General features: G+C 63.7%; 6 protein-coding genes across 8 annotated transcripts in view; 2 read left to right on the top strand and 4 right to left on the bottom strand.

The window, feature by feature from the left end:
• LOC128836034 (crk-like protein) overlaps positions 1-1677 on the bottom strand; it is a 2780-nt gene extending 1103 nt beyond the window's left edge. Inside the window, exons 1-2 of the mRNA XM_054026037.1 lie at positions 1010-1677; positions 159-710 (exon numbers count right to left, since the gene is read on the bottom strand). Coding sequence (XP_053882012.1) covers positions 159-710; positions 1010-1168 — 711 coding nt within the window. The 5' untranslated portion in view covers positions 1169-1677. The remainder of the gene's footprint in view (positions 1-158; positions 711-1009) is intronic.
• A 3909-nt stretch (positions 1678-5586) lies between these two features.
• LOC128836039 (uncharacterized) lies at positions 5587-7769 on the bottom strand. Its single transcript, XM_054026049.1, has 5 exons — positions 7751-7769; positions 6760-6844; positions 6548-6667; positions 6192-6338; positions 5587-5889 (listed from the first exon to the last, which is right to left on the bottom strand). The coding sequence occupies exons 2-5, from the start codon at positions 6763-6765 to the stop codon at positions 5764-5766; spliced, it is 399 nt and encodes a 132-aa protein (XP_053882024.1). The 5' UTR covers positions 6766-6844; positions 7751-7769; the 3' UTR covers positions 5587-5763.
• Positions 7770-13521: 5752 nt separating this feature from the next.
• TLCD3B (TLC domain containing 3B) lies at positions 13522-35006 on the top strand. 3 transcript variants are annotated; one of them, XM_054026039.1, is made up of 6 exons: positions 13522-13584; positions 16322-16446; positions 28718-28801; positions 31832-32051; positions 33269-33364; positions 33568-35006. In XM_054026039.1, the coding sequence occupies exons 2-6, from the start codon at positions 16322-16324 to the stop codon at positions 33877-33879; spliced, it is 837 nt and encodes a 278-aa protein (XP_053882014.1). In that variant the 5' UTR covers positions 13522-13584; the 3' UTR covers positions 33880-35006. The 3 variants fall into 3 exon arrangements, with proteins under 3 accessions (XP_053882014.1, XP_053882015.1, XP_053882013.1); XM_054026040.1 differs by lacking the exons at positions 13522-13584; positions 16322-16446 and adding an exon at positions 16636-16661; XM_054026038.1 differs by lacking the exons at positions 13522-13584; positions 16322-16446 and adding an exon at positions 17521-17831.
• A 522-nt stretch (positions 35007-35528) lies between these two features.
• C4H16orf92 (chromosome 4 C16orf92 homolog) lies at positions 35529-36784 on the bottom strand. The gene is made up of 3 exons (XM_054025034.1): positions 36694-36784; positions 36246-36371; positions 35529-35620 (listed from the first exon to the last, which is right to left on the bottom strand). The coding sequence occupies exons 1-3, from the start codon at positions 36782-36784 to the stop codon at positions 35529-35531; spliced, it is 309 nt and encodes a 102-aa protein (XP_053881009.1).
• Positions 36785-36889: 105 nt separating this feature from the next.
• MVP (major vault protein) lies at positions 36890-56521 on the bottom strand. The gene is given in 17 exon segments (XM_054026019.1): positions 36890-37091; positions 37310-37498; positions 38433-38559; positions 38810-38926; positions 39000-39211; positions 39483-39627; positions 39903-40100; positions 40202-40440; positions 40565-40723; positions 41030-41155; positions 46403-46639; positions 47189-47283; positions 47705-47838; positions 47840-47943; positions 48017-48212; positions 48378-48504; positions 56388-56521. Coding segments are annotated over 16 exon segments (2532 nt in total). The 5' UTR covers positions 48500-48504; positions 56388-56521; the 3' UTR covers positions 36890-36959.
• Positions 56522-65344: 8823 nt separating this feature from the next.
• Positions 65345-66065, top strand: part of LOC128835506 (kinesin-like protein KIF22) — a 12704-nt gene continuing 11983 nt past the window's right edge. The window contains 4 exon segments of the mRNA XM_054025033.1: positions 65345-65377; positions 65380-65525; positions 65631-65758; positions 65853-66013. Coding sequence (XP_053881008.1) covers positions 65345-65377; positions 65380-65525; positions 65631-65758; positions 65853-66013 — 468 coding nt within the window.

Genomic DNA, 66065 nt, shown 5'->3' with positions numbered 1-66065 from the left:
TCTGACCGCCCTCCAGCTGGACGCTGGGGTCCCTGGTATCCATTCCCCCAGAATGTCTGGAACCCTCAGGATCCTGAGGGCGGATTCCCTCATATACTTGGGTCCCCTGGAATCCAGGTCCTGTCACCCCCAGACTCCTGGGTCCCCCACACACTCACCTCGAAAGCCAGCGCCGTCTTGTCGTAGGCATTGGGTACCCGCCGCTGTACTGCCCTGGCCACCACGGGGCCATTGCGGGGGGTGGGCAGGGGCGCCGGGGGGCCGCCTACACTGGGGTGGGCATAGGGCCCCAGCAGGACGCCGGCCTGGGGGCGCCAGGGCTGGACATAGGGCACTGGGATCATGCCCACCCGCCCGTCGACCCGCTGGGCCGTCCACCACTGCTCCTCCGGCTTGCCCAGCACCCGGAGCGGATCTCCCTTGCGGAAGGGCAGGTCCTCCTGGTCATTGCCGCCAAAGTCGTAGAGAGCCTGCACCCACTCACAGGGCTGGGCGGGGCCGGCAGGCAGCGCCACCGGGTCCCCTCCCCCCTCGGCGGGGGGTGGCAGGGCCGGGCCGGGCACCGCGGGGCCCCGGCACACGGGCACCACTAGCGTGGTGGTGTCCAGATAATGCACCCGGTAGAAATCCAGCAGCGCTGGGAGTCCCTCAAACTCCTGATCCCCAATCTTCAGCCGGCCCGGCAGGCTGTTAATGATGTAGTGAGACACCTGGGGGGGGTGGGGAGCCAGGGAGAGATGGGGGTGGAGACAGGGACAGACAGACAGGGTTACACATTGAACATTCACCAGCCCCCCCACCCCACCTTCTCCCCCCCCGGACTCCTGGATTCTTCCTGGATTTAGGGTGATTTTCTCCCCCCAAACCCATGGGTTCCCCCCAGTAATGCCCCTCCTGCCCCCCATTTTGTCCCTTCCTCTCCTGCCATCCCCAGATGCCTTCCCCCCCAGTGGGTGCGGGGCCAGTTCCCCCTCCCTCCCCAGCCCCTGGCCGCCGGGGTCCCGCTCACCTTGGCGTTCTCGCTGACCGAGAGGACGTAGTCGCCGGGGCAGGTGGAGCTGTCCCTCACCAGGAAGGTGCCGGGTCGGTGACCCTGGAGACAGGCCACGGCCTGCTGGCGGCTCAGCGACCCCATGTACCACTCGTTGGAGTCCCCGAAAGACGACATGGCTCTGGGGGGGTAGCGGGGACTCCCCCTTTAGGGGCACCCCCCAATTCCAATGCAGCCCCCTCAAATCCACAGGTGAGCCCTCATATTTAACAGGGCCCCCTGAATTTCCCTGCAAGGAAACAGCCCCTCCAAATTACCAGGCACCCCCCTTCTCCCTCCCAAACCCTCTCACTTCGTTGGCAAGCAGCACCCCTCAAACTATTCTGCTGCTCCCTAGAGCCCTTCCCCCAAATGCAGCCGCCAGAGGAGCACCCCTAAATTATGCCCCACCTCAATGCAGACCCCCCACATAATGCCAACCCTGGGGCATCCCCAAATTCTGCCCTAGGAGCCCCTGTCCTCCAATGAACTGCTCCTGTGCGCCCCTAAAATCCCTCCCCAGCACCCTTTCCTCTGCACCCCCAAATTCCAGAGCACCTTCTAAATCCCTTCCCAGGCACCTGCTGCCCCTCTGCAGTCCCCCCAAGTCCTGTGTACCCCAAATCCCTCCCCAGTGCAGCCCACCAGTGCCGAGCACCCCAAACCCTGCCCCCTCCCCCTGCGCACCCCAAATCCCTCCTCAATGCAGCTCCTCCCGCCTGTGCATCCCCAAACCCTGCCCCCTCCCCCAGCGCACCCCAAATACCTCCCCAATGCAGCCCCTCCCACCTGTGCACCCCCAAACCCTGCCCCCTCCCCCAGCGCACCCCAAATACCTCCCCAATGCAGCCCCTCCCCCAGCGCACCCCCAAACCCTGCCCCCTCCCCCAGCGCACCCCAAATACCTCCCCAATGCAGCCCCTCCCACCTGTGCACCCCCAAACCCTGCCCCCTCCCCCAGCGCACCCCAAATACCTCCCCAATGCAGCCCCTCCCGCCTGTGCACCCCCAAACCCTGCCCCCTCCCCCAGCGCACCCCAAATACCTCCCCAATGCAGCCCCTCCCGCCTGTGCACCCCCAAACCCTGCCCCCTCCCCCAGCGCACCCCGCCTCTGCCGGGGCTTGGCCCCGCTGGCACCGGCCGCTGCCCCTCCCCCCAATCCGCCTCCTCCAGCCCCAGCCCGGTCACCGCGGCAACATGGCGAGGGGAAGTGACGCGCCCGGCCCCGGCGGCCGCCATGGCGGGGGCTGGCAGGAGGGGCCGGCGGCCATCTTGGGGGTGGGCAGGACGCCTGGGTTCTCTCCCGGGGAGGGCGGGGCTGGGAGCCCGGACGCCTGGGTTCTCTCCCGGCTCTGGGAGGGGAGTGGGGGCTGGTGGGTGAGAGCAGGGGGGGCTGGAGCCAGGACGCCTGGGTTCCCTCCCTGGCTCTGGGAGGGGAGTGGGGGCTGGTGGGTTAGAGCAGGGGGGCTGGAGCCAGGACGCCTGGGTTCCCTCCCTGGCTCTGGGAGGGAAGTGGGGGCTGGTGGAATAGAGCAGGGGGGGCTGGAGCCAGGACGCCTGGGTTCTCTCCCTGGCTCTGGGAGGGAAGTGGGGGCTGGTGGGATAGAGCAGGGGGGCTGGAGCCCGGACGCCTGGGTTCTCTCCCTGGCTCTGGGATGGGAGTGGGGGGTCTCTCCAGTTCCTGCCAGAACCCGGACTGGATTATGTTGTAATAATAATAGTTGATTTTTATGCCTAGATTTAGATTCAACTCTGTTGGAATGAATGATGCCAATAAACCCCCTAATGGATTAGAAACACCTAAATCACCCATAAGCACTTTACTAATCAAATCCATCATCCAACGGGATTGCGATTGCCATTCGAAATCCAACAAGGAACTCTGCTAAGAACTCAACTCAGTAACTACACAGTGACTAAAAGAAAAGGTAAATTAGGAATACAATAAAAATAAATATATCTACCAAAACACTTATAAAAAGTTGAGTAGGAATAAAACAGCACATATAAAAAAATACACTATCCCCAACCTGGGTAGACTTAGATTTATCATTTGGATGGATAATACTAATGTTTATTTTTAAGCATTTTTTCAATTTTTATTAATTTAAATTTTCAGTTGCAGGAAATTATGGGGGGTACAGCCAATTCTTTAATGACCCTAGCTTGTGAGATTCAAAAAGGAAATTGGCAATGACACAATAAATCCTCAGTACTAATAAATAATGAATTGGCTACAGACTGAATGGACTAATACACTCCAATATCAATCGGTAATATCAAAATAAAACAAATTCAGAATAAACCAACTGTTATAAACGCAAAGTGAATGAAATAATAAACCCCAAACTACTATGAATAAAATAAATACACAATAACGCAGTGATAATAGTCACACTAGGAATAAAGCAATGACACACACACACTGCAGCTTTAATAAACAAGGGAATCTTGAGCAGGAGCAGAGAGGTGATTTTTCCCTTGGTCTGTAGTCCTGGTGCAGCTGCTGCTGGAATCCTGTGTCCAGTTCTGGTGCCACAATTCAAGGAGGATGTTGCTCAGTTGGGGAGGGCTCAGAGAAGAGCCACAAGAATGATTAAAGGATCAGACCACCTCCTTACAGGTAGTGTCAAGGAACTCCAGCTATTTAGCTTAACAAAGAGAAGGTGAAGGGGTGACTTGATCCCAGTCTATAAGTACTTACATGGGGAACAGAGATTTAATAACAGGCTCTTCAATCCAGGAGAGAAAGGCCTATCACCATCGAGTGGCTGGCAGCTGAAGTTAGACAAATTCAGACTGTAATGAATTTGTAACAGTGAGGGGACTTAACCACTGGAACAACTCCCCAAGGGTCGTGGTGGATTCTCCAGCCCTGGCAATTTTTTAAATCAAGATGGGGTGTTTTTCTAAAAGATCTGCTCTTAATGGAGGTCAGCAGTAGGGTTCAGAGTTAACATGATATGAGCTACTGTTTCAGGACAGTTCTGCCCTGGAATGCAGTGGGCACTCATCCCCATCACCTCCTATAATTTTCTCCCACAAACGGGCTGCCTCAGCCTGGAGCTGGACAGTGTCATCAGTAAGGTTCGGAGTTAACAGCAGTGTGAGGTTTCATTTCAGCTGCCTTATCTAGACTGGGAACGCTGTCCCTTGCTTCTCAGCTGAGCACTGCAGGGATAGTGGGGTTGTGAAGCTGGTGGGCAGGGACCCCCAATTGAGGGTGTGACGTTGCCACCCATAAGGCTTTATAGAAATATGCTTATGGGTGTATATATAGAACATAACTAGAATGTGTTTTATGCTACATATGCCATGTAACATATCTCTGTAAAGGTTATGATCTACTGAATCTATTAATCCTATTTGTATGCATGGATCATTTTTGTATTCGAAGTTATAAATATTGGCTGCATACTTGTTTGATTCGAGTAGGTTTTAGTGAAGCAGTTGGTCAGCTCCCTGAGAAAAGACTATTCTCAGTAAGTGCCCAATCAAGAAACCCTTAAGCCAACAATGAACTTGAGATACCAGTCCACATCTGGATTTTCCCAGGAATGTGGCTTGGCTGGTAAGGAACTGAGTCATGCATGGACATGTGACTTGCCCAGGTGACTCCAGAACTCCATTTGGTAGCTGGATTTTGCATAGGAGTGAGGAGGGGGTCTCCACCCACAAGAGAAAGTCTGTTTAAGCCCAGAGGAGACCCTTCCATTTTGTCTTCAGCTGGCTAAAGAGAGAGCCTCTCCACCCCCAAAGATACCTGAAAGAAACTGGAACAAAGGACAATAACTACAGGGGGTGTGAGTGATTGCTGGACCCAGGCTAAAAGGAGACTAGTCTGTAAAAGGAGCATTCTGGAACTAGTAAGATTATCTGTATTCAGTTTGATTAGACATAGATTTGCACATTTTATTTTATTTTGCTTGGTGAGTTACTTTGTTCTGTCTATTACTACTTGGAACCACTTAAATCCTACTTTCTGTATTCAATAAAATCACTTTTTACTTATTAATTAAAACAGAGTAGGTGTTTATACCTTGGGGGGCAAACAGCTGTGCATATCTCTCTATCTGTGTTATAGAGAGCGAACAATTTATGAGTTTACCCTGTATAAACTTTACACAGAGTAAAACGCATTTATTTGGGTTTAGACCCCATTGGGAGTTAGGCATCTGAGACAGGAACACTTCTGTAAGCTGCTTTCAGTCAAGCCTACAGCTGTTAGGGGACGTGGTTCAGACCTGGGTCTGGCTCAAACCAGGCAGGGCACTGAAGTCCTAAGCTGACGGGGCAGGAAAGCAGGGGCAGAAGTAGTCTTGGCACATCGGGTGGCAGCTCCCAAGGGGGGTTCTGTGATCCAGCCCGTCACAGAGGGGCTCCAGGGCTAGTTGAGGGGGAGCGGTTACTGGACCAAGCATAGCCGTGATGGCTAATGTCTCCCTGATTTGGCCTGAATTCAGTAGACAGTCCGGAAAGTCTGATGGCCAGAACATTTTCATGGCTGCACCAGTTCTGATCCACCAACACCCAAGAGCAGACAGACAAGACAAGGTGTCTCAAAGCTGCTTTATTATAAAAGTTGGAGTTACAAATATTGGGGGTCATGTAACAAAATGAGGAAGGGATCACCCCACTTGCGGAGCAGGGGATCCCCCAATCCAGCATTAGTGAGTACATGCCAGTCAGTCTCTAATGGGGGAGTCCCCTGATTTTCTTGCGGGGCTCCCCTCAGAGCAGTTTGACCTCAAAGCAGATGCAATTGATGCTCTGACAATCCGGGGGCTGGTAGGCACAGGCACAGTCACAGAGGGGGCAGCAGCGAGGGAAAGGGGGGCAGGTGCTGAGCTCCCAGCCCTGCAGAGAGAGAGAGAAATGGGGCTGTTAACCTGCAGGACTACTCACTCCTTGATATTAAACAGTGACTATTATGTGGCAGGTAGTCCTGCAGGCTGATGTTAAGCAGTGGCTGGTAGCCTACAGGACTACCCACCACAAGACATTTAATGGCCGTGTTAATCCGCAGGACGATGCTCCCAGGTTATTTACTAGGGGGTTGTAAACCCTGACTACCCACCAAAAGAACATTTATATACAGGACTGCCTGCCCCAGGATATGTAATGGGGCCAGTACCCCAAAGGGTTTGGGGGTCACTCACCTGGCGTCGGGGACAACAGGTGTCCAGGCAACGGAGGAGGGAGAGAGGAGCACAGTCGCACGCCTCGGCGCAGGCCAGGCAGCAGTGGCAGGGCCCCCCCAGCATCCCCTTCTCACACCAGCAACAGTCAGGGCAGAGTCCATGGGCCTGGGGAGTGGAGGGAGGGTGAGAGATGGAAGGGCCAACTCACCCCTCCCCTCAGCTGACCTGCCCAGCCCTGCTCTGACCCCCTAGGCCTGCCCCACCTGTGACACCCCTGAATATCCCCCCCATATCCACCCTGCCTCCCCCTCCACCATATCCCTCCCCACTGCCCCCCAGTATAGACCCCTGTCCCCCTATCTGTGCCCCCTTACCAGCAGGCAGTGGCGCAGCACGAGGATGAGGAGGAGGAGGAGCAGGTAGGCGGCCACAGTGATGAAGACAATGGCTGGGAGGGGCAGAAGGAGGGAGCTGGGGGGGCCCGGCGTGGGGGTCTACAACAGGGAGAGACAGGAGAGGGGGAGCAGGTCAGAGAGCCTGGGGGGAGACACAAGGAGGGGGAGGCAGCGGAGGAGGGGAGACTTACAGCCATTCCTGGATTGGGGGGATCCTCAGAGAGGTTGGGGTCTCTGCTCACCCCTAGGGTGCCACATGGATGCCAGATCTCACATCTGAGAAAGACAGACAGATCAGAGCCACCCCAGCAAGGACTGGTCCCCCTAAGTTGCCCCCACTGAAACTCACCCCTATCCCCAAACCTACTGCCCCCACCAATCCACCCCAGCCTCAAACCTGCCCATCCTAGGTTGGGAGCAGGTCCCAGAGGAGCAGGTTGCTGCCCCCAGCTACATGGTTCACTCTGAAACCTACTGATCACGGTCCAACCCAGAGCCGTCCCTTGGGGGCGGGGCTTCAGCACCTGAGAGCGAGGCCGTGCTGGAGGCTGGGCCTGACACCCTCATTAACATGCAAACGATTATACCGCATGACAGTGCATAGTCATCTGCTTAATTGATATTAATGATCCTCAGGCCCAACCCATGATTGGTAGAGACCAGCTCCTCATGAATATTCATTGCAGTGGGGCCCCACCTCCTTCATTAATAACTAACGTGCATATTAATTAGGCTGAGTTTGTCCCACCCCCAATTGACATTCAAAATATGCAAATTATTCAAAAGACCTGTCCCTCATGATTGAAATATCATGCATATTGACTAGGTCACGATCGCCCCCGTTGCTGTTCACATCTTATGAATATTGATTAGCACCAAACCCAGTTCATGAATATGTATGAGTCCGCAGAACACGCCGCTCGCCCGCTCACAGCCGCTGCCCCGACGTCCCGCGATACCCCGCCCTGCTCGCGCGCGTCCCTCTGTTGCCATAAGCGACGGCGCAGGAGCCCTGGCCCCGCCCTGCCGGCGCTACGGGGCCACACCAGGGACTAAAGGACTCTGACGCAGGGGCTTCCGGAAGTGACGACATGAGAAGTCGCCATTGCAACCTGGCACCGGAAGTTAGTCCTGTACATGGGACAGAAACGCACTGCAGGGGCGGGGGAGCTGCAGTGTTACCGGAAATGACCGCATCCGATCGGACATCGCCTCGGCCCGCCAGAAGCGAGCACGTGGCAAGGCCCCAGTCCATTGGAAGTGGCCGCAGAGGCCCATTAACTCCTTGGGCCTAGGCACGACATCTCACTGGCTGGCTGCTGGTAACCATAGAGACCACAGAGGCGTGGCCGATAACATACAGCCAGTCAGAGCAAAGAGTGCAGCCGGAGCCCGCTGACATCTCCTTTGCTCTGATTGGCCAGTGGCTGCCAGCCCGAGGCGCGAGGATACAAGATGTAATCCTGCTCAGCCAATCAGAACACAGGGATTGCGCATATTGGCCTGAGATGAATCCTTTGATCTCCTCAGCCAATCCGAAAGCGGAGAGAGCCCGGAGGGGCGGGGTATGCTCTCTGGAACGATGGGTCAAGAGCTTGTAGCCAATCAGCACTGGGGAGCATGGGTCTGGCCCAAAACATGCAGAGCTGTGATTGGCCTCCAGCCAATCAGAACACAGGGATATGGGTACAACGGTAAATAAAACATGGACTGCTCTCGGATTGGTCAATAAGGCCAACCAATCACAGTGCAGAATTTTTTGTCTAATTAGAAAGCTCTCTCTCCCACTGGCCAGGGCTGTCCAGCCTTCCTGAACACATGGCCCCGCCCTCATTGGCCAGGCCCCGCCCCCAGCACGTGGCCCCTTCCCCAAGGCCAGGCCCCGCCCCAGTCCATGGCCCGCCGTTAATTATATCACTATAACTAAGATATTTCAGCGATTTCTCATCTTGCGTCTAGTGCCCTTCGCCCACAGCCAACCAGAATCTCCCTTTCACCCCGTCTTCCTTCTGCCCTGCCCAGCAACACGGCCGTTCCGCGGATCGCAATTGGCTCGCCGACGCAGCCAATCAGAAGGTCCGGCGCGAACGCGGGCTCACTGGAATGCTCAGAATAGAACGACCGTTAACTGCTCTGCACCCTCGCGCCGGGCCCTTGGCAGCCAGCGCCAACAGCACATGCGCATTGGAGCTCTGGGCGCGCGCCATTGCCCGCCCGGCGGAGGAGCGCATGCGCACTGCAGGCGGCTGCGCGGGGCAGGCGTCCCCTCAGACGGGAGACGGGGTGCGTCACCCGGAGCGGCGTAATTGATTATTCATTAGGGGCGGGCTAATGACATGCACAATTATTCAGCCTAAAGACTCTTAATGGCTGGAAGTGGGAAGGGACCGCCTAGGTGTAATTAGTATGCAAGAAGTAATAATATGCAAATTAGGCCATTAGTCGCTTCGGCGTGTATGCAAATATGCTAATTAGCTACTCTCCCAAGACTACTATGGAGGCGCATGGAAATTAGGCAGGGGCAGGAGAGCGAGGTAATGAGATGCAGATTTCTTCCCCAATTGCCTGCGACGTGTGTCGTGTATGCAAATAGTTGCACATGGGGCAAAGTCAGGAGCCAATGAAGGGGCTGAGTGTTTAGCAGTATGCAAATATATGCAAATAGGATGGAGAGTAGGGTGTAGAGTAGGGGCAGGGGTAGATCTGGGGGGTGGGGCAGGGCAGGGAGAGTTGTGGGGGAGGAGGAGCATGGGAGGGGTAGCTGGGGGGGAGGGACGGGATTGTTCAGGGGGCAGGGACAGTTGTGGGGGGAGGAGGAACATGGGAGGGGTAGCTGTGGAGGGGAGGGACAGGGGATTGTTCAGGGGGGCAGGGAGAGTTGTGGGGGAGGAGGAGCATGGGAGGGGTAGCTGGGGGGGAGGGACGGGATTGTTCAGGGGGCAGGGAGAGTTGTGGGGGGAGGAGGAGCATGGGAGGGGTAGCTGTGGGGGGAGGGACAGGGGATTGTTCAGGGGGGCAGGGAGAGTTGTGGGGGAGGAGGAGCATGGGAGGGGTAGCTGTGGGGGGGAGGGACGGGATTGTTCAGGGGGGCAGGGAGAGTTGTGGGGGGAGGAGGAGCATGGGAGGGGTAGCTGTGGGGGGGAGGGACAGGGGATTGTTCAGGGGGCAGGGAGAGTTGTGGGGGAGGAGGAGCATGGGAGGGGTAGCTGTGGGGGGGAGGGACGGGATTGTTCAGGGGGCAGGGAGAGTTGTGGGGGGAGGAGGAGCATGGGAGGGGTAGCTGTGGGGGGGAGGGACGGGATTGTTCAGGGGGGCAGGGAGAGTTGTGGGGGGAGGAGGAGCATGGGAGGGGTAGCTGTGGGGGGGAGGGACAGGGGATTGTTCAGGGGGGCAGGGACAGTTGTGGGGGAGGAGGAGCATGGGAGGGGTAGCTGTGGGGGGGAGGGACGGGATTGTTCAGGGGGGCAGGGAGAGTTGTGGGGGAGGAGGAGCATGGGAGGGGTAGCTGTGGGGGGGAGGGACAGGGGATTGTTCAGGGGGGCAGGGACAGTTGAGGGGGAGGAGGAGCATGGGAGGGGTAGCTGGGGGGGAGGGACGGGATTGTTCAGGGGGGCAGGGAGAGTTGTGGGGGAGGAGGAGCATGGGAGGGGTAGCTGTGGGGGGGAGGGACGGGATTGTTCAGGGGGCAGGGAGAGTTGTGGGGGAGGAGGAGCATGGGAGGGGTAGCTGGGGGGGAGGGACGGGATTGTTCAGGGGGCAGGGAGAGTTGTGGGGGGAGGAGGAGCATGGGAGGGGTAGCTGTGGGGGGAGGGACAGGGGATTGTTCAGGGGGGCAGGGAGAGTTGTGGGGGAGGAGGAACATGGGAGGGGTAGCTGTGGGGGGGAGGGACGGGATTGTTCAGGGGGCAGGGAGAGTTGTGGGGGGAGGAGGAGCATGGGAGGGGTAGCTGTGGGGGGAGGGACAGGGGATTGTTCAGGGGGGCAGGGAGAGTTGTGGGGGAGGAGGAACATGGGAGGGGTAGCTGTGGGGGGGAGGGACAGGGGATTGTTCAGGGGGGCAGGGAGAGTTGTGGGGGGAGGAGGAGCATGGGAGGGGTAGCTGTGGGGGGGAGGGACGGGATTGTTCAGGGGGGCAGGGACAGTTGAGGGGGAGGAGGAACATGGGAGGGGTAGCTGTGGGGGGGAGGGACGGGATTGTTCAGGGGGCAGGGACAGTTGTAGGGGAGGAGGAACATGGGAGGGGTAGCTGTGGGGGGGAGGGACAGGGGATTGTTCAGGGGGGCAGGGAGAGTTGTGGGGGGAGGAGGAGCATGGGAGGGGTAGCTGTGGGGGGGAGGGACGGGATTGTTCAGGGGGCAGGGAGAGTTGTGGGGGAGGAGGAGCATGGGAGGGGTAGCTGGGGGGGGAGGGACGGGATTGTTCAGGGGGGCAGGGAGAGTTGTGGGGGAGGAGGAGCATGGGAGGGGTAGCTGGGGGGGAGGGACAGGGGATTGTTCAGGGGGGCAGGGAGAGTTGTGGGGGGAGGAGGAGCATGGGAGGGGTAGCTGGGGGGGGAGGGACGGGATTGTTCAGGGGGCAGGGACAGTTGTGGGGGGAGGAGGAGCATGGGAGGGGTAGCTGTGGAGGGGAGGGACAGGGGATTGTTCAGGGGGGCAGGGAGAGTTGTGGGGGAGGAGGAGCATGGGAGGGGTAGCTGTGGAGGGGAGGGACAGGGGATTGTTCAGGGGGCAGGGACAGTTGTGGGGGGAGGAGGAGCATGGGAGGGGTAGCTGTGGGGGGGAGGGACAGGGGATTGTTCAGGGGGGCAGGGAGAGTTGTGGGGGAGGAGGAGCATGGGAGGGGTAGCTGGGGGGGAGGGACGGGATTGTTCAGGGGGGCAGGGAGAGTTGTGGGGGGAGGAGGAGCATGGGAGGGGTAGCTGTGGGGGGGAGGGACGGGATTGTTCAGGGGGCAGGGAGAGTTGTGGGGGGAGGAGGAGCATGGGAGGGGTAGCTGTGGGGGGGAGGGACGGGATTGTTCAGGGGGCAGGGAGAGTTGTGGGGGGAGGAGGAGCATGGGAGGGGTAGCTGTGGGGGGGAGGGACGGGATTGTTCAGGGGGGCCGGGAGAGTTGTGGGGGAGGAGGAGCATGGGAGGGGTAGCTGTGGGGGGGAGGGACGGGATTGTTCAGGGGGGCAGGGAGAGTTGTGGGGGGAGGAGGAGCATGGGAGGGGTAGCTGTGGGGGGGAGGGACAGGGGATTGTTCAGGGGGGCAGGGACAGTTGTGGGGGAGGAGGAGCATGGGAGGGGTAGCTGTGGGGGGGAGGGACGGGATTGTTCAGGGGGGCAGGGAGAGTTGTGGGGGAGGAGGAGCATGGGAGGGGTAGCTGTGGGGGGGAGGGACAGGGGATTGTTCAGGGGGGCAGGGACAGTTGAGGGGGAGGAGGAGCATGGGAGGGGTAGCTGGGGGGGAGGGACGGGATTGTTCAGGGGGGCAGGGAGAGTTGTGGGGGAGGAGGAGCATGGGAGGGGTAGCTGTGGGGGGGAGGGACGGGATTGTTCAGGGGGCAGGGAGAGTTGTGGGGGAGGAGGAGCATGGGAGGGGTAGCTGGGGGGGAGGGACGGGATTGTTCAGGGGGCAGGGAGAGTTGTGGGGGGAGGAGGAGCATGGGAGGGGTAGCTGTGGGGGGAGGGACAGGGGATTGTTCAGGGGGGCAGGGAGAGTTGTGGGGGAGGAGGAACATGGGAGGGGTAGCTGTGGGGGGGAGGGACGGGATTGTTCAGGGGGCAGGGAGAGTTGTGGGGGGAGGAGGAGCATGGGAGGGGTAGCTGTGGGGGGAGGGACAGGGGATTGTTCAGGGGGGCAGGGAGAGTTGTGGGGGAGGAGGAACATGGGAGGGGTAGCTGTGGGGGGGAGGGACAGGGGATTGTTCAGGGGGGCAGGGAGAGTTGTGGGGGGAGGAGGAGCATGGGAGGGGTAGCTGTGGGGGGGAGGGACGGGATTGTTCAGGGGGGCAGGGACAGTTGAGGGGGAGGAGGAACATGGGAGGGGTAGCTGTGGGGGGGAGGGACGGGATTGTTCAGGGGGCAGGGACAGTTGTAGGGGAGGAGGAACATGGGAGGGGTAGCTGTGGGGGGGAGGGACAGGGGATTGTTCAGGGGGGCAGGGAGAGTTGTGGGGGGAGGAGGAGCATGGGAGGGGTAGCTGTGGGGGGGAGGGACGGGATTGTTCAGGGGGCAGGGAGAGTTGTGGGGGAGGAGGAGCATGGGAGGGGTAGCTGGGGGGGGAGGGACGGGATTGTTCAGGGGGGCAGGGAGAGTTGTGGGGGAGGAGGAGCATGGGAGGGGTAGCTGGGGGGGAGGGACAGGGGATTGTTCAGGGGGGCAGGGAGAGTTGTGGGGGGAGGAGGAGCATGGGAGGGGTAGCTGGGGGGGGAGGGACGGGATTGTTCAGGGGGCAGGGACAGTTGTGGGGGGAGGAGGAGCATGGGAGGGGTAGCTGTGGAGGGGAGGGACAGGGGATTGTTCAGGGGGGCAGGGAGAGTTGTGGGGGAGGAGGAGCATGGGAGGGGTAGCTGGGGGGGAGGGACGGGATTGTTCAGGGGGCAGGGAGAGTTGTGGGGGGAGGAGGAGCATGGGAGGGGTAGCTGTGGGGGGGAGGGACAGGGGATTGTTCAGGGGGGCAGGGAGAGTTGTGGGGGGAGGAGGAACATGGGAGGGGTAGCTGTGGGGGGAGGGACGGGATTGTTCAGGGGGGCAGGGAGAGTTGTGGGGGGAGGAGGAACATGGGAGGGGTAGCTGTGGGGGGGAGGGACAGGGGATTGTTCAGGGGGGCAGGGAGAGTTGTGGGGGGAGGAGGAACATGGGAGGGGTAGCTGTGGGGGGGAGGGACGGGATTGTTCGGGAGGCAGGGACAGTTGAGGGGGAGGAGGAGCATGGAAGGGGTAGCTGTGGGGGAGGCATTCACCGGGACCAGATGGCATTCACCCAAGAGTTCTGAAAGAACTCAAATGTGAAGTTGAGGAACTGTTAACTAAGGTTTGTAACCTGTCCTTTAAATCGGCTTCTGTACCCAATGACTGGAAGTTAGCTAATGTAACGCCAATATTTAAAAAGGGCTCTAGAGGTGATCCCGGCAATTACAGACAGGTAAGTAACGTCTGTACCGGGCAAATTAATCGAAACAATTGTTAAGAATAAAATTGTCCGACACATAAAAAAACATAAACTGTTGAGCAATAGTCAACATGGTTTCTGTAAAGGGAAATCGTGTCTTACTAATCTATTAGAGTTCTTTGAAGGGGTCAACAAACATGTGGACAAGGGGGATCCAGTGGACATAGTGTACTTAGATTTCCAGAAAGCCTTTGACAAGGTCCCTCACCAAAGGCTCTTACGTAAAGTAAGCTGTCATGGGATAAAAGGGAAGGTCCTTTCATGGATTGAGAACTAGTTAAAAGACAGGGAACAAAGCGTAGGAATTAATGGTAAATTCTCAGAATGGAGAGGGGTAACTCGTGGTGTTCCCCAAGGGTCAGTCCTCGGACCGATCCTATTCAACTTATTCATAAATGATCTGGAGAAAGGGGTAAACAGTGAGGTGGCAAAGTTTGCAGATGATACTAAACTGCTAAAGATAGTCAAGTCCAAAGCAGACTGTGAATAAGTTCAAAAAGATCTCACAAAACTAAGTGATTGGGCAACAAAATGGCAAATTAAATTTAATGTGGATAAATGTAAAGTAATGCACATTGGAAAAAATAACCCCAACTATACATACAATATGATGGGGGCTAATTTAGCTACAACAAGTCAGGAAAAAGATCTTGGAGTCATCCTGGATAGTTCTCTGAAAATGTCCACGCAGTGTGCAGAGGCGGTCTAAAAAGCAAACAGGATGTTAGGAATCATTAAAAAGGGGATAGAGAATAAGACGGAGAATATATTATTGCCCTTATATAAATCGATGGTACGACCTCATCTCGAATACTGCGTACAGATGTGGTCTCCTCATCTCAAAAAAGATATACTGGCACTAGAAAAGGTTCAGAAAAGGGCAACTAAAATGATTAAGGGTTTGGAACGGGTCCCATATGAGGAGAGATTAAAGAGGCTAGGACTCTTCAGCTTGGAAAAGAGGAGACTAAGGGGGGATATGATAGAGGTCTATAAAATCATGAGTGATGTGGAGAAAGTGGATAAGGAAAAGTTATTTACTGATTCTCATAATACAAGAACTAGGGGCCACCAAATGAAATTAATGGGCAGCAGGTTTAAAACAAATAAAAGGAAGTTCTTCACACAGCGCACAGTCAACTTGTGGAACTCCTTGCCTGCGGAGGTTGTGAAGGCTAGGACTATAACAGCGTTTAAAAGAGAACTGTATAAATTCATGGTGGTTAAGTCCATTAATGGCTATTAGCCAGGACGGGTAAGGAAGGGTGTCCCTAGCCTCTGTCTGTCAGAGGGTGGAGATGGATGGCAGGAGAGAGATCACTTGATCATTGCCTGTTAGGTTCACTCCCTCTGGGGCACCTGGCATTGGCCACTGTCGGTAGACAGGATACTGGGCTAGATGGACCTTTGGTCTGACCCGGTACGGCCTTTCTTACGTTCTTATGTTCTTATGACGGGATTGTTTGGGGGGACAGGGACAGTTGTGGGGGGAGGAGGAGCATGGGAGGGGTAGCTGTGGGTGGAGGGTCAGGGGATTGTTTGGGGGGCAGGGACAGTTGTGGGGGAGGAGGAACATGGGAGGGGTAGCTGTGGGGGGAAGGGATGGGATTGTTTGGCGGGGACAGGGACAGTTGTGGGGGGAGGAGGAGCATGGGAGGGGTAGCTGTGGGGGGGAGGGACGGGATTGTTTGGGGGGGACAGGGACAGTTGTGGGGGAGGAGGAACATGGGGGGGTAGCTGGGGGGAAGGGATGGGATTGTTTGCGGGGGACAGGGACAGTTGTGGGGGAGGAGGAGCATGGGAGGGGTAGCTTTGCGGGGGAGGGACGGGATTGTTCAGGGGGCAGGGAGAGTTGTGGGGGGAGGAGGAGCATGGGAGGGGTAGCTGTGGGGAGGAGGGACAGGGGATTGTTCGGGGGCAGGGACAGTTGTGGGGGAGGAGGAGCATGGGAGGGGTAGCTGTGGGGGAAGGGATGGGATTGTTTGGCGGGGACAGGGACAGTTGTGGGGGGAGGAGGAGCATGGGAGGGGTAACTGTGGGGGGGAGGGACGGGATTGTTTGGGGGGCAGGGAGAGTTGTGGGGGGAGGAGGAGAATGGGAGGGGTAGCTGTGGGGGGGAGGAAAGGGATTGTTCGGGGGGCAGGGACAGTTGTGGGGGAGGAGGAACATGGGAGGGGTAGCTGTGGGGGGAAGGGATGGGATTGTTTGGTGGGGCAGGGACAGTTGTGGGGGAGGAGGAGCATGGGGGGGTAGCTGGGGGGGAAGGGATGGGATTGTTTGCGGGGGACAGGGACAGTTGTGGGGGAGGAGGAGCATGGGAGGGGTAGCTGTGCGGGGGAGGGACGGGATTGTTCAGGGGGCAGGGAGAGTTGTGGGGGGAGGAGGAGCATGGGAGGGGTAGCTGTGGGGGGGAGGGACGGGATTGTTTGGGGGGGACAGGGACAGTTGTGTGGGGATGAGGAGGGGTAGCTGTGAGGTGAATGGCAGACGTCCCAGGGGGGTGAGAAGGGGGGCTGGGAAGGGGGACTCCCCCAGGTGGGGTACTAGAGCGTCACCAGCACCCCCTTTCTCACTGCTTTCAAATTCCTTCTCCTCCCAGATGGCCCTGATCTTCCTCTTCGGCTGCTGCGTCTTCCCCCTCTTCTTCCTCGCCCTCCACTGGGCACTGCACCGCACCCGGGCCCTGGGTATGGACCAGCTGCAAGCCATCTACGTCGCTGCCAAGTAAAGCTGCCTGGATTCCTGGGTTCTCTCCGCGGCGCTGGGAAGAGAGGGGGGTCTGGTGGTTAGAGCAGGAGGGGGTCTGGGAGCCAGGACTCCTGGGTTCTCTCCCTGGCTCATGCAGGAGAGGGGGGTCTCCCTCAGCCACAAGATGGTGCTGGTGGTTCAGAAGTCTCCCCTATACCCCAGAGGTGACTCCAGGGTCACTGGCTCAGCAGGTACCACCTGGAGCCTCCGGCTTAGCACACGGGGAGGGGGGACCCTCTGCCATCTGGGGGGGATTAGCCCTGAGCTGATTGCCCTGGTGCCCCAGGGAGAGGAAGGGGTTAAATACTAACCCCTTCAAGCTGGGCCTTGACCTTGATCCCCACCTGCCTCTGCCTGTGCCAGCAGGATTATGGGATTAGACCAAAATGTGTGTGTGTGTGTGCGCGCGCGTGTTCCCCTCCTCTGGCCCCCGACACCCCTGCCCCAGCCTGGCTATGACCGAGGGCCTGAGCCCCCCCCACCCCCTTTTTAATCCTGGTTTCCATTCAGTCCATTGCAAGGCACATTAAACCAGCCTGGTTGCAGCTGGACCAAGATAGTACTTAGTGAAAGGACCAGTTCCTAGCTGGTGTAAATCAGTGTCACGCCATGGGCCTTTACACCAGGATTCTGGAAAATCTAGAACACGAGCCCCTGCTATCCCTGCCCTCAGCTCCCCCACCCCACATCTCAGCCAGTGCCCCCCAATCCTGACCCACAGCCCCCTGCTGTCCAAGCCCTGGGCTCCCTCCCCCCCAGCTCTGCTGATGCCCCTCACATCCGCTGCCTGCTGGCTGCACTCCCACTCCCTTTCCAGTCTCCATTTTCCATTCGCATCCATCCTTTGCACCCCTTTTCCCATTCCCAATGCCCATCTGACCGACCACTGTGACCCCCTTCCTCCTGCCCTCCATCCCACCTCCAGCACAGGACTCTCTGCTGCTGTCCCTTTAAGTCCCTCCACCCAGCGCCTGACAGCTGCTCCCCCCTCCCCTTCCATCCCCTTCTCTCCCTCCCCTCTCCCCCCCTTTCTCTCTGTCACAGCCGGCCTCAGAGCCACTGCCTGGATCCAAGCAGCCGCTGCCTGCCCCCCATCACCCCCACTACCATGTGCAGCCCCCAGGCCTGTCCTCCATCCAGCTTCAGCAAGGTCGGATCCCAGCCCCACTGATCCCCACCAATCCCAAGCCCCCACCCCGGTCTGTGTGAGTCCCCCCCTTCCGCACCCCACCAGAGATGTTTCACGCCTTGGTGGCTGGGAGCATCGTCTTCCCAGGGCTCTTCCTGCTGGCCAAGAATAGCCTCAAGCGGCTGCCCTGGCTGCAGTGGGATGAGGCCGACGCTGTCATCATCTCAGCCAGGTACCCCAGGGTGCAGTGAAGGAGTCAGGGACCGGAGGAGGGATGCAGGATGGAGGGAAGCAGTCAGGGACCGGAGGAGGGATGCAGGATGGAGGGAAGCAGTCAGGGACCGGAGGAGGGATGCAGGGATGGAGGAATGAGACAGGGACTGGAGGAGCAATGCAGGATGGAGGAATGAGACGGGGACTGGAGGAGGGATGCAGGATAGAGGGAAGCAGTCAGGGATCGGAGGAGGGATGCAGGGAAGGAGTCAGGGATGGAGGAAGGAGACAGGGATAGAAGAATGATAAAGGGAAAGAGACACTAGCATAGAAGGGATGGAGGAAAGGAAGCAGTGGAGGGAAGGAGGCAGTGGAGGTGGAGGAATGGAAGCAGTGGAGGGATAGAGGGAAGGAGGCAGTGGCAGTGGAGGGATGGGGGAAGGACGCAGTGGCAGCAGAGGGGTACAGGAATGGAAGCAGTGGAGGGATGGAGGTAAGGAGTCAGTGGCAGTGCAGGGATGGAGGGAAGGAGACAATGGCAGTGGAGGGATGGAAGCAGTGGAGGGATGGAGGCAGTGGCAGCGGAGGGATGGAGGCAGCGAAGGGAAGGAGGCAGTGGGAGCGGAGGGATGGAGGCAGGGAGGGAAGGAGACAATGGCAGCGGAGGGATGGAAGCAGTGGAGGGATAGAGGCAGTGGCAGCAGAGGGATGGAGGGATGGAGGCAGCGGAGGGAAGGAGGCAGTGGGAGCGGAGGGATGGAGGGATGGAAGCAGCGGAGGGAAGGAGGTAGCGGAGGGATGGAGGGATGGAAGCAGTGGAGGGATGGAGGCAGTGGGAGCGGAGGGATAGAGGGATGGAAGCAGCAGAGGGAAGGAGGCACTGGCAGCGGAGGGATGGAGGGACGGAGGTAGTGGCAGCGGAGGGATGGAAGGATGGAGGTAGTGGCAGCAGAGGGATGGAAGCAGCGGAGGCAAGGAGGCAGTGGCAGCGGAGGGAAGGAGGCAGTGGCAGTGGAGGGATGGAGGGAAGGAGGCAGTGGCAGCGGAGGGATGGAGGGATGGAGGCAGCGGAGGGAAGGAGGCAGTGGCGGTGGAGGGATGGAGGCAGCGGAGGGAATGAGGCAGTGGCAATGGAGGGATGGAGGCAGTGGCAATGGAGGGATGGAGGCAGCGGAGGGATGGAGGCAGTGGCAATGGAGGGATGGAGGCAGTGGCAATGGAGGGATGGAGGCAGCGGAGGGAAGGAGGCAGTGGCAATGGAGGGATGGAGGCAGCGGAGGGAAGGAGGCAGTGGCAGCGGAGGGATGGAGGCAGTGGCGGTGGAGGGATGGAGGCAGCGGAGGGATGGAGGCAGTGGCAATGGAGGGATGGAGGCAGCGGAGGGAAGGAGGCAGTGGCGGTGGAGGGATGGAGGCAGCGGAGGGAAGGAGGCAGTGGCAATGGAGGGATGGAGGCAGTGGCAATGGAGGGATGGAGGCAGCGGAGGGAAGGAGGCAGTGGCGGTGGAGGGATGGAGGCAGCGGAGGGAAGGAGGCAGTGGCAATGGAGGGATGGAGGCAGCGGAGGGATGGAGGCAGTGGCAATGGAGGGATGGAGGCAGCGGAGGGAAGGAGGCAGTGGCGGTGGAGGGATGGAGGCAGCGGAGGGAAGGAGGCAGTGGCGGTGGAGGGATGGAGGCAGCGGAGGGATGGAGGCAGTGGCGGTGGAGGGATGGAGGCAGCGGAGGGAAGGAGGCAGTGGCAATGGAGGGATGGAGGCAGTGGCAATGGAGGGATGGAGGCAGCGGAGGGAAGGAGGCAGTGGCAATGGAGGGATGGAGGCAGCGGAGGGAAGGAGGCAGTGGCGGTGGAGGGATGGAGGCAGCGGAGGGATGGAGGCAGTGGCGGTGGAGGGATGGAGGCAGCGGAGGGATGGAGGCAGTGGCAATGGAGGGATGGAGGCAGTGGCAATGGAGGGATGGAGGCAGCGGAGGGATGGAGGCAGTGGCAATGGAGGGATGGAGGCAGTGGCAGCGGAGGGAAGGAGGCAGCGGAGGGAAGGAGGCAGTGGCAATGGAGGGATGGAGGCAGTGGCAATGGAGGGAAGGAGGCAGCGGAGGGAAGGAGGCAGTGGCAATGGAGGGATGGAGGCAGTGGCAGCGGAGGGATGGAGGGAAGGAGGCAGTGGCAGCAGAGGGATGGAGGCAGTGGCAATGGAGGGATGGGGGAAGGAGGCAGTGGCAGCGGAGGGATGGAGGCAGTGGCAATGGAGGGACGGAGGCAGCGGAGGGAAGGAGGCAGTGGCAGCAGAGGGATGGAGGGAAGGAGGCAGTGGCAGCGGAGGGATGGAGGCAGTGGCAGTGGAGGGAAGGAGGCAGCGGAGGGATGGAGGCAGTGGCAATGGAGGGAAGGAGGCAGTGGCAGCGGAGGGATGGAGGGATGGAAGCAGCGGAGGGATGGAGGCAGTGGCAGCGGAGGGATGGAGGGATGGAAGCAGCGGAGGGATGGAGGCAGTGGCAGCGGAGGGATGGAGGCAGTGGCAGCGGAGGGATGGAGGGAAGGAGGCAGTGGCAGAGGAGGGATGGAGGCAGTGGCAATGGAGGGATGGAGGCAGCGGAGGGAAGGAGGCAGTGGCAATGGAGGGATGGAGGCAGTGGCAGTGGAGGGATGGAGGGAAGGAGGCAGTGGCAGCGGAGGGATGGAAGCAGCGGAGGGAAGGAGGCAGTGGCAGTGGAGGGAAGGAGGCAGTGGCAGTGGAGGGATGGAGGCAGTGGCAGTGGAGGGATGGAGGGATGGAAGCAGCGGAGGGATGGAGGCAGTGGCAATGGAGGGATGAAAGCAGCGGAGGGAAGGAGGCAGTGGCAGCGGAGGGAAGGAGGCAGTGGCAGTGGAGGGATGGAGGGATGGAAGCAGCGGAGGGATGGAGGCAGTGGCAATGGAGGGAAGGAGGCAGTGGCAATGGAGGGATGGAAGCAGCGGAGGGAAGGAGGCAGTGGCGGTGGAGGGATGGAGGCAGTGGCAATGGAGGGATGGAGGCAGCGGAGGGAAGGAGGCAGTGGCAGCGGAGGGATGGAGGGAAGGAGGCAGTGGCGGTGGAGGGATGGAGGCAGTGGCAATGGAGGGATGGAGGCAGCGGAGGGAAGGAGGCAGTGGCAATGGAGGGATGGAGGCAGCGGAGGGAAGGAGGCAGTGGAAGCGGAGGGAAGGAGGCAGTGGCAATGGAGGGATGGAGGCAGCGGAGGGAAGGAGGCAGTGGCAATGGAGGGAAGGAGGCAGCGGAGGGATGGAGGCAGTGGCAATGGAGGGATGGAGGCAGCGGAGGGAAGGAGGCAGTGGCGGTGGAGGGATGGAGGCAGCGGAGGGAAGGAGGCAGTGGCAATGGAGGGATGGAGGCAGCGGAGGGAAGGAGGCAGTGGCGGTGGAGGGATGGAGGCAGTGGCAATGGAGGGATAGAAGCAGCGGAGGGAAGGAGGCAGTGGTGGTGGAGGGATGGAGGCAGTGGAGGGAAGGAGGCAGTGGCAGCGGAGGGAAGGAGGCAGTGGTGGTGGAGGGATGGAGGCAGTGGAGGGAAGGAGGCAGTGGCAATGGAGGGAAGGAGGCAGTGGTGGTGGAGGGATGGAGGCAGCGGAGGGAAGGAGGCAGTGGCAATGGAGGGATGGAGGCAGCGGAGGGAAGGAGGCAGTGGTGGTGGAGGGATGGAGGCAGTGGAGGGAAGGAGGCAGTGGCAGCGGAGGGAAGGAGGCAGTGGTGGTGGAGGGATGGAGGCAGCGGAGGGATGGAGGCAGTGGCAATGGAGGGATGGAGGCAGCGGAGGGAAGGAGGCAGTGGCAATGGAGGGATGGAGGCAGCGGAGGGAAGGAGGCAGTGGCAATGGAGGGATGGAGGCAGCGGAGGGAAGGAGGCAGTGGCAATGGAGGGATGGAGGCAGCGGAGGGAAGGAGGCAGTGGCGGTGGAGGGATGGAGGCAGCGGAGGGAAGGAGGCAGTGGCAGCGGACGGAAGGAGGCAGTGGCGGTGGAGGGATGGAGGCAGTGGCAATGGAGGGAAGGAGGCAGCGGAGGGAAGGAGGCAGTGGCGGTGGAGGGAAGGAGGCAGTGGCGGTGGAGGGATGGAGGCAGCGGAGGGATGGAGGCAGTGGCAATGGAGGGATGGAAGCAGTGGCAATGGAGGGATGGAGGCAGCGGAGGGATGGAGGCAGTGGCAATGGAGGGAAGGAGGCAGCGGAGGGAAGGAGGCAGTGGCAATGGAGGGATGGAAGCAGCGGAGGGATGGAGGCAGCGGAGGGAAGGAGGCAGCGGAGGGAAGGAGGCAGTGGCAATGGAGGGATGGAGGCAGCGGAGGGATGGAGGCAGTGGCGGTGGAGGGATGGAGGCAGCGGAGGGAAGGAGGCAGTGGCGGTGGAGGGATGGAGGCAGCGGAGGGAAGGAGGCAGTGGCGGTGGAGGGATGGAGGCAGCGGAGGGATGGAGGCAGTGGCAATGGAGGGATGGAGGCAGCGGAGGGATGGAGGCAGTGGCAATGGAGGGATGGAGGCAGCGGAGGGAAGGAGGCAGTGGCAATGGAGGGATGGAGGCAGCGGAGGGAAGGAGGCAGCGGAGGGAAGGAGGCAGTGGCAATGGAGGGATGGAGGCAGCGGAGGGAAGGAGGCAGTGGCGGTGGAGGGATGGAGGCAGCGGAGGGAAGGAGGCAGTGGCGGTGGAGGGATGGAGGCAGCGGAGGGATGGAGGCAGTGGCAATGGAGGGATGGAGGCAGCGGAGGGAAGGAGGCAGTGGCGGTGGAGGGATGGAGGCAGCGGAGGGAAGGAGGCAGTGGCGGTGGAGGGATGGAGGCAGCGGAGGGATGGAGGCAGTGGCAGCGGAGGGAAGGAGGTAGCGGAGGGATGGAGGGATGGAAGCAGTGGAGGGATGGAGGCAGTGGGAGCGGAGGGATAGAGGGATGGAAGCAGCAGAGGGAAGGAGGCAGTGGCAGCGGAGGGATGGAGGGATGGAAGCAGCGGAGGGAAGGTGGAAGTGTCAGTGGAGGGATGGAGGGACGGAGGTAGTGGCAGCGGAGGGATGGAAGGATGGAGGTAGTGGCAGCGGAGGGATGGAAGCAGCGGAGGGATGGAGGCAGTGGCAATGGAGGGATGGAGGCAGTGGCAATGGAGGGATGGAGGCAGTGGCAATGGAGGGATGGAGGCAGCGGAGGGATGGAGGCAGTGGCAATGGAGGGATGGAGGCAGTGGCAATGGAGGGATGGAGGCAGCGGAGGGAAGGAGGCAGTGGCAATGGAGGGATGGAGGCAGTGGCAGCGGAGGGAAGGAGGCAGTGGCGGTGGAGGGATGGATGCAGTGGCAATGGAGGGAAGGAGGCAGCGGAGGGAAGGAGGCAGTGGCAATGGAGGGATGGAGGCAGTGGCAGCGGAGGGATGGAGGGAAGGAGGCAGTGGCAGCAGAGGGATGGAGGCAGTGGCAATGGAGGGATGGGGGAAGGAGGCAGTGGCAGCGGAGGGATGGAGGCAGTGGCAATGGAGGGACGGAGGGAAGGAGGCAGTGGCAGCGGAGGGATGGAGGCAGTGGCAGTGGAGGGAAGGAGGCAGCGGAGGGATGGAGGCAGTGGCAATGGAGGGAAGGAGGCAGTGGCAGCGGAGGGATGGAGGGATGGAAGCAGCGGAGGGATGGAGGCAGTGGCAGCGGAGGGATGGAGGGATGGAAGCAGCGGAGGGATGGAGGCAGTGGCAGCGGAGGGATGGAGGCAGTGGCAGCGGAGGGATGGAGGGAAGGAGGCAGTGGCAGAGGAGGGATGGAGGCAGTGGCAATGGAGGGATGGAGGCAGCGGAGGGAAGGAGGCAGTGGCAATGGAGGGATGGAGGCAGTGGCAGTGGAGGGATGGAGGGAAGGAGGCAGTGGCAGCGGAGGGATGGAAGCAGCGGAGGGAAGGAGGCAGTGGCAGCGGAGGGAAGGAGGCAGTGGCAGTGGAGGGATGGAGGGAAGGAGGCAGTGGCAGCGGAGGGAAGGAGGCAGTGGCAGTGGAGGGATGGAGGGATGGAAGCAGCGGAGGGATGGAGGCAGTGGCAATGGAGGGAAGGAGGCAGTGGCAATGGAGGGATGGAGGCAGCGGAGGGAAGGAGGCAGTGGCGGTGGAGGGATGGAGGCAGCGGAGGGATGGAGGCAGTGGCAATGGAGGGATGGAGGCAGCGGAGGGAAGGAGGCAGTGGCGGTGGAGGGATGGAGGCAGCGGAGGGATGGAGGCAGAGGCGGTGGAGGGATGGAGGCAGCGGAGGGAAGGAGGCAGTGGCAGCGGAGGGATGGAAGCAGCGGAGGGAAGGAGGCAGTGGCAGCGGAGGGAAGGAGGCAGTGGCAGTGGAGGGATGGAGGGAAGGAGGCAGTGGCAGCGGAGGGAAGGAGGCAGTGGCGGTGGAGGGATGGAGGCAGCGGAGGGAAGGAGGCAGTGGCAGCGGAGGGATGGAGGCAGCAGAGGTATGGAGGCAGTGGCAATGGAGGGATGGAGGCAGTGGCGGTGGAGGGATGGAGGCAGCGGAGGCAAGGAGGCAGTGGCGGTGGAGGGATGGAGGGAAGGAGGCAGTGGCAGCGGAGGGATGGAGGGATGGAAGCAGCAGAGGGATGGAGGCAGTGGCAATGGAGGGATGGAGGCAGTGGCAATGGAGGGAAGGAGGCAGCGGAGGGAAGGAGGCAGTGGCAATGGAGGGATGGAGGCAGCGGAGGGAAGGAGGCAGTGGCAGCGGAGGGAAGGAGGCAGTGGCAGTGGAGGGATGGAGGGAAGGAGGCAGTGGCAGCGGAGGGATGGAGGGATGGAAGCAGCAGAGGGATGGAGGCAGTGGCAATGGAGGGATGGAGGCAGTGGCAATGGAGGGAAGGAGGCAGCGGAGGGAAGGAGGCAGTGGCAATGGAGGGATGGAGGCAGCGGAGGGAAGGAGGCAGTGGCAGCGGAGGGATGGAGGCAGTGGCAATGGAGGGATGGAGGCAGCGGAGGGAAGGAGGCAGTGGCAATGGAGGGATGGAGGCAGTGGCAATGGAGGGATGGAGGCAGCGGAGGGAAGGAGGCAGTGGCGGTGGAGGGATGGAGGCAGCGGAGGGATGGAGGCAGTGGCAATGGAGGAATGGAGGCAGTGGCAATGGAGGGATGGAGGCAGTGGCAATGGAGGGAAGGAGGCAGTGGCAGCGGAGGGATGGAGGCAGTGGCAGCGGAGGGATGGAGGCAGTGGCAATGGAGGGATGGAGGCAGTGGCAATGGAGGGATGGAGGCAGCGGAGGGAAGGAGGCAGTGGCGGTGGAGGGATGGAGGCAGCGGAGGGATGGAGGCAGTGGCAATGGAGGGATGGAGGCAGCGGAGGGAAGGAGGCAGTGGCAATGGAGGGATGGAGGCAGCGGAGGGATGGAGGCAGTGGCAATGGAGGGATGGAGGCAGCGGAGGGAAGGAGGCAGTGGCGGTGGAGGGATGGAGGCAGCGGAGGGAAGGAGGCAGTGACAGTGGAGGGATGGAGGGAAGGAGGCAGTGGCAGCGGAGGGAAGGAGGCAGTGGCGGTGGAGGGATGGAGGCAGCGGAGGGATGGAGGCAGTGGCAATGGAGGGATGGAGGCAGCGGAGGGATGGAGGCAGTGGCAATGGAGGGATGGAGGCAGCGGAGGGAAGGAGGCAGTGGCGGTGGAGGGATGGAGGCAGCGGAGGGATGGAGGCAGTGGCAATGGAGGGATGGAGGCAGCGGAGGGAAGGAGGCAGTGGCGGTGGAGGGATGGAGGCAGCGGAGGGAAGGAGGCAGTGGAAGCGGAGGGAAGGAGGCAGTGGCAGCGGAGGGATGGAGGCAGTGGCGGTGGAGGGATGGAGGCAGCGGAGGGATGGAGGCAGTGGCAATGGAGGGATGGAGGCAGCGGAGGGATGGAGGCAGTGGTGGTGGAGGGATGGAGGCAGCGGAGGGATGGAGGCAGTGGCAATGGAGGGATGGAGGCAGCGGAGGGAAGGAGGCAGTGGTGGTGGAGGGATGGAGGCAGCGGAGGGAAGGAGGCAGTGGCAATGGAGGGATGGAGGCAGCGGAGGGAAGGAGGCAGTGGCAATGGAGGGATGGAGGCAGCGGAGGGAAGGAGGCAGTGACAGTGGAGGGATGGAGGGAAGGAGGCAGTGGCAGCGGAGGGAAGGAGGCAGTGGCAATGGAGGGATGGAGGCAGCGGAGGGAAGGAGGCAGTGGCAATGGAGGGATGGAGGCAGCGGAGGGAAGGAGGCAGTGGCAATGGAGGGATGGAGGCAGCGGAGGGAAGGAGGCAGTGGCGGTGGAGGGATGGAGGCAGCGGAGGGATGGAGGCAGTGGCAATGGAGGGATGGAGGCAGCGGAGGGAAGGAGGCAGTGGCGGTGGAGGGATGGAGGCAGCGGAGGGATGGAGGCAGTGGCGGTGGAGGGATGGAGGCAGCGGAGGGAAGGAGGCAGTGGCAGTGGAGGGATGGAGGCAGCAGAGGTATGGAGGCAGTGGCAATGGAGGGATGGAGGCAGCGGAGGGAAGGAGGCAGTGGCAATGGAGGAATGGAGGCAGTGGCAATGGAGGGATGGAGGCAGCGGAGGGAAGGAGGCAGTGGCAATGGAGGGATGGAGGCAGCGGAGGGAAGGAGGCAGTGGCGGTGGAGGGATGGAGGCAGCGGAGGGAAGGAGGCAGTGGCAATGGAGGGATGGAGGCAGTGGCAATGGAGGGATGGAGGCAGCGGAGGGAAGGAGGCAGTGGCAATGGAGGGATGGAGGCAGTGGCAATGGAGGGATGGAGGCAGCGGAGGGAAGGAGGCAGTGGCAATGGAGGGATGGAGGCAGTGGCAATGGAGGGATGGAGGCAGCGGAGGGATGGAGGCAGTGGCGGTGGAGGGATGGAGGCAGCGGAGGGAAGGAGGCAGTGGCGGTGGAGGGAAGGAGGCAGTGGCAATGGAGGGATGGAGGCAGCGGAGGGAAGGAGGCAGTGGCAATGGAGGGATGGAGGCAGCGGAGGGAAGGAGGCAGTGGCGGTGGAGGGATGGAGGCAGCGGAGGGAAGGAGGCAGTGGCGGTGGAGGGATGGAGGCAGCGGAGGGAAGGAGGCAGTGGCGGTGGAGGGATGGAGGCAGCGGAGGGAAGGAGGCAGCGGAGGGAAGGAGGCAGTGGCGGTGGAGGGATGGAGGCAGCGGAGGGATGGAGGCAGTGGCGGTGGAGGGATGGAGGCAGCGGAGGGAAGGAGGCAGTGGCAATGGAGGGATGGAGGCAGCGGAGGGATGGAGGCAGTGGCAATGGAGGGAAGGAGGCAGTGGCAATGGAGGGATGGAGGCAGCGGAGGGAAGGAGGCAGTGGCGGTGGAGGGATGGAGGCAGCGGAGGGAAGGAGGCAGTGGCAGCGGAGGGAAGGAGGCAGTGGCGGTGGAGGGATGGAGGCAGCGGAGGGATGGAGGCAGTGGCAATGGAGGGATGGAGGCAGCGGAGGGAAGGAGGCAGTGGCAATGGAGGGATGGAGGCAGCGGAGGGAAGGAGGCAGTGGCAATGGAGGGATGGAGGCAGCGGAGGGAAGGAGGCAGCGGAGGGAAGGAGGCAGTGGCAATGGAGGGATGGAGGCAGCGGAGGGAAGGAGGCAGTGGCGGTGGAGGGATGGAGGCAGCGGAGGGAAGGAGGCAGTGGCGGTGGAGGGATGGAGGCAGCGGAGGGAAGGAGGCAGTGGCGGTGGAGGGATGGAGGCAGCGGAGGGATGGAGGCAGTGGCGGTGGAGGGATGGAGGCAGCGGAGGGAAGGAGGCAGTGGCAATGGAGGGATGGAGGCAGCGGAGGGAAGGAGGCAGTGGCGGTGGAGGGATGGAGGCAGCGGAGGGAAGGAGGCAGTGGCAATGGAGGGATGGAGGCAGCGGAGGGATGGAGGCAGTGGCAATGGAGGGATGGAGGCAGCGGAGGGAAGGAGGCAGTGGCGGTGGAGGGATGGAGGCAGCGGAGGGAAGGAGGCAGTGGCGGTGGAGGGATGGAGGCAGCGGAGGGATGGAGGCAGTGGCAATGGAGGGATGGAGGCAGCGGAGGGAAGGAGGCAGTGGCAATGGAGGGATGGAGGCAGTGGCAATGGAGGGATGGAGGCAGCGGAGGGAAGGAGGCAGTGGCGGTGGAGGGATGGAGGCAGCGGAGGGAAGGAGGCAGTGGCAGCGGAGGGAAGGAGGCAGTGGCGGTGGAGGGATGGAGGCAGCGGAGGGATGGAGGCAGTGGCAATGGAGGGATGGAGGCAGCGGAGGGAAGGAGGCAGTGGCGGTGGAGGGATGGAGGCAGCGGAGGGAAGGAGGCAGTGGCAGCGGAGGGATGCAGCCATGCACTGGCTCATGAGGCAGAGGCTTGGGGGGCCCGTTTGTCAGGCCGAGGCAGCGGGCGGGGGGCGATGGGTGTCCGTGCCGGCTGCTGAGCCTGGGCGGGTGGGACGTGCGAGGCCGGGGAGCAGCCTGCCCTGGTGGGCCACGCACAGCCCGGGGGGGAGGGGGGGCCGCGAGGAGGGCAGCGGGCAGGTAGTGGGGGTGTTGGGGGGTAGTGCTGGGGAGTTGGCTGCTCTGGACAAGGATGGCCAGGGTTAGAGACTGCGGAGGGGTGACCTGGGATGCCTTGGGCTTGGATTCCTGTGGGGGAGGGGGCCCCCTGGAGTCTGGGATCTCCGTGAGGGAGGGGCCCCCAGAGGCTGGGATCCCCGTGGGGGAGGGGCCCCCAGAGGCTGGGATCCCCATGGGGGAGGGACCCCCGGAGGCTGGGATCCCCCCACCTCTGCTCGCAGCAGCACACCTGAGGGGATTTCAGTGCAGTGACTTGGGACACCAGCTGGGCCATGTGCTCTCCCAGCAGCTCTCGCTAGGCCCCTCTGCACCCCACAGATTGCGGAGCAGCACTTATGGGCACAGACCCTGGCGCCTCAGGCTGGCTGCCGGGGGGCTGTGGGTCGGCTCCCGTTAACCTCTCCTCCCTCCCCTGCAGGCTGGTCTCCTCCATCCAAGCCGTCATGGCCTCCACAGCCGGATACATCATTTTCAGCTCCTGCCAGCACGTTATCGATGACCAGTGAGTCAGCCCCCGGCCTGGCCCCCGCTCCCTCCCGGCCTGGCCTGCTCTCCCTGGCCCCCGCTTCTCCCCCACCCCATGGCCTAGCCCGCTCCCCCCCCGGCCCGGCCTACTTCCCCGGGCAGCCTGACAGCAGGGCAGAGCACTGGCGCTGCCCTTCCCAGGCCAGGTCCTGCCCCCCCAATGCCCAGCACCCCACAGGGCTGAGGAGACGGGCTGAGAGTGACAGGGCCATGCTAGAGGCTGAGAGGGCTGGGGGGCGGGGGCGGGGCTCTGGCTAGGCCCTGCAGCAGTGTTGGCCTCCAGCCACTAGGAGTGCTGTGGGGAGGGGGCGGGGCACTGGCTCCAGGGGCAGCTCCCGGCCGCTCGGGCCCGGCCTCGCCCAGCGGGGGGCGCTGTGGGGAGTGAGGCTGCGGTCTCCCCTGTCTATGGTGCTGAAGGGCCTGTGGCTGCTTTGTTCAGCACAGTGGACAGGGCCCTTTCCATGGGCTCCTTTAAGAGACTCCGGGCTAGGACCCGCTATGGTGGAGGAGGGCTGGAACCAGGACTCCTGGGTTCTATTCCTAACTCCTCTATGGGGAGCAGAGTGGGTAGGCTGGACACTGCCCCCTCCTGGCGCTGGGCAGCAGAATGCCCTGGAGGCTCCAGCCCCCTGCTGCCTGTGCCATCCCCTCCCTGTGTCGCTGGCCTGTCCACCTTCCTCCCCAGCGCTGAGCCGGAATTAGCCCCCGCCCGCTCCTGGGAGCACAGATGGGGCCAGCCAGCTAATCCCCTCGGCCTGACCTGGCAGCTGGGACAGCTCGGGCCGCCAGGACTCCTGGGTTCTCCTGGCTCTGGGAGGGGAGGGGGGGCTAGTGGTTAGAGCGGGGATTGTGCTGGAAGCCTGAACTCCTGGTTCTATCCCAGCTCTATGAATGCGGTGCCCCCCCCCAGGCTGTGTTCCTACAAGGACCCCCCGCACCCTGTCACACTCCAGCTGACTGAGAGATGAGGGCTGGTTTCCATGGCAGCTGCCCCCGCCCCCCCACCCCATCCCCACACTGCACCTGGAGCCTGCAGAGTCCTGAGCCTCTGACAGCCGCTCATGGGCTTGGGGTCAGGGTGAGAGGAAAGCATCATGGGAAATCTTACACACACCCTTCCCCCTCCGCATCATCGGCTGGGGACTAGACCGGCCCCTGCTGGCCGAGCCCTGGGCCCCTGCCCCCCACTCTGCTGGTGCCCCTCACTCCTGACCCACAGCCCCTGCTAGCCCAGCCCTGCCCCGCCCAGCTCTGCCGGTGCCCCTCACTCCCGACCCACAGCCCCTGCTAGCCCAGCCCTGCCCCACCCAGCTCTGCCGGTGCCCCTCACTCCCGACCCGCAGCCCCTGCTAGCCCAGCCCTGCCCCCCCAGCTCTGCCAGTGCCCCTCACTCCCGACCCGCAGCCCCTGCTAGCCCAGCCCTGCCCCCCCAGCTCTGCCAGTGCCCCTCACTCCCGACCCGCAGCCCCTGCCAGCCCAGCCCTGCCGGTGCCCCTCACTCCCGACCCGCAGCCCCTTTAGCCCTGCCCCCCCCAGCTCTGCTGGTGCCCCTCACTCCCGACCCGCAGCCCCTGCCAGCCCAGCCCTGCCCCCCCCAGCTCTGCCGGTGCCCCTCACTTCCGACCCACAGCCCCTGCTAGCCCAGCCCTGGCCCTCCCCCAGCTCTGCTGGTGCCCCTCACTCCCGACCCGCAGCCCCTGCTAGCCCAGCCCTGCCCCCCCAGCTCTGCCAGTGCCCCTCACTCCCGACCCGCAGCCCCTGCCAGCCCAGCCCTGCCCCCCCAGCTCTGCCGGTGCCCTTCATTCCCGACCCGCAGCCCCTGCCAGCCCAGCCCTGCCCCCCCAAGCTCTGCCGGTGCCCCTCACTCCCGACCCGCAGCCCCTGCCAGCCCAGCCCTGCCCCCCACCCAGCTCTGCCGGTGCCCCTCACTCCCGACCCGCAGCCCCAGAATCCTTTGTCCCACTGCAGCATCCTGGGCTGCGGCTCTGGCATGGGGCCTAATCGGCTCACACTGGGCAGAGGCCTCTGTCAGCACAATTTGGCAGCAGGACTGCAGCATGGGGGTGGGGTGCAGGTGGAGGGGCCGGGCGTGGGAGGAGGGACAGGGCATAGGGCTAGGCTAGCACGGGGGTGCAGGTCGGGAGTGAGGGGCACCGGCAGAGCTGAGGGGGGCCCAGGGCTGGGCTAGCAGGGGCTGCGGGTCGGGAGTGAGGGGCACCGGCAGAACTGGGGGGGAGCAGGGCTGTGGGTCATGGTTGTGGCTGCCCAGTGGGCTGGAGGGGGGGAGGTGCCGGGCTCTGAGGCGGGAGGCGCTGGGCTCAGGCTTGGGGGGGGCGCTGGGCTCAGGCTCGGGGGGGGGGGGGGACACACGCTGGGCTCGGGCTCTGGGGGAGGTGCCAGGCTCCAGAGGGGGGAGGGTGCGTCCCTCTGACCTTGCAGCAGTTGTTGCCCGTCAATACTCCATCGATTCTCCCCGTCCCACCCACGAGGCCACGGTGCCACCACGCCCCCCTGCCCCGCGCTCGCCAGCCTGAGCCCCACACACAACTCCCCCCAGTCCCTGGCACCCCCCAGCACTGCCCCCCTTCCCCAGCAGCCACCCATACCTTCCCTGCCCTGTGTGCCACCCCTGGCCCCTGGCCCCACAGCAGCCCCAAACCTTCCCCTGCCCTGTGTGCCACCCCTCTCCCCTGGCCCCCCAGCATCCCCATACCTTCCCTGCCCTGTGTGCCACCCCAGCCCCTGGCCCCCCAGCATCCCCATACCTTCCCCTGCCCTGTGTGCCACCCCTCTCCCCTGGCCCCCCAGCACCCCCATACCTTCCCCTGCCCTGTGTGCCACCCCTGGCCCCACAGCAGCCCCAAACCTTCCCCTGCCCTGTGTGCCACCCCTGGCCCCACAGCAGCCACCCATACCTTCCCCTGCCCTGTGTGCCACCCCTCTCCCCTGGCCCCCCAGCAACTTCCCTTGTCCTTGGTGGCAGCTCTAACCCCCTGTCTGCCCCCAGGCATTGGCTGACAAGCGCCTACACGCAGTTCGCGGTGCCCTACTTCATCTACGACATCTACGCCATGTTCCTGTGCCACTGGCACAAGTACCGGGTAAAGGGGCACGAGAGCGCGGGGCCCCGCTCGCTGCGCACCGTCACCCGCACCTTCCTGCACAAGGAGTTCCTCATGGTGCTGCACCACCTCTGCATGGTGCTGGTGTGCTTCCCCATCTCCGTGGTGAGTGGGGCCCCGAGACCCACAGGGGGGCCCCTATACCCGCAGGGGGCTGCACCACCTCTGCATGGTGCTGGTGTGCTTCCCTATCTCCGTGGTGAGTGGGGCCCCGAGACCCACAGGGGGGCCCCTATACCCGCAGGGGGCTGCACCACCTCTGCATGGTGCTGGTGTGCTTCCCCATCTCTGTGGTGAGTGGGGCCCCGAGACCCGCCAGGGGGCCCCGAGACCCGCAGGGGGCTGCACCACCTCTGCATGGTGCTGGTGTGCTTCCCCATCTCTGTGGTGAGTGGGGCCCCGAGACTCGCCGGGGGGCCCCTATACCCGCAGGGGGCTGCACCACCTCTGCATGGTGCTGGTGTGCTTCCCCATCTCTGTGGTGAGTGGGGCCCCGAGACCCAACAGGGGGCCCCGAGACCCGCAGGGGGCTGCACCACCTCTGCATGGTGCTGGTGTGCTTCCCCATCTCCGTGGTGAGTTGGGCCCCGAGACCCGCAGGGGGCTGCACCACCTCTGCATGGTGCTGGTGTGCTTCCCCATCTCCGTGGTGAGTGGGGCCCCGAGACCCGCAGGGGGCTGCACCACCTCTGCATGGTGCTGGTGTGCTTCCCCATCTCTGTGGTGAGTGGGGCCCCGAGACCCACCAGGGGGCCCCGAGACCCGCAGGGGGCTGCACCACCTCTGCATGGTGCTGGTGTGCTTCCCCATCTCTGTGGTGAGTGGGGCCCCGAGACCCGCCAGGGGGCCCCGAGACCCGCAGGGGGCTGCACCACCTCTGCATGGTGCTGGTGTGCTTCCCCATCTCCGTGGTGAGTGGGGCCCCGAGACTCGCCGGGGGGCCCCTATACCCGCAGGGGGCTGCACCACCTCTGCATGGTGCTGGTGTGCTTCCCTATCTCCGTGGTGAGTGGGGCCCCGAGACCCACAGGGGGCCCCTATACCCGCAGGGGGCTGCACCACCTCTGCATGGTGCTGGTGTGCTTCCCCATCTCTGTGGTGAGTGGGGCCCCGAGACCCGCCAGGGGGCCCCGAGACCCGCAGGGGGCTGCACCACCTCTGCATGGTGCTGGTGTGCTTCCCCGTCTCTGTGGTGAGTGGGGCCCCGAGACCCACTGAGGGCTGTCCAGAGGGAAGGGGTGGGACCGAGCTGCAGGATGGAAGTGGGGGGGCAGGAGGGTGCTAGTTCCCACCGGCTGCCCCTCACCCCCCTCTCTCCCCAGCTGTGGCGCCAGGGGAAGGGCGATTTCTTCCTGGGCTGCATGCTGATGGCTGAGCTGAGCACCCCCTTCGTCTGCCTGGGCAAGGTGCTCATCCTGGTGAGTACCCGCCGGGGGGAGGGGAGGGGAGGCCGGACGCCTGGGTTCTCTGCCCAGCTCGGAGGGGGCGGGGGTGCTTGGAAGCCTGGGTTCCGTTCCCGGCTGGGGTGGGGGGCGGGGGTGCCCGGATGCCTGGGTTCTGTTCCTGTCTGGGGGCGGGGGTGCCCGGACACCTGGGTCCCTCACCCCTCTCTCTCCCGCAGTACAAGCAGCAGCACACCCTGCTGCACAAGGTGAACGGGCTGCTCATGCTGGTGACCTTCTTCTGCTGCCGCATCCTGCTCTTCCCCTATATGTACTGGGCCTACGGGCGCCACGCCGGGCTGCCCCTGCACCGCGTGCCCCTCGCCCTGCCGCCCGCCTACAACCTGGGCGCCGCCCTGCTTCTGGGCCCCCAGCTCTACTGGTTCGGCCTTATCTGCCGCGGGGCCTTCCGCCTCTTCCGCCGCGCCCGGCCCAAGGACGCCACCGCCCTGCGCAACGGGCACGGCCCTGGGGGACGGGCGCTGGACTGAGCCCTCCGTGCCAATGGGCACGGCCCCGGAGGGCGGGCGCTGGACTGAGCCCTCTGTGCCAATGGGCATGGCCCCAGAGGGCGGGCGCTGGACTGAGCCCTCCGTGCCAATGGGCATGGCCCCGGAGGGCGGGCACTGGACTGAGCCCTCCGTGCCAACGGGCATGGCCCCAGAGGGCGGGCGCTGGACTGAGCCCTCTGTGCCAACGGGCACGGCCCCAGAGGGCGGGCGCTGGACTGAGCCCTCCGTGCCAATGGGCATGGCCCCGGAGGGCGGGCACTGGACTGAGCCCTCCGTGCCAACGGGCACGGCCCCAGGGGGTGGGCGCTGGACTGAGACCCCCGTGCCATGGGCACCGCCCCAGGGGCAGGCACTGGACTGAGACTCCCGTGCCATGGGCACTGCCCCGGGGCAGGCACGGGACTGAGACCTCCCAGCCCACCTGCTCTGCACCAAGGGCATGGCCAGGGGTGGGCTCGCTGGCCTGAGACCCCCCCCCACCTGCTTGGTGCCACGGGCACTGCTCAGAAGGGTGGGCACTGCATGGGGGCAGAGCCCCAGGCGCTGGCCTGAGCCCGTCCCCCGTGGTGGGCAGAGGGGTGACCTGACACCCGCTGCCAGCAGCTTCGAACTTATTTATTTATTTATTGGGGGCCTGCCCTGGAATTCTCTGGGAGCTGCTGCAGGAGGGAGCGGGGCCCCCTCGGGCCCCCCACTTCTCCGGGGACTGCCCAGTAGGGGCTGGGGCGGTCCCTCTGGGCGGTGCTCAGTGGGGCACAGCTCAGACACCCCCTAATCACGGGGGATGTGGTGCAAATTAGGGGGCCGGCTGTGCTGGGAGGTGGGGGCTTGGCCTGGAGATTGGGGGGAACCCCTGGGCATCTCAGGGGCCACCCAGGGGATTGGGGGGGGCGCAGCCAGACTCCACCTGCAGACAGGGTTTGGGTGGACTTGGGGACCCCCCACACTGCCCCCCACTGTAGCAATAACCAGGCAGTGGGTGGGGAACTGACCCTCCCCAAAGACTGCAGGCTCTGCCCCCCTAGCCCCCCCCAGGGCAGGATGTAAATGGGGGGGTTATAACCCCAGGGCCTGCAAAGGATTAAAGGAGCCTTCATCTAATGCCAGTGCCGCTGTCTCTGGGTGCTTATTACCCCCCGCCCCCCCAACCACCCCCCTAAACTGCCTCCAGGTGCTTATTACCCCCCAACCGCCCCCCCGACCCATCTCCAGGTGATTCTTACCCCCCCGCCCCTCCAAACCACCTCCAGGTGATTATTACCCCCTGCCACCCCAAACTGCCCCCCAGCCAGCACCTCACTGTGATTATTGCCCCCCCCAGCCAGTGCCTGCAGGTGACTGTTACTGCCCCCGTGATGCCAGGCATGGGGATGCCACGCTGCTGCAGCTCTTTATTGGGTGGCGCAGCTGAACCCCGACGTCCTGCAGCCCCTCAGCTCTGCGGCCTGCAGCCCCTAGGCGAGAACAAGGGGGGGGTGTCACTGCCCGGCTCCTGGCAGCACCAGGGCAGGTGGGGACCAGGCCTGGGCACGGGCACCAAGCATCTGGGCAAGGCCCCTGCAGTGCTCCCCAGCCCTGGGGGCAGGGGGGGAGCCTGGGAAGGGGCCCCAGGCGTCCGGGAGAGACACCTACATTGTGCTGAAGATCTGGTAGAGGAAGAAGAGCAGGGTCAGCAGGATGGATCCAAACAGGATGTGGTGCAGGAGTCGGGGGAGGGGATCTGGTGGGGGGCAAAATGGCCAATGTGGGGACAGTAGGAGCAAACCCTCCCCCAAGCCTCCGCCATGGGGCCAAAGCTTCTGGCCATCGAGTGACCCCAGGGCCCCTCCCAAACCACTGCTGGGGGGAGCCCAGGGCTGGGCTGGCAGGGGGCTGCGGGTCAGAGTGAGGGGCACAGGGCTGGGCTAGCAGGGGCTGTGGGTCGGGAGTGAGAGGCACTGGCAGAGCTGGGGGGGGGGTAGGGCTGAGCTAGCAGGGGCTGTGGGTCGGGAGTGAGGGGCACCGGCAGAGGTGGGGGGCAGCAGGGCAGGGCTAGCAGGGGCTGCGGGTCGGGAGTGAGGGGCACCGGCAGAACTGGGGGGGGGCAGGGCTGGGGTAGCAGGGGCTGCGGGTCGGGAGTGAGGGGCACCGGCAGAACTGGGGGGGGCAGGGCTGGGCTAGCAGGGGCTGCGGGTCGGGAGTGAGGGGCACTGGCAGAGGTGGGGGGCAGCAGGGCTGGGCTAGCACAGGGTCGGGAGTGAGGGGCACCGGCAGAGGTGGGGGAGGGACAGGGCTGCACTAGGGGGGGCTGGGGGCAGGACTGAGGGGTGCTGTGGCTGTGGGGCTCCCTGCACCCGTCCCCTCACTGGCTGTGAAGAACACTGGCTGCTCCCCGATGTAGCGGTAGGTCGCCAGGATCTTGGCTCTGTCATCGTCGGGATAATTGAACCAGAGCGGCTGCGGCGCCTGCCCCGTCTCGGCCCTGCGTGGCCCTGCGGAGGGGGGAGACGCTCTGGTACATCAAGGCCAGGACTCTACTGCTCCTCAACAGGATGGATTCACTTCCACCTTTGGTACTCGCAAAGGGGGCCGCACCACAGGATGACGGGGCCCAGTGGGAGGTGCTGGTGCCGGGAGGTTTGGCACTGGGAGCCGTTTTGGGGAGGCCCACCAGGAGGTGCTGGTGCCGGGGGGTTTGGCACCGGGAGCTGTTTGGGGGGACCCACCGGGAGGTGCTGGTGCCGGGGGGTTTGGCACTGGGAGCTGTTCGGGGGGGGGGGGGTCGGCCAGTGGTGCTCTCAGGTCGGCCCTCACCTGTGTCCTGGTCGGTGCTGTTAGGGGACAGAGGTCTGGCTCCGAGGGGCGTCACCAGCACCCACAGGAGGAGCCAGCCCCACTGCCCCATAACTGGCTCCTGTTGGGGCGGTGCTCTACCTAGCCACACCCCCTTGGAGTGTGACATCACAGTCCCTGCTGAGCCCAGACCCCGCCCCAATCAGCCAGACCCACCGCGTCGGCTGCCATCTTTATTGCAGACTGTAAGGCACACTGGGGTCCCGTTTCCATGGGGGGCGGGGCCCTCACTCCTGGGGCCCCGGGGGGTGCCTGGGCAGGATGCCCAGCAGCCCCCCCGCCGTGGAGAAGAGGTTGATGGGGGAGGAGCCGTCGGTGATGAGGGCCGACTGGAGACCCAGGCCCTTCAGCAGCTTCACCTGGGGGGAATGGGGGGGGGAGTGAGGGAGTGAGTGAGACCCTGCCCCCAGCCCCTCCCCCACTTGTGTAAGCTCCACCCCTCCTGGGCCCCACCCCCAGAACCCTCCCACCCCTACCCTGCCCACTCCATCCCTACAGCAAGCCCCGCCTTAGCCCCACCCATGCCCCGCCCCTAACCCCCTCCCCCACCCTGCTCTAAGCCCCGCCCCCGGCCCACCTGCAGCTCCGGCCCGGCCAGCGCGATGTCCCGCAGGGTCTCGGGCCCGATGGCTTCCGTCACCTGCTGGAACTTCTTCACCTCCACCTCGGCCAGCAGCTGGGCCCGCGCCGCCTCCTGCTCGCCCTGCGCCCGGGCGAAGCGCAGCTCCTGCTCCCGCGCCTGGCACAGCCGCGCCAGCTCCGACTCCTGCGCCACCGGGGGGGGACAGGCTCAGGGGGAGCTCTGAGTCCTCCCCCGGGGCCCCGCCCTGCCACCGGGCCCCCCCACCTCCTGCCCCAGGGCCCCGCCCCCTGCTCCCCTGGGGCCCCCCACCTCCTCCCCCGGGACCCCGCCCCGCCACCGGGCCCCGTCCCCACCTCCTCCCCCGGGACCCCGCCCCGCCCCCGGGCCCCGCCCCCTCCTCCTCTGGGACCCCCCACCTCCTCCCCCGGGGCCCCGCCCTGCCACCAGGCCCCACCTCCTCCCCCAGGGCCCCGCCCTGCCACCGGGCCCCGCCCCCACCTCCCCTGGGACCCCCCACCTCCTCCCTCGGGGACCTGCCCTGCCACCGGGCCCCACCCCCTCCTCCCCTGGGGCCCCGCCCACCCACTGGGCCACACCCACCCTCCTCCCCCAGGGACCCCCCACCTCCTCCACCGGGACCCCGCCCTGCCACCAGGCCCCGCCCCCTCCTCCCCTGGGGCCCCCCACCTCCTCCCCCAGGGCCCCGCCCCACCACCGGGCCCCGCCCCCTCCTCCCCTGGGACCCCCCACCACCTCCCCCGGGGCCCCGCCCTGCCACCGGGCCCCACCTCCTCCCCCAGGGCCCCGCCCTGCCACCGGGCCCCGCCCCCACCTCCCCGGGACCCCCCACCTCCTCCCCCAGGGCCCCGCCCCACCACCGGGCCCCGCCCCCTCCTCCCCTGGGACCCCCCACCTCCTCCCCCGGGGCCCCGCCCTCCCACCGGGCCCCGCCCCCTCCTCCCCTGGGGCCCCGCCCTCCCACCAGGCTGCACCCACCCTCCTCCCTCAGGGACCTACCCTCCCACCCTCCCACCGGGCCCTGCCCCGCCTCCTCCCCCAGGGACCTCCCGCCGGGCCACGCCCCCTCCCCAGGCTCCCCCCAGCCCCGCCCACTCACTGTCTCAATGGCGGCTGCCTCCGCCTTCAGCTTGGCCTGTTCCACAGCCGCCTCCCCCGCGATCCGCGCCGCCTCCGCCTTGGACTGGGCCTCGGCCCGCGCCGCACCAGCGCTCTCCACTGCCGCGCTGGGAGGGGCCGGAGAGAGTCACAGACCCCCACGTCCGCCCCCCGGTCTCCCGGATCCCCCCCAGATCTCCCCCCAATCCCGCCCCCAGAATCCCCCGATCCCTCCCCTGGCCACAGACTCCCCCCGATCCTGTCCCTTGACACTGAGCCCCTGTGACCCCCTGATCCCGCCCCTGGCCCCAGCAGATCCCGCCCCTGGCAGCTGGCCAACCTTCCCCTGACCCCCCATTCCCCCCCGGTTCCCCCCACCTCAGTGCCTCCAGCTCCAGCAGCTCCTTCCGGGCTCGCTCAGCCTCCGCCTGGTCCAGGATTTTCTGCCGCTCCAGCCGCCCCCGGGCCTCCTGCTCCAGCCGCTCGGCCTCGTGCCTGGGGGAAACGGGCTGGGGTGAGGGGGGCTGGGGCAGGGCTGGGGGGGAACCAGCCCCGGGGGAGCCCGTACCTGGCGGCCGCCTCCTGGGAGTTGGTGGTGATCTCGATGGCCAACTGGACACTCCTCTGCAGCGCGTCCCGCGTGCGCTGGTCCACCGGCTCCACGCTCTGGATGTCCACGCTGCTCACCACCAGCCCGTTCTGGGGGAAGCGCAGGCAGCTCCGCACCTGCAGCTCCGCGTCGAAGCCGAACACGGCCGAGCAGATGATCCGGTTCGAGTTCTGGGGGCAGGGGTGGATTGTGGGACGCTGGGGGAGCACCCAGAACCCCCATATTCCCCCGCCGCCAGCCTGGCAGGTACAACCATGGGACCCAGACGCGCGGCCAGCCCAGGGACCCTCCCGGGAAGCGGCGGACGGGGGCCCAGCTCCAGGATGCACCCCAGGGGGTTCGGGGCGTGGGAGCCCAGGGCTGAGCCGGGAGGAGGCAGGCCTGGGGGGGGGGGGGGGCAGTGCTGGGGGGCTGGGGGGCTGCGAGGGGGGGCCCCCGTACCTTGTGGAAGTCGTCGAAGCTGACGGAGGCCACGGCCCCGCGGATGCGGGAGGCCAGCGCTTTGCAGGCGTCTCCCACGAAGTCCGGGACACTGAAGAGCCGGGAGAGCGCTGGGGGGTCGGGGGGTGACGGCACCTCGAAGTGCCTGGGGGGGGGAACAGCGCGGTTGGGGGGCTGGGGAACAGGCCTCCCTGCAACCTCTGCCCCTGCACTCCCCAGCCCCCCCACCCCCGCCCCAGGCAGACGGCAGGGAAGGGCCAGCGCTGGGCCCAGGGGCAGGGCCCCCAAGCGTGGCCTGGAGACCCCGAGATCGGGGCAGTGCTTGGGCTCCGGCCGGGCCAGCCAAGAGCAGGCTGGGGTGGGGGGCCCCTGACAGGGCCTGTGACACCCCCGTGCTGCCCCTCCCGCCCAGCCCCTCACCAGTTGTAGGCCAGCTGGAGCTGCAGCCGGGCGTGGTCAGCCGTCTCGATGGTGACGATGTCGGTGCAGAAGTCAGGGCCCAGTAGCAGGCAGAGCGAGCGGCGGCTGTGGGGGGTCTTGGGCCGCCCCCCCGACAAGCTGAGCACCGTGAACTGCTCGTCCGGGCCCAGCAGAACCAGCTCCGGGCCCAGCACCACCCTGCGGGGGAGGGGAAGGTGACCCCACACGCCGGGGAGGGAGCCCCATGAGCTGCATCCAGCCCCCCTGCCCCAAGTCCCCCCCACCCACCCCCCGCTCACCTGGACTTCCGCTCCTGGTAGTCGTACACCTGCACGGCGGCGTTGTGGGGCACCTGGTAACTCACCACCCGTCTCGTGTCGCGGGGCCGGTCCTCACCTTCTTGGGGGGGGGCCCTGGAGCGGTCGGCCACAGGGTCCCGGCCCGAGGACAGCAGGGCCTCCACGGTGGGGGGCAGCTCCTTATCCCACAGCTCCTCGTACTCTGTCAGCATGTAGGTGTGACCGATCACCGCCCGCACCTGGGGAGAGGGGGGAGTCAATGGGGGGCTCAAGAGCCCATTGGGGGCATGGATATGGGGTACTGGGGGGGTCAGTGGGGAAGGCCGGAGGGCAGTGGGAGGCAGAGACTGGGGCCCTGCTCACCTTGCCTGTCTTGATGTCCCGCATGTAGATCCCCTCGTTCTCGCCCAGGGGGGTGGCGCGGCGCCGCTCCAGGACCTCCACCTCTGCTGGCGGCACGTACTCCCGGGGCCCCCGGATGAGCCAGCGATCGCCCGGCTTCCGGTGCAGCTCACCACCGTCCTGCGGGTGGCAGAGATCCCAGTGCCCCTCACTCCCATCCTGCAGCCCCCTGCCCCCCCAGCTCTCCCGGTGCCCCTCACTCCCGACCCGCAGCCCCCTCCTAGCCCAGCCCTGCCCCCCCCAACTCTGCCGGTGCCCGTCTCCCGACCCGCAACCCCCTGCGCCCCCCAGCTCTGCCGGTGCCCCTCACTCCCAACCCGCAACCCCCTGCCCTACCCAGCTCTGCCGGTGCCCCTCACTCCTGACCCACAGCCCCGCTGGTACCCCTCACTCCCGACCCGCAGCCCAGCCCTGAGTTTCCCCCACCTCATCCAAGTCCTCCAGCTTGCTCAGGGCCCGCAGCAGCAGCCCTTCGTCCTCCGAGAGGATGTAGATGTCCTGGATCCCGTCCTTCAGAGACTCCCCTGGCTGGAGGAAGAACGACTTCTCCCCCTGGAGCAATGAATGGGGGCGGGGGGGGGCTCCGTGAGAATTTCCACAGTACCCAAGAAATATGGGGCGCATGTATGGGCATGTAGTCTAGGTAATATGGTAATATCAGTTACTGTGCATATAAACTAGAAAATACGGCAAGACCATGCCTCAATGAATATTTTATTCCTTTTCCCACTTATTGCCGTAGAAACAAGGCAACACCTGCCCAGGTAGTCTGCAAAATACGGTTAGACCCACCCGGCTCCAAGGTGAGGAGCTGCTGCTTCTATTATTCGCCATATAGCCTAGAAAATACAGTAAGCTCTTGCCTATAGTCTAGGAATTACGGTAACCCCCCTTCCAAAGTGGAAATACAGTAACCATCTGCTCCTATACCCTGGGTAATACGGTACCCCCCCTCCCCCCGCCTCCAGCTGTAGCCTACGACCTGGCAACAGCCACTCCCCGCCCCCACCATCTATAACTGCAGATATATTCTGGTATATACGGTAGCTGGCTCCTAGGTTAACCATCGCAGTCTAGCCACAGCTGTCGCTTTATTTCTACTAATTACGGTAGACGCAGCCCTTCTGGGTCCCATTCGGTTACCGTACTTCCTAGGATACAGGAGGCTACAAGAAGGCGGTAATTAGAAAGGTAACTATGACATCCCATAGAGGCACATCATTACCATAATTACTAGCATAAACGTGCCCCATAGCTATACATAGGGGTGCTGTAGTGTTGCGGAGTATTGGGGGACTCAGGGCCCTGCACCCCCGGCTTCCTGCGATTCACCATGACTCTCAGCCAGCCAGTAAAGCAGAAGGTTTATTTGGATGACAGGAATACAGTCCAAGACAGGTCTTGCAGGCACAGACAACAGGGCCCCCCTCAGTTAGGTCCAGCTTGGGGTCCCAGGGCATGCCAGCCCACCCCCCTTTGGGGGGTCAGAGCCATCTCTGCCTCCCAGCCATCTCTCCAGCCTCCTTCTAGCCCGCTTCCAGCACTCTCCTTTTGCGACCCCTCCCACAGCCTTTTTTCAGTTTCCCGGGCTAAGGAGTCACCTCCCCTTCAACCCCTTCCTGGGTTCTCATGTTACACACTCAGGTATGCGCCCTCGGGCGCCCTCGGGCAGATCCCATCCTGCAATGCAGACTATCCCAGCACACTCCCCTGTCAGCATTCACAGACCACCGTGAGAACAGGCCCAGTTCGTCACATCTCTCCCCCCTTCGAGACCGAACTGAGCAGGGTCACTTTAGCCAGTGACCCGGGGAAGTTTGAACCTACCCCCGTTCCCATGGATGCCCCCGCATCCCTCCCATTCCTTGGTGAGAATTACACCAGGCCCCTCCAGTTTCACGCTCCCCCTTAGGTTGGGGTTGCTTGATGGCACTCGCAGTTCGCATGTGGGAAGGTTTATGCGGCCTGCGCCCTTTTCCCACCCCCATACCTCTGGGGCTCCAACTGGGCTGTGGTCTTCTCCCAGCGCTCCAGTCTGGAGGTCTGTGCTTTGGGCTCTCTTGGTTTAGAGCCGCCCTTTTTACCTTGGCCACCCTCCGAAAAGGCTCCTCTATGCTGGGCAAGGGTCCTAAAGCTGTTTTCCCCTTGTCCCAGGCCTTCCTCCCCCTCTGACAGGGGTCACAGGATCCGCAGTACTGTCGGACAGTAGCAAAGACCCCAGGCCAGTAAAAGCTCCGTAGCAGCCTCTGCTGGGTACGCCAGGTTCCCTGGTGCCCTGCGAGGGGAATGTCATGGGCCCGGCACAGCAGCTGGCGGCGATACTTCTGGGGTACCACCAGCTGCCTCCTGATCCCCCCTGACTCCATTTTCCCTGGGGGAGCCCATTCTCGGTACAGGAACCCCTTCTCCCACAGGAACCTTTTCCGGCCACCTCGCCCCTTGGTCTGTACCGCATTGAGGTCGGCCAGGTCCCTTATCTTCCGCAAGGAGGGATCTCTCTGCAACTCGGCCTGGAACTCAGCAGCTGGGACGGGGATGGCCACTTGCTCTTTCTCGCCCGCTGGGTCCGAAGCTGCAGCCTCCCTGAGCCGCATCCCTGGGCGTTCCCTCCCCACCAGGTTAGAGTCCCGCGCCTCGGGCAAGGCACCCCCCCCAAGGCCAGGGCGCAGTGCCCCTCGCCGGCTCTGACCGCGGGTCACAACTAAGGCGGTCTGGGGGCTGCTGGGCCAGTCCTCTAGGTCCCCCCCCCATCAACACCTCAGTGGGCAAATGGTGGTGCACTCCCACGTCCTTGGGGCCCTCCTTGGCCCCCCATTTCAGGTGTACCCTCGCTACGGGAACCTTGAATGGGGTCCCGCCCACCCCGGTCAGGGTCAGGAAGGTGTTGGGCACCACCCGATCTGGGGCCACCACCTCGGGTCGGGCCAGTGTCACCTCTGCGCCCGTGTCCCAGTAACCATAAACTTCCTTCCCATCCACCTCCCGGGGAACAAGGCACTCGCTCCGCAGGGACAGCCCCGCGCCAACCCTGTAAACGGAGAACTTTGAATCCGGAGCATCTGGCCCCCCAGAGAAGCTGGCCTGGGGCTCTCCTCCCTCCTTAGCAGGTGGTACTCTGCCAGCCCCCCTTCCCTGGGAATGCTGCCTCTCGCCAGGCTGGGTCTCTACCCAGTCAACCCTCTGTGGGTTCGGCCTGCTCAGTCTGTCCCTGAGCCTGGGGCACTGGGCCCGTATGTGGCCCTTTTGGCCACAGTGGTAGCAGCCCATGTCCCATGGGTCCCCTTGAGTGGGTCGGATGGTCCTGATGCCGGATGTTCCCCTCTGATGGGGTTTTTCTGTATTTTCCCACGGGGAGGTCCCATGGTGACTCTCTCTCTGCGTTGTGGTGGGATTGCTCCTTTGGGACTCCTCCCTGCCACCCCCTGACCGGCTCTTTACAAACTCATCAGCCAGCTGCCCGGCGTGTCGCGGGTTCTCTGGCTTTCTGTCCACCAACCACAGCCTCAGGTCGGATGGGCACCGCTCATACAGTTGCTCCAGTACCAGCAGTTTAATCAGGTCCTCCTTCGTCTGGGCCCCACCAGCCCACTTGCTGGCGTATCTTTCCATGCGGGCGGCTAGTTGCAGATATGAGATCTCAGGGGTTTTATCTTGACTCCGGAACCTTTCCCGGTACATCTCAGGAGTCAGCCCAAACTCTCGTAGCAGGGCCTTTTTGAATAGTTCGTAGTCCCCTTTCTCTGCCTCTCCCAGTTGGCGGTACAATGCCACGGATTTGGGGTCCAGTAAGGGGGTAAGGACCCGGAGTCTGTCCGCGGGATCCACCCGGTGCAGCTCGCAGGCCGTCTCAAAGGCCTCCAGGAAGTCATCCATGTCCTCCCCCTCCTTGTATGGGGCCATGATGCACTTATCAAAGCTCCGTGCAGTCCTGGGTCCCCCCTCACTCACCGCAGCCGGGGGTTCGCTGCCCTTCAATCTCGCCAGTTCCAGGTCATGCTGACGCTGTCTCTCATTCTCCTGTCTCTGTCTCTCTTTCTCCTCCCGTTCATGCTGTCTCTGTCTCTCTTTCTCCTCCCGTTCATGCTGTCTCTGTTGTTCACGATCCTCCAGCTCTCTCAGTTTTAGCTCTTTCTCCCATTCCAGCCAATTCCGCTCCCCGGATGCCGAACGTCGCCGGGAGGATCCTCTGCTGGCCGGCGAGCTTCGCCGGGGGGACCCCCTGCTGGCCGGGGGGGCCACGGCGCCTTCAGTATTTGCTGGGCTCCTCCCCACCCTTCCCCTAGGCATAGGAAGGAGGGGTCTCGGGACGCCCTCAGCAGCCGGCTGACCACTCCCAGCTGGGACAAACACTGGTGCCTGCGCTGCATTTGCCAGGCTGCTTCCCTGAGACCCAGGGATCAGTTCATTCGCGCGATCTTCTGCCTCCAGCTGGGCAATGAGCTGTTCTTTGGTGAGCCTCCCAATGCGCAGCCGCCTCTGCTTGCACAGCTCCACCAGGTCGCTCTTAAGCCGCTTGGCATACATCTTCCTGCTGGCCACTCACCGGCCTGTGTGCTCACAGCTCCCCACAGTTCCCAGGGGGCCCCCTAGTGTGCCAGCCCTTCTCGAGGTCACCACCTCTCTGCCAGGGTCGAGCTGCAGACTCCTCCGCCCCTGGGACCACTCGCTGCGATCCCCTCGGGGGACCCTGTTACTGCAAAAGTCCTTCTCGCTGGTCACACACTCCCAGGGGTAATAACCGTCTCTCTCTCACTCTTCAGCGCGCCTGGTCCCCGTCAATCCCCCTTTGTTTTACTGCTCCCCAGTCACTTACTGCAGGAAGCGCCATCCACGGGGTGCAGTAGATCCCACCGCTGCCACCAGTTGTTGCGGAGTATTGGGGGACTCAGGGCCCTGCACCCCCGGCTTCCTGCGATTCACCATGACTCTCAGCCAGCCAGTAAAGCAGAAGGTTTATTTGGATGACAGGAATACAGTCCAAGACAGGTCTTGCAGGCACAGACAACAGGGCCCCCCTCAGTTAGGTCCAGCTTGGGGTCCCAGGGCATGCCAGCCCACCCCCCTTTGGGGGGTCAGAGCCATCTCTGCCTCCCAGCCATCTCTCCAGCCTCCTTCTAGCCCGCTTCCAGCACTCTCCTTTTGCGACCCCTCCCACAGCCTTTTTTCAGTTTCCCGGGCTAAGGAGTCACCTCCCCTTCAACCCCTTCCTGGGTTCTCATGTTACACACTCAGGTATGCGCCCTCGGGCGCCCTCGGGCAGATCCCATCCTGCAATGCAGACTATCCCAGCACACTCCCCTGTCAGCATTCACAGACCACCGTGAGAACAGGCCCAGTTCGTCACATGTAGTTATATCAGAGAAACAAAACTACCGTATATGTTAGAATAAACCTGTACCAATAATATTTGGTTACCCTATGTACTAGGATAAATATGTCCCTACAAGATATAGTTACCATATATAATGGTGTAAATACGCCCAACGAGATACCCATCATTTCCATAGTTACTGACACAAGCGTCCCCCCAACATAATATGCACTAGCATAAAGATTCCTCAGGATACAGTTGTACTATATTTACTAGAATATAAGTGACCCATGCTTAGTAGAATACACATGCCCCACAGCACTACCACATTTAGTGGAATAAATGCGCCCCAGGAGCTATGCAGCCTTACCAGAGCCATACCTGACCATACACACAGTACAACAAGTGCTACCGTATTTCCTACAGGACACGTGGCCCCGGAGTTCACACTAGTACCAGATTGTCACGGACACACGTGGCCACTATACCTTGATCACCTTCTCCTGGCCCAGCTGCGGCTTGCCGTCGGGCCCCACGGGGTCGCACACCACGCAGTACTGGCGGCTGCTCAGTGTGGTGATGTCCACAATGCCCACCACCTCCTCGTAGACGTCCGGGATGTAGGCCTCGCTCTGCGCTAGCGTCACCAGCCACTCCTCCCCTGTCCGGCGCACCGTGTCCTGCGGGTCCCGGAAGGTCTTGGTGGCGCGGAGATGCAGCGCCCTCTACGGGGGAAAGGGGAACACGGCCGTCAGCATGAGGGGAGCTGGGTCCTGGCTATTCCCTCCTTCCTCAAGGACCCCCGACTCCACCCCATGTCCACCTACTCTCCCCTGCCCAAGACCCCCCTCTTCCCCACGGTCCCCCACATTTTCCCTTTGTCCATGGGGTCGACCCCACACCACTCCTTCCCCCCTAGCTCACATCCAGCTTCCCCCATTTTCCTCCCCGCCCCGGACCAGATCCATTTCACTCCCTCCTGACCCTGGACTCTCCCATCCCCTCCGCTCCCAGACAGCTCCATGCCCCAATCTCATCCTGTCCCCCCACCGGGGCTGGGAACCCTCCAACCTCAGTCCCACCCCCTCAGCCGATAAGGAGGCCACCTCACATCAAGGGAGCTCCTCCCCCGAGTTGGGAACCCAGCCCCAGCCTGTCCTTCCCACCCCAGCACCCCCACCCACCCCAGTGCAGATCGCGCGCACACACACACACACACAGTGCAGATCACACATCGACTGCCACCAGCACCCCTTGCCCACCCCTCCACTCACCTTTTCTGTCAGCACAAAAGCATCCACAATGTCAACCACCTCCTCAAACACGCCAGGGAGATACGCACCCACTCGCTTCACCAGCCACTCCTCACCTGGGGGGGGGGGAGAAACATGGCTATATGTGGGGAGTGACGAGCACCGGCAGAGCTGGGGGGCGCAGGGCTGGGCTAGCAGGGGGCTGCGGTTCGGGAGTGAGGGGCGCCAGCAGGCCGGGGGGGCAGGGCTGGGCTAGCAGGGGGCTGCGGGTCGGGAGTGAGGGGCGCCGGCAGGTGGGGGGGCAGGGCTGGGCTGACAGGGACTGCGGGTTGGGAGTGAGGGGCACCAGCAGAACTGGGGGGAGCTCAGGGCTGGGCTGGCAGGGGGCTGTGGGTCGGGAGTGAGGGGCACCAGCAGAGCTGGGGGGGGCAGGGCTGGGCTAGCAGGGGGGCTGCGGGTCAGGAGTGAGAGGGGGTGGGGGAAGGGCAGGGGGGCTGTGGGTCAGGAATGAGGGGCGCGGCAGGCTGGGGGGGGTACCTGTGACGCGCCGGGTCCCCTCCCGGTCCGTACACTCCTTGCGGGCCCGGAGCCGGATGGCCTGGTTGTGGCAGATGATGGTCGCCTGGCTGATTTCCACCACCTCCACCTCGGTGCGCGGGATGTAGGTGCCTGCGGGAGGCTGGCGTTAGCTGTGGCCCCTGGTCGTCCTCAAAATCCAGCAGGGCCTTGAGGTGCAGGGCGGTGTCCGGCAGCACCACCTGCAGGGCTGTGATCCCCTGGGGGGAGAGGGGGGTCAGGGCGAGGCTCGGGGGCGCGCTGGCTCTGGGCCCGCCTGGGGCTGGGCGTTACCTGCTGGATCTCCTCTCCCGGGTAGAGGGGGAAGGGGGGCTGGCTGAGCCGGATCTCCAGGTCCGCGTGCCGTAGCAGCGCCTGCCCCGAGGCATCGAACTGCACCCCGGCGCCCGGCGCCCGCAGCACAGGGTTCAGCACCGCGCAGTAGTGCCGGGGGGGCACCGTCACCATCTTGGCGGGGGGAAAGACGACCCTGCGGGGTGGGGGGAACACATCATGGGGGTGCTGGGAACCGACCCTGTGACCCCCCAGCCCCCATACACCCCGCCCCCTGGCCTCTCCCCATCCCATCCCATCCCAAGCAGCACAATCCCTCTGCCCCCCGGCCCAGGCCTGCCCCAGCTCCGGCGCCCCTCACCGTTCATTGTCCTGGCGGATGTAGGTCTGCGGCCCCACCTCCACGCGGGTCACGTTGGAGTTCTGGTCCAGCACGTGGATGTAGTGGTGCGGGGGGATGCGGATGATGGACTCCTCGGCCATGTCGGCTGGGGGGGGTGGGAATTAGCAGCCCCCGGATCAGCCCCAACCCAGCCCCCAATCCCAACACAAATGGAGCGACCGGCCCAGCCGCGTTCCCAGAACCCTCTGCACCAGGGCCCCGCTCGCGGCTCCCTGCCAGCCCCGATCGGACCTGACCCACGGCCCCAGGCACCCACACTAGGATCTCCCCCCCCCCGCCCAGAATTTCCCCTCTGGCGAGAACCCGCCCACTTTACAGCCCTAATCCCAGAGCAAACACAGCAACCAACACCCAGCCACGTTCCCAGAACCCTCTGCAGCAGGGCCCCGCCCGCGCCAGGACCCCCCCCCAATATCACACTCTCGGGGCACGCGCGCCAGGGCTGACCCCCCCATCCTGCAGCTGGGGCGCCCGCGCCAGGACCCCCCCCCCAATATCACACTCTCGGGGCACGCGCGCCAGGGCTGACCCCCCCATCCTGCAGCTGGGGCGCCCGCGCCAGGACCCCCCCCACCAATATCACACTCTCGGGGCACCCACGCCGGGGCTGACCCCCCCATCCTGCACCTGGGGCGCCCGCGCCAGGACCCCCCCCCCAATATCACACTCTCGGGGAACCTGCGCCGGGGCTGACCCCCCCCATCCTGCACCTGGGGCGCCCGCGCCAGGACCCCCCCCCAATATCACACTCTCGGGGCACCTGCACCAGGGCCGACCCCTCCCCTGTCCCGTGCCCGGGGTGCCCGTGCCAGGACCGCCCCCCCAGTGCACCAGTGTCAGGGTCCCCCCAGTACTAGCCCCGGGGTTGCCTGGTGACCATCGAAGCAGTGACTCAGGTTTGCGGGGGAGGGGGGTGTTTGGGGGCAATCCCCAGCCCTGACCTCAGAGCCCCCCACACCTCCCCTCGCTGGGCTGGGCGCCCCCTCCCGCTGCTGCCCCCCAGGGCTGGGCCCCCGCTCCACAAACCTACCAGTTGCTTCCTGCAGGGCCCAGCTGGGACTGAGCCAGACCCGCCCAGGGCTGGGGCTGGGAGGGACTCGCTTAAAGGGGCAACGGAGCCACCCCAGCAGTCCTGGGCCGGTGGACCCCCCTTCCCCTGGCTCACAGCCCCCCCCCAGACCTGGGCCCCTCCCTTCCCCCGACTCACAGCCCCCCCCAGACCTGCCCCCCCCATTCCCCCGGCTCACAGCCCCCCCAGTCCTGGGCCCCCCTTCCCCCAGCTCACAGCCCCCCCAGCCCTGGGCCCCTCCCTTCCCCCGACTCACAGCCCCCCCCAGACCTGCCCCCCCCATTCCACTGGCTCACAGCCCCCCCAGCTCTGGGCCCCTCCCTTCCCCCGACTCACAGCCCCCCCCAGACCTGCCCCCCCCATTCCACCGGCTCACAGCCCCCCCAGCCCTGGGCCCCTCCCTTCCCCCGACTCACAGTCCCCCCCAGACCTGCCCCCCCCATTCCACTGGCTCACAGCCCCCCCCAGTCCTGGCCCCCCCTTCCCCTGGCTCACAGCCCACCCAGCCCTGGGCCCCTCCCTTCCCCTGGCTCACAGCCCACCCAGCCCTGGGCCCCTCCCTTCCCCCGGCTCACAGCCCCCCCCAGACCTGGGCCCCTCCCTTCCCCCGGCTCACAGCCCCCCCCAGACCTGGGCCCCCCTTCCCCCTTCCCCCTTCTCATAGGCCCCCCGTTCGCCCTTCCCCTGGCTCACAGCCCCCCCGAGGCCTAGGTCCCCCCTTCCCCCAGGCCTCCCCAGACCTGGCCTCCCCCTTCCCCCAGCTCACAGCCCCCCCAGACATGTTCCCCCTCTTCCCCCTTCTCACAGGCCCCCCCAGACCTGGCCCCCCCTTCCCCCAGATCATAGCCCCCCCCCGACCTGGCCTCCCCCTTCCCCCAGCTCACAGCTCCCCCAGACCTGTCCCCCCCCATTCCCCTGGCTCACAGCCCCCCCCCCAGACCTGGACCCCCCCTTCCCCCGGGTCATAGCCCCCCCCAGACCTGGCCTCCCCCTTCCCCCAGCTCACAGCCCCCCCAGACCTGCCCCCCCCATTCCCCCAGCTCACAGCCCCCCCATTCCCCCAGCTCACAGCCCCCCCCAGACCTGGCCCCCCCATTACCCCACCTCACAGCCCCTCCCAGGCCTGGGCCCACCCCGTCCCCCGACTCACAGCCCCCCCCCCAGTCCTGGGCCCCCCTTCCCCCTTCTCACAGCGCCCCCCAGACCTAGGCCCCCCATTCCCCCGGCTCACAGCCCCCCCAGACCTGCCCCCCCATTCCCCCGGCTCACAGCCCCCCCAGCCCTGGCCCCCCCATTCCCCCGGCTCACAGCCCCCCCAGCCCTGGGCCCCCCATTCCCCCAGCTCACAGCCCCCCCAGACCTGTCCCTCCTCATTCTCCTGGCTCACAGCCCCCCCAGACCTGCCCCCCCATTCCCCCAGCTCACAGCTGTGACGAACTGGGCCTGTTCTTGATGGGGTGTGGGAATGCTGACAGGGGAGTGTGACTAGGATGGTCTGCATCGGGGGGATGGGAGTCTGCCCCAGGGAACATACCTGAGCTTGTAACATGAGAACCCAGGAAGGGGTTGAAGGCCAGGTGACTCCGGGGGCCCGGGAAACTGAACAAAGGCTGTGGGAGGGGTCGCTGAAGGCAGAGTGCTGGAAGGAGGCTGGAGAGATGGCTGGGAGGCAGAGATGGCTCTGACCCCCCAAAGGGGGGTGGGCTGGCATGCCCTGGGACCCCAAGCTGGACCTAACTGAGGGGGGCCCTGTTGTCTGTGCCTGCAAGACCTGTCTTGGACTGTATTCCTGTCATCCAAATAAACCTTCTGCTTTACTGGCTGGCTGAGAGTCATGGTGAATCGCAGGAAGCCGGAGGTGCAGGGCCCTGAGTCCCCCAATACTCCGTGACAACTGGTGGCAGCGGCGGGATCTACTGCACCCCGGGGACGGCGCTTCCTGCAGTAAGTGACTGGGGAGCAGTAAAACGAAGGGGGATTGACGGGGACCAGGCGTGCTGAAGAGTGGGAGAGAGACGGTTATTACCCCTGGGAGTGTGTGACCAGCGAGAAGGACTTTTGCAGTAACAGGGTCCCCCGGGGGGATCGCAGCGAGTGGTCCCAGGGGCGGAGGAGTCTGCAGCTCGACCCTGGCAGAGAGGCGGTGACCTCGAGAAGGGCTGGCACACTAGGGGTCCCCCTGGGAACTGTGGGGAGCTGTGAGCACACAGGCCGGTGAGTGGCCAGCAGGAAGATGTATGCCAAGCGGCTTAAGAGCGACCTGGTGGAGCTGTGCAAGCAGAGGCGGCTGAGCATTGGGAGGCTCACCAAAGAACAGCTCATTGCCCAGCTGGAGGCGGAAGATCGGGCGAATGAACTGATCCCTGTGCCTCAGGGAAGCAGCCTGGCAAATGCAGCGCAGGCACCAGTGTCTGTCCCAGCTGGGAGTGGTCAGCCGGCTGCTGAGGGCTTCCCGAGACCCCTCCTTCCTATGCCTAGGGGAAGGGTGGGGAGGAGCCCAGCAAATACCGAAGGCGCCGTGACCCCCCCGGCCAGCAGGGGGTCCCCCCGGCGAAGCTCGCCGGCCAGCAGAGGATCCTCCCGGCGACGTTCGGCATCCGTGGAGCGGAATTGGCTGGAATGGGAGAAAGAGCTAAAACTGAGAGAGCTGGAGGATCGTGAACGACAGAGACAGCATGAACGGGAGGAGAAAGAGACAGCATCAGCATGAACGGGAGGAGAAAGAGAGACAGCATCAGCGTGAAGAGAGACAGAGACAGCATGAACGGGAGGAGAATGAGAGACAGAGACAGGAGAATGAGAGACAGCGTCAGCATGACCTGGAACTGGCGAGATTGAAGAGCAGCGAACCCCCGGCTGCGGTGAGTGAGGGGGGACCCAGGACTGCACGGAGCTTTGATAAGTGCATCATGGCCCCATACAAGGAGGGGGAGGACATGGATGACTTCCTGGAGGCGTTTGAGACGGCCTGCGAGCTGCACCGGGTTGATCCCGCGGACAGACTCCAGGTCCTTACCCCCTTACTGGACCCCAAATTCGTGGCATTGTACCGCCAACTGGGAGAGGCAGAGAAAGGGGACTACGAACTATTCAAAAAGGCCCTGCTACGAGAGTTTGGGCTGACTCCTGAGATGTACCGGGAAAGGTTCCGGAGTCAGGATAAAACCCCTGAGATCTCATATCTGCAACTAGCCGCCCGCATGGAAAGATACGCCAGCAAGTGGGCTGGTGGGGCCCAGACGAAGGAGGACCTGATTAAACTGCTGGTACTGGAGCAACTGTATGAGCGGTGCCCATCCGACCTGAGGCTGTGGTTGGTGGACAGAAAGCCAGAGACCCCTGTCACGGAGTATTGGGGGACTCAGGGCCCTGCACCCCCGGCTTCCTGCGATTCACCATGACTCTCAGCCAGCCAGTAGAGCAGAAGGTTTATTTGGATGACAGGAATACAGTCCAAGACAGGTCTTGCAGGCACAGACAACAGGGCCCCCCTCAGTTAGGTCCAGCTTGGGGTCCCAGGGCATGCCAGCCCAGCCCCCCTTGGGAGGTCAGAGCCATCTCTGCCCCCCAGCCCTCTCTCCCTGCCTGCTTCCAGCACTCTGCCTTCAGCTACCCCTCCCACAGCCTTTGTTCAGTTTCCCGGGCTAAGGAGTCGCCTCCCCTTCAACCCCTTCCTGGGTTCTCATGTTACACACTCAGGTATGCGCCCTCGGGCAGATCCCATCCTGCAATGCAGACTATCCCAGAACACTCCCCTGTCAGCATTCACAGACCACAGTGAGAACAGGCCCAGTTCGTCACATCTCTCCCCCCTTCGAGACCGAACTGAGCAGGGTCACTTTAGCCAGTGACCCGGGGAAGTTCGAACCTACCCCCGTTCCCATGGATGCCCCCGCATCCCTCCCATTCCTTGGTGAGAATTACACCAGGCCCCTCCAGTTTCACGCCCCCCCTTAGGTCGGGGGTGCTTGATGGCACTCGCAGTTCGCATGTGGGAAGGTTTATGCGGCCTGTGCCCTTTTCCCACCCCCATACCTCTGGGGTTCCAACTGGGCTGTGGTCTTCTCCCAGCGCTCCAGTCTGGAGGTCTGTGCTTTGGGCTCTCTTGGTTCAGAGCCGCCCTTTTAACCTTGGCCACCCTCTGGAAAGGATCCTTTATGCTGGGCAAGGGTCCTAAAGCTGTTTTCCCCTTGTCCCAGGCCTTCCTCCCCCTCTGACAGGGGTCACAGGATCCGCAGTACTGTCGGACAGTAACAAAGACCCCAGGCCAGTAAAAGCTCCGTAGCAGCCTCTGCTGGGTACGCCAGGTTCCCTGGTGCCCTGCGAGGGGAATGTCATGGGCCCGGCACAGCAGCTGGCGGCGATACTTCTGGGGTACCACCAGCTGCCTCCTGATCCCCCCTGACTCCAGTTTCCCTGGGGGAGCCCATTCTCGGTACAGGAACCCCTTCTCCCACAGGAACCTTTTCCGGCCACCTCGTCCCATGGTCTGTACCGCATTGAGGTCGGCCAGGTCCCTTATCTTCCGCAAGGAGGGATCTCTCTGCAACTCGGCCTGGAACTCAGCAGCTGGGACAGGGATGGCCACCTGCTCTTTCTCGCCCGCTGGGTCCGAAGCTGCAGCCTCCCTGAGCCGCGTCCCTGGGCGTTCCCTCCCCACCAGCTTAGGGTCCCGCGCCTCAGGCAAAGCACCCCCCCCAAGGCCAGGGGGCAGTGCCCCTTGCCGGCTCTGACCGCGGGTCACAACTAAGGCGGTCTGGGGGCTGCTTGGCCAGTCCTCTAGGTCCCCCCCCATCAACACCTCGGTGGGCAAATGGTGGTGCACTCCCACGTCCTTGGGGCCCTCCTTGGCCCCCCATTTCAGGTGTACCCTCGCTACGGGAACCTTGAATGGGGTCCCGCCCACCCCGGTCAGGGTCAGGAAGGTGTTGGGCACCACCCGATCTGGGGCCACCACCTCGGGCCGGGCCAGCGTCACCTCTGTGCCCGTATCCCAGTATCCATTGACCTTCCTCCCATCCACCTCCAGGGGAACAAGGCACTCGCTCCGCAGGGACAGCCCCGCGCCAACCCTGTAAACGGAGAACTTTGAATCCGGAGCATCTGGCCCCCCAGAGAAGCTAGCCTGGGGCTCTCCTCCCTCCTTAGCAGGTGGTACTCTGCCAGCCCCCCTTCCCTGGGAATGCTGCCTCTCGCCGGGCTGGGTCTCTACCCAGTCAACCCTCTGTGGGTTCGGCCTGCTCAGTCTGTCCCTGAGCCTGGGGCACTGGGCCCGTATGTGGCCCTTTTGGCCACAGTGGTAGCAGCCCATGTCCCATGGGTCCCCTTGAGTGGGTCGGATGGTCCTGATGCCGGATGTTCCCCTCTGATGGGGTTTTTCTGTATTTTCCTACGGGGAGGTCCCATGGTGACTCTCTCTCTGCGTTGTGGTGGGATTGCTCCTTTGGGACTCCTCCCTTTTATCTCCTGACCGGCTCTTTACGAACTCATCGGCCAGCCGGCCTGCCTGTCGCGGGTTCTCTGGCTTTCTGTCCACCAACCACAGCCTCAGGTCAGATGGGCACCGCTCATACAGTTGCTCCAGTACCAGCAGTTTGACCGGGTCCTCCTTCGTCTGGGCCCCATCAGCCCACTTGCTGGCATATCCTTCCATGCGGGCGGCTAGTTGCAGATATGAGATCTCAGGGGTTTTATCCTGATTCCGGAACCTTTCCCGGTACATCTCAGGAGTCAGCCCAAACTCCCGTAGCAGGGCCTTTTTGAATAGCTCGTAGTCCCCTTTCTCTGCCTCTTCCAGTTGGCGGTACAATGCCACTGCTTTGGGGTCCAGTAAGGGGGTAAGGACCCGGAGTCTGTCCGCGGGATCAACCTGGTGCAGCTCGCAGGCCGTCTCAAAGGCCTCCAGGAAGTCATCCATGTCCTCCCCCTCCTTGTATGGGGCCATGATGCACTTATCAAAGCTCCGTGCAGTCCTGGGTCCCCCCTCACTCACCGCAGCCGGGGGTTCGCTGCCCCTCAGTCTCGCCAGTTCCAGTTCACGCTGATGCTGTCTCTCATTCTCCTGTCTCTGTCTCTCTTTCTCCTCCCGTTCATGCTGTCTCTATCTCTCTTCACGCTGATGCTGTCTCTCTTTCTCCTCCCGTTCATGCTGACGCTGTCTCTCTTCATGCTGTCTCTGTTGTTCACGATCCTCCAGCTCCCTCAGTTTTAGCTCTTTCTCCCATTCCAGCCAATTCCGCTCCCCGGATGCCGAACGTCGCCGGGAGGATCCTCTGCTGGCAGGCGAGCTTCGCCGGGAGGGTCCCCTGCTGGCCGGGGGGGTCACGGCGCCCTCGGTATTTGCTGGGCTCCTCCCCACCCTTCCCCTAGGCATAGGAAGGAGGGGTCTCGAGAAGCCCTCAGCAGCCGGCTGACCACTCCCAGCTGGGACAGACACTGGTGCCTGCGCTGCATTTGCCAGGCTGCTTCCCTGAGACACAGGGATCAGTTCATTCGCGCGATCTTCCGCCTCCAGCTGGGCAACGAGCTGTTCTTTGGTGAGCCTCCCAATGCGCAGCCGCCTCTGCTTGCACAGCTCCACCAGGTCGCTCTTAAGCCGCTTGGCATACATCTTCCTGCTGGCCACTCACCGGCCTGTGTGCTCACAGCTCCCCACAGTTCCCAGGGGGCCCCCTAGTGTGCCAGCCCTTCTCGAGGTCACCGCCTCTCTGCCAGGGTCGAGCTGCAGACTCCTCCGCCCCTGGGACCACTCGCTGCGATCCCCCCGGGGGACCCTGTTACTGCAAAAGTCCTTCTCGCTGGTCACACACTCCCAGGGGTAATAACCGTCTCTCTCTCACTCTTCAGCACGCCTGGTCCCCGTCAATCCCCCTTCGTTTTACTGCTCCCCAGTCACTTACTGCAGGAAGCGCCGTCCACGGGGTGCAGTAGATCCCGCCGCTGCCACCAGTTGTCCCGGAGTATTGGGGGACTCAGGGCCCTGCACCCCCGGCTTCCTGCGATTCACCATGACTCTCAGCCAGCCAGTAAAGCAGAAGGTTTATTTGGATGACAGGAATACAGTCCAAGACAGGTCTTGCAGGCACAGACAACAGGGACCCCCTCAGTTAGGTCCATCTTGGGGTCCCCGGGCATCCCAGCCCAGCCCCCCTTGGGAGGTCAGAGCCATCTCTGCCCCCCAGCCCTCTCTCCCTGCCTGCTTCCAGCACTCTGCCTTCAGCGACCCCTCCCACAGCCTTTGTTCAGTTTCCCCGGCTAAGGAGTCGCCTCGCCTTCAACCCCTTCCTGGGTTCTCATGTTACACACTCAGGTATGCGCCCTCGGGCAGATCCCATCCTGCAATGCAGACCATCCTAGTCACACTCCCCTGTCAGCATTCACAGACCACAGTGAGAACAGGCCCAGTTCGTCACACAGACCATCCTAGTCACACTCCCCTGACAGCATTCCCACACCCCAGCAAGAACAGTCCCAGTTCGTCACATCTCTCCCCCCTTCGAGACCGAACTGAGCAGGGTCACTTTAGCCAGTGACCTGGGGAAGTTCGAACCTACCCCCGTTCCCATGGATGCCCCCGCATCCCTCCAGTTCCTTGGTGGGAGTTACACCAGGCCCCTTCCGTTCCACGCCCCCCCTTAGGTCGGGGGTGCTTGATGGCACTCACAGTTCGCATGTGGGAAGGTTTATGCGGCCTGTGCCCTTTTCCCACCCCCATACCTCTGGGGTTCCAACTGGGCTGTGGTCTTCTCCCAGCGCTCCAGTCTGGAGGTCTGTGCTTTGGGCTCTCTTGGTTTAGAGCCGCCCTTTTAACCTTGGCCACCCTCCGGAAAGGATCCTTTATGCTGGGTGTTGCGGATTGTGGGGGAGTTAGGGCCCTGCACCCCTCTTCCCGAGATTCAGTGTGACTTTTAGCCAGCCAGTAAAGCAGAAGGTTTATTTAAGGACAGGAACACAGTCTCAAGCAGAGCGTGTAGGTACGACCAGACCCCCTCAATTAGGTCCCTTGGGGAGGTTCAGGGAGCTTGGACCCCAGCTTGGGGTTCCCTGCGTTGCACCACCCAGCCCCAACCGAAACTAACTTCAAACTTCTTCCGCTGCTCCTCTTCTTTGTTCAGTCTCCCGGGCAGAAGGTGTTAATTCTCCCCACCCCTGTTCCTGGCTCAGGTTACAGCTCAGGTAGCTTCCTTCAAGGGAAGTCCCACATCCCCACTGCAACCCCCCTGCAACATTCCCAGGTTAAATTTGCCCTGCTCCGTCACACTGGGCAAGGGTCCTAAAGCTGTTTTCCCCTTGTCCCAGGCCTTCCTCCCCCTCTGACAGGGGTCACAGGATCCGCAGTACTGTCGGACAGTAACAAAGACCCCAGGCCAGTAAAAGCTCCGTAGCAGCCTCTGCTGGGTACGCCAGGTTCTCTGGTGTCCTGAGAGAGGAATGTCATGGGCCCGGCACAGCAGCTGGCGGCGATACTTCTGGGGTACCACCAGCTGCCTCCTGATCCCCCCTGACTCCATTTCCCCTGGGGGAGCCCATTCTCGGTACAGGAACCCCTTCTCCCACAGGAACCTTTTCCGGCCACCTCGTCCCATGGTCTGTACCGCATTGAGGTCGGCCAGGTCCCTTATCTTCCGCAAGGAGGGATCTCTCTGCAACTCGGCCTGGAACTCAGCAGCTGGGACAGGGATGGCCACCTGCTCTTTCTCGCCCGCTGGGTCTGAAGCTGCAGCCTCCCTGAGCCGTGTCCCTGGGCGTTCCCTCCCCACCAGGTTAGGGTCCTGCGCCTCAGGCAAGGCACCCCCCCCAAGGCCAGGGCGCAGGGCCCCTCGCCGGCTCTGACTGCGGGTCACAACCAGTGCCTTTTGGGGGTTGCTTGGCCAGTTCTCCAGGTCCCCCCCCATCAATACCTCAGTGGGCAAATACGGGTGTACCCCCACATCCTTGGGGCCCTCCTTGGCCCCCCACTTCAGGTGTACCCTTGCCACGGGCACTTTGACTGGTGTTCCGCCCACCCCCGTCAGGGTCAGGTAGGAGTTGGGCACCACCTGATCTGGGGCCACCACCTCGGGCCGGGCCAGCGTCACCTCTGCGCCCGTATCCCAGTATCCATTGACCTTCCTCCCATCCACCTCCAGGGGAACAAGGTACTCTCTCCGGAGGGACAGCCCCGCGCCCACCGTATAAACCAAAAACCCTGAGTCTGGGGCATCCAGCCCCCTAGAGGAGCTGGCCTGGGGCCCTTCTCTCTCTTGAGCAGTTGATAAGCTGCCAGCCCCTCTTGCGTGAGAAGCCTGCCCCTCGTCCGTCTGGGCCTCTACCAAGTTAACCCTATGCGGGTTCGGTCTGCTCAGTCTGTCCTTGAGCTTGGGGCACTGGGCCCGAACGTGGCCTCTTCGGCCGCAGTAATAGCAGCTCATGTCCGGTGGGTCCCCTCGAGCCGGTCGGTTGTCCCTGACGCTGGGCATTCCCCGTGGGAGGGGATTCCCCATATTCCCCCTTTGGGAGGTCCCAGGGTGACTCTCTCTCTGCATCGCGGCGGGCCTGTTCCTTTGGGGCTCCTCCCTGCCACCCCCTGACCGGCTCTTTACAAACTCATCGGCCAGCTGCCCGGCGTGTCGCGGGTTCTCTGGCTTTCTGTCCACCAACCACAGCCTCAGGTCGGATGGGCACCGCTCATACAGTTGCTCCAGTACCAGCAGTTTAATCAGGTCCTCCTTCGTCTGGGCCCCACCAGCCCACTTGCTGGCGTATCTTTCCATGCGGACGGCTAGTTGCAGATATGAGATCTCAGGGGTTTTATCTTGACTCCGGAACCTTCCCCGGTACATCTCAGGAGTCAGCCCAAACTCACGTAGCAGGGCCCTTTTGAATAGTTCGTAGTCCCCTTTCTCTGCCTCTCCCAGTTGGCGGTACAATGCCACGGCTTTGGGGTCCAGTAAGGGGGTAAGGACCCGGAGTCTGTCCGCGGGATCAACCCGGTGCAGCTCGCAGGCCGTCTCAAAGGCCTCCAGGAAGTCATCCATGTCCTCCCCCTCCTTGTATGGGGCCATGATGCACTTATCAAAGCTCCGTGCAGTCCTGGGTCCCCCCTCACTCACCGCAGCCGGGGGTTCGCTGCCCTTCAATCTCGCCAGTTCCAGGTCATGCTGACGCTGTCTCTCATTCTCCTGTCTCTGTCTCTCATTCTCCTCCCGTTCCTGCTGACGCTGTCTCTCTTCACGCTGATGCTGTCTCTCTTTCTCCTCCCGTTCATGCTGACGCTGTCTCTCTTCATGCTGTCTCTGTTGTTCACGATCCTCCAGCTCTCTCAGTTTTAGCTCTCTCTCCCATTCCAGCCAATTCCGCTCCCCGGATGCCAAACGTCGCCGGGAGGATCCTCTGCTGGCCGGCGAGGTTCACCGGGAGGGTCCCCTGCTGGCCGGGGGGGCCACGGCGCCTTCGGTATTTGCTGGGCTCCTCCCCACCCTTCCCTTAGGCATAGGAAGGAGGGGTCTCGGGAAGCCCTCAGCAGCCGGCTGACCACTCCCAGCTGGGACAGACACTGGTGCCTGCGCTGCATTTGCCAGGCTGCTTCCCTGAGACACAGGGATCAGTTCATTCGCGCGATCTTCCGCCTCCAGCTGGGCAATGAGCTGTTCTTTGGTGAGCCTCCCAATGCGCAGCCCCCTCTGCTTGCACAGCTCCACCAGGTCGCTCTTAAGCCGCTTGGCATACATCTTCCTGCTGGCCACTCACCGGCCTGTGTGCTCACAGCTCCCCACAGTTCCCAGGGGGACCCCTAGTGTGCCAGCCCTTCTCGAGGTCACCGCCTCTCTGCCAGGGTCGAGCTGCAGACTCCTCCGCCCCTGGGACCACTCGCTGCGATCCCCCGGGGGACCCTGTTACTGCAAAAGTCCTTCTCGCTGGTCACACACTCCCAGGGGTAATAACCGCCTCTCTCCCACTCTTCAGCACGCCTGGTCCCGTCAATCCCCCTTCGTTTTACTGCTCCCCAGTCACTTACTGCAGGAAGCGCCGTCCACGGGGTGCAGTAGATCCCACCGCTGCCACCAGTTGTCACGGAGTATTGGGGGACTCAGGGCCCTGCACCCCCGGCTTCCTGCGATTCACCATGACTCTCAGCCAGCCAGTAGAGCAGAAGGTTTATTTGGATGACAGGAATACAGTCCAAGACAGGTCTTGCAGGCACAGACAACAGGGCCCCCCTCAGTTAGGTCCAGCTTGGGGTCCCAGGGCATGCCAGCCCACCCCCCTTTGGGGGGTCAGAGCCATCTCTGCCTCCCAGCCATCTCTCCAGCCTCCTTCCAGCACTCTCCTTCAGCGACCCCTCCCACAGCCTTTGTTCAGTTTCCCGGGCCCCCGGAGTCACCTGACCTCCAATCCCCTCCTGGGTTCTCATGTTACAAGCTCAGGTATGTTCCCTTGGGCCGACTCCCATCCCCGATGCAGACCATCCTAGTCACACTCCCCTGTCAGCATTCCCACACCCCAGCAAGAACAGTCCCAGTTCGTCACAACCCCGCGACAGGCAGGCCGGCTGGCCGATGAGTTTGTAAAGAGCCGGTCAGGAGATAAAAGGGAGGAGTCCAAAGGAACAGTCCCACCACAACGCAGAGAGAGAGTCACCATGGGACCTCCCCATGGGAAAATACAGAAAAAACCATCAGAGGGGAGCATCCGGCATCAGGACCATCCGACCTACTCAAGGGGACCCATGGGACATGGGCTGCTACCACTGTGGCCAAAAGGGCCACATACGGGCCCAGTGCCCTAGGCTCAGGGACAGACTGAGCAGACCGAACCCACAGAGGGTTGACTGGGTAGAGACCCAGCCCGGCGAAAGGCAGCATTCCCAGGGAAGGGGGGGCTGGCAGAGTACCACCTGCTAAGGAGGGAGGAGAGCTCCAGGCCAGCTCCTCTGGGGGGCTGGATGCTCCAGACTCAGGGTTTTTGGTTTATACGGTGGGTGCGGGGCTGTCCCTCCGGAGAGAGTACCTTGTTCCCCTGGAGGTGGATGGGAGGAAGGTCAATGGATACTGGGATACGGGCGCAGAGGTGACGCTGGCCCGGCCCGAGGTGGTGGGCCCCAGAACAGGTGGTGCCCAACACCTACCTGACCCTGACGGGGGTGGGCGGAACACCAGTCAAAGTGCCCGTGGCAAGGGTACACCTGAAGTGGGGGCCAAGGAGGGCCCCAAGGATGTGGGGGTACACCCGTATTTGCCCACTGAGGTATTGATGGGGGGGGGACCTGGAGAACTGGCCAAGCAACCCCCAAAAGGCACTGGTTGTGACCCGCAGTCAGAGCCGGCGAGGGGCACTGCGCCCTGGCCTTGGTGGGGGTGCCTTGCCTGAGGTGCAGGACCCCTAACCTGGTGGGGAGGGAACGCCCAGGGACACGGCTCAGGGAGGCTGCAGCTTCAGGCCCAGCGGGCAAGGAAGAGGAGGTGGCCATCCCTGTCCCAGCTGCTGAGTTCCAGGCCGAGTTACAGAGAGACCCCTCCTTGCGGAAGATAAGGGACCTGGCCGACCTCAATGCGGTACAGACCATGGGACGAGGTGGCCGGAAAAGGTTCCTGTGGGAGAAGGGGTTCCTGTACCGAGAATGGGCTCCCCCAGGGAAAATGGAGTCAGGGGGGATCAGGAGGCAGCTGGTGGTACCCCAGAAGTATCGCCGCAGCTCTGTGCCGGGCCCATGACATTCCCCTCTCAGGGCACCAGGGAACCTGGCGTACCCAGCAGAGGCTGGTACGGAGCTTTTACTGGCCTGGGGTCTTTGTTACTGTCCGACAGTACTGCAGATCCTGTGACCCCTGTCAGAGGGGGGAGGAAGGCCTGGGACAAGGGGAAAACAGCTTTAGGACCCTTGCCCAGCATAGAGGATCCTTTCCGGAGGGTGGCCAAGGTTAAAAGGGCGGCTCTGAACCAAGAGAGCCCAAAGCACAGACCTCCAGACTGGAGCGCTGGGAGAAGACCACAGCCCAGTTGGAGCCCCAGAGGTATGGGGGTGGGAAAAGGGCACAGGCCGCATAAACCTTCCCACATGCGAACTGCCAGTGCCATCAAGCACCCCCGACCTAAGGGGGGGCGTGAAACTGGAGGGGCCTGGTGTAATTCTCACCAAGGAATGGGAGGGATGCGGGGGCATCCATGGGAACGGGGGTAGGTTCGAACTTCCCCGGGTCACTGGCTAAAGTGACCCTGCTCAGTTTGGTCTCGAAGGGGGGAGAGATGTGACAAACTGGGACTGTTCTCACTGTGGTCTGTGAATGCTGACAGGCGAGTGTGACTAGGATGGTCTGCATCGGGGGATGGGAGTCTGCCCCAGGGAACATACCTGAGCTTGTAACATGAGAACCCAGAGGGGTTGGAGGCCAGGTGACTCCGGGGGGGCCCGGGAAACTGAACAAAGGCTGTGGGAGGGGTCGCTGAAGGAGAGTGCTGGAAGCGGGCTGGAGAGATGGCTGGGAGGCAGAGATGGCTCTGACCCCCCCCCCCAAAGGGGGGTGGGCTGGTATGCCCTGGGACCCCAAGCTGGACCTAACTGAGGGGGGCCCTGTTGTCTGTGCCTGCAAGACCTGTCTTGGACTGTATTCCTGTCATCCAAATAAACCTTCTGCTTTACTGGCTGGCTGAGAGTCATGGTGAATCGCAGGAAGCCGGGGGTGCAGGGGCCCTGAGTCCCCCAATACTCCGTGACAACAGCCCCGCCCAGACCTGGCCCCCCCCATTACCCCACCTCACAGCCCCTCCCAGTCCTGGGCCCACCCCGTCCCCCGACTCACAGCCTCCCCCCCCCAGCCCTGGCCCCCCCCATTCCCCCGGCTCACAGCCCCCCCCAGACCTGCCCCCCCCCATTCCCCCGGCTCACAGCCCCCCCAGCCCTGGGCCCCCCATTCCCCCCGGCTCACAGCCCCCCAAGCCCTGGGCCCCCCATTCCCCCAGCTCACAGCCCCCCCAGACCTGTCCCTCCTCATTCTCCTGGCTCACAGCCCCCCCCAGACCTGCCCCCCCCCATTACCCCACCTCACAGCCCCTCCCAGTCCTGGGCCCACCCTGTCCTCCGACTCACAGCCCCACCCCCCCAGTCCTGGGCCCCATTCCCACAGCGCCCCCCCAGACCTGGGCCCCCCGTTCGCCCTTCCCCTGGCTCACAGCCCCCCCGAGGCCTAGGTCCCCCCCTTCCCTCTTCTCACAGGCCCCCCCAGACCTGGCATCCCCCTTCCCCCAGCTCACAGCGCCCCCAGACCTGTCCCTCCTCATTCTCCTGGCTAACAGCCCCCCCCAGACCTGCCCCCCCCCATTACCCCACCTCACAGCCCCTCCCAGTCCTGGGCCCACCCCGTCCCCCGACTCACAGCCCCACCCCCAGTCCTGGGCCCCCCCTTCCCCCTTCTCACAGCCCCCCCCCAGACCTAGGCCCCCCATTCCCCCGGCTCACAGCCCCCCCCCAGACCTGCCCCCCCTTCCCCCGGCTCACAGCCCCCCCCAGACCTGCCCCCCCTTCCCCCGGCTCACAGCCCCCCCCCAGACCTGCCCCCCCTTCCCCCGGCTCACAGCCCCCCCAGCCCTGGGCCCCCCCTTCCCCCGGCTCACAGCCCCCCCCAGACCTGCCCCCCCTTCCCCCGGCTCACAGCCCCCCCCAGACCTGCCCCCCCTTCCCCCGGCTCACAGCCCCCCCCAGACCTGCCCCCCCTTCCCCCGGCTCACAGCCCCCCCAGCCCTGGGCCCCCCCCTTCCCCCGGCTCACAGCCCCCCCCAGACCTGCCCCCCCTTCCCCCGGCTCACAGCCCCCCCCAGGCCTGGCCCCCCCCAGTCTTAGAGTGGGAGGGGCTCGGAGGGGCGGGGCTGGGTAGCAGGAGGAGGAGGCGCTAGAAGGGGCGGAGACAAGGGGGTGGGGCAGCAGTTGACGCCTGCGCAGTGGGAATGGGGCCCCGCCCCACAGCAGAGCCCGCGAGCGTGGGGTGAGCGGCCGCAGCCGTTCTGCGAGGCCTTTCTTCCCGCCTCTTTGTTGCGCATGCGCCACTTCACGTGTTCTCCGCGCGCATTGGCACACGCACATGCGCAGTTCTCACCCATGTCCCATTGTGCGCGTGCGTATATCGCCTGGCTCTTTTTCGTCTCGTGCGCCTATGCCAAGCGGCTCGACTTTCCCCTAATGCGCATGTTCCGCTGCGGTTCCCTCCCGATTGCGCTACTGAGCGTGCGTTTCCGCCACAATCCCCGGTGCGCATGCGCTTCTTTTTAAGTCTCCCGTGTGATGTCACACGCGCCGCCATCTTGTCCCGCCCCTCATGCGCACGCGCTCCGCCACCTTGTCCCAGTGCGCAGGCGAACCGCTCCCCCTTCCCTGGGTGCGTGCGCATCTCCCCACCCGGCGGGCGCTCTGATTGGCCGGTGTCCAAGCAGGGGCGGGGTTAGCGCGAAATACAAACGGCCGCGGCCCGCGCGAGCGATAGCTTTTGCCGGACCCGAAAGAGAGCAGGGGGCTCGGTGAGCGCGAGAAGATTGGGGGAGGGGCTGGGAGGAGAGGGGAAGGATGGGGCTGGGCACCGAGGAGGGGGGGAGGGGCTGAGCACTGGGGGAGGGGGGGGAGGATGCGGGGAGGGGCTGGGCACCGGGGGGGGGGGGGGAAAGAGGGGGGAGGGGCTGGGCACCGGGGGGGGGGAAGAGGGGGGAGGGGCTGGGCACTGGGGGAGGGGGGGGAGGATGCGGGGAGGGGCTGGGCACCGGGGGGGGGGGGGAAAGAGGGGGGAGGGGCTGGGCACCGGGGGGGGGGGGGGAAGGATGGGGGAAGCCCCCATTGCTGTCTCTCTAATCCTCCTTCCCCCAGCAGCCAGCCCGTCTCCCTGTGGCAGGCATCATGCCATCCCAGCAGCGAGCCAGCATGGCCGAGCCCCCGCCGCGCCAGCCCCCCCGGCCCGTGTGCGGGTCTGCGTCCGCCTGCGCCCCTGCAGCCAGGGGGACCCCTGTATCCGTGGCCTGGATTCCCGCTCCCTGGAGATTATCAGTTGGAGGAACAAAAAGGAGACCCTGCAGTACCAGTAAGTGGGAGGTGGGGGTGCCCCATGCTGGGGGTGCCCCTGGGCTGAGATCCTCCCTTGACATCACAGCATGCCCTTCCCCCACCCCCTTTCCCTGTTCTCCAGATTCGACTCCTTCTATGGAGATCAAGCCACGCAGCACGACATCTACGCCGGCTCCGTGCAGCCTGTCCTGTGCCACCTGCTGGAGGGGCAGAACGCCAGCATACTGGCCTATGGCCCCACCGGTGCTGGTGAGTGAGGGGCAGGCTGGGCTGAGGGGCTGAGCCCGGAGGAGGGGCAGGGGGCTGTGGAAGTTGAGGAACCGAGTTCTTGCCTCCCCCCCAGGTAAGACGCACACCATGCTGGGCAGCCCAGAACAGCCAGGTGTGATCCCACGAGCGCTGCGGGATGTCCTGCAGATGACGCGAGAGGCGAGCTGCTCACCCGGGGGTGACGAGTGGGACTACTCCGTCTCCATGTCCTACCTGGAGATCTACCAGGAGAAGGCAAGTATAGGGGTGGGGTGGGGTGAGGACAGTACTAGGGGGAGGAGGAAGA

The sequence above is a fragment of the Malaclemys terrapin genome, chromosome 4, assembly GCF_027887155.1.
Source record: "Malaclemys terrapin pileata isolate rMalTer1 chromosome 4, rMalTer1.hap1, whole genome shotgun sequence".
Taxonomy (NCBI): Eukaryota; Metazoa; Chordata; order Testudines; family Emydidae; genus Malaclemys; species Malaclemys terrapin.
This window is presented reverse-complemented; position numbering and strand designations above follow the sequence as displayed.

Coding starts and splice junctions, on each gene's coding strand:
- LOC128836039 (XM_054026049.1), bottom strand. Junction 6,339..6,547: donor TGCTGCGCCACTGCCTGCTG/GTAAGGGGGCAC, acceptor TCCACTCCCCAG/GCCCATGGACTCTGCCCTGA. Junction 5,890..6,191: donor CCTGTTGTCCCCGACGCCAG/GTGAGTGACCCC, acceptor CTCTCTCTGCAG/GGCTGGGAGCTCAGCACCTG.
- TLCD3B (XM_054026039.1), top strand. CDS start 16,322: ATGGCCCTGATCTTCCTCTTCGGCTGCTGCGTCTTCCCCCTCTTCTTC. Junction 16,447..28,717: donor GCCATCTACGTCGCTGCCAA/GTAAAGCTGCCT, acceptor CCTCCCCTGCAG/GCTGGTCTCCTCCATCCAAG. Junction 33,365..33,567: donor TGGGCAAGGTGCTCATCCTG/GTGAGTACCCGC, acceptor TCTCTCCCGCAG/TACAAGCAGCAGCACACCCT.
- C4H16orf92 (XM_054025034.1), bottom strand. CDS start 36,784: ATGGGGCAGTGGGGCTGGCTCCTCCTGTGGGTGCTGGTGACGCCCCTC. Junction 36,372..36,693: donor CAGCACCGACCAGGACACAG/GTGAGGGCCGAC, acceptor CCCCCTCCGCAG/GGCCACGCAGGGCCGAGACG. Junction 35,621..36,245: donor GCCAGTGTTCTTCACAGCCA/GTGAGGGGACGG, acceptor GCCCCCCACCAG/ATCCCCTCCCCCGACTCCTG.